This window comes from Odocoileus virginianus, unplaced genomic scaffold (assembly GCF_023699985.2).
Source record: "Odocoileus virginianus isolate 20LAN1187 ecotype Illinois unplaced genomic scaffold, Ovbor_1.2 Unplaced_Scaffold_10, whole genome shotgun sequence".
Classification (NCBI taxonomy): domain Eukaryota; kingdom Metazoa; phylum Chordata; class Mammalia; order Artiodactyla; family Cervidae; genus Odocoileus; species Odocoileus virginianus.
Window position 1 is genome coordinate 1809471 of NW_027224272.1, and position 72089 is coordinate 1881559.

Genomic DNA, 72089 nt, shown 5'->3' on the forward strand with positions numbered 1-72089 from the left:
GTCGAGCTTTCTGAACTATTTGTTTCTTCATTAAGACACCTGCCCATTCTATTTCATAGAAGAGTCACCCTCCTGCATATATTTTGAAACAAAAAGTCTGAATCCTTATTTTTGCCTCTTTAGAAAAACATCTTCAGAGGTACACTATTTTTCAAAAACTTCTATGCATTGTTTCTTATTCCTTAAGTTACAGCATCTTTTGTATTGGATTCACTGTAATGATTTTATATTTGTTGTGTTTTCTTAACCTTGAATCAGTAGTGAACCATTCAAGCCCTGATTTTCTCAAGTGAGACAAAAACCTTTGACTCACTGATTCCACACTTCAGCAATCTCAGTTTCTAAGATGCAAACCTGAAGATCAAGATGATATACATGCCATCTGGGTCAACGTAAAATGTCCAGAAGTGGGATATTTGGTAAGGAAATCAGACACTTAGTGAGATTATGCTTGGGAGAAGCTGGGTCTTCTACTGCTTTGATTTTCAAGTTCCACACCTTAGCAAGTGATTCAGATGCAATTTTTTTGGAAAAAGATGGAAGTATTTGAAATATTACACTCTGTATCTTATAGGACTCCCAAACTTTCCCTGTCTTTCCTTGCTTATAGTGCTGCTTCTAAGGGAATTAAACATATTTATATGCAAAAGATCACTTCTACTTACTTGGCATTTTCTTCTGAATTGCCTGCTAGACTGTGTAATTTCTGAATGAACAGAGAACAGGTCCTTACAGGGCAAACTTAGATTACTGATTTTAGGTCTTTTTTTTTCTTTTTTTAATGTAGGTGTTTGCAGCTATGAATTTCTCTTTGATCGTTGCTTTTACTGTAAGCCATATGTTTTAGTATGCTGTGTTTTTATTTTTACTTATCTCAAAGTATTTTCTAGTTTCACTTGTAAGTTTTTTGATCCTTTGATTATTTAAATGAATTGCTTGATTTCCACACATTTATGGATTAAGTGAAGTAAGTCAAGTCAAGAAGCAACAGTTAGAACTGGACATGGAACAAAAGACTGGTTCCAAATTGGGAAAGGAGTATATCAAGGCTGTATATTGTCACCCTGCTTATTTAACTTATATGCAGAGTACATCATGAGAAATGCCAGGCTGGATGAAGCACAAGCTGGAATCAAAATTGCTGGGAGAAATATCAGTAACCTCAGATACACAGATGACACCACCCTTATGGCAGAAAGTGAAGAAGAACTAAAGAGCCTCTTGATGAAAGTGAAAGAGGAGAGTGAAAAAGTTGGCTTAAAACTCAACATTCAAAAAAATAATATCATAGCATCCAGTCCATTCGCTTCATGGCAAATAGATGGGGAAACAGTGGAAACAGTGACAGACTTTATTTTTGGGGGCTCCAAAATCACTGCGGATGGTGACTGCATCCATGAAATTAAAAGACGTTTGCTCCTTGGAAGAAAAGTTATGACCAACCTAGACAGCATATTAAAGAGCAGAGACATTACTTTGCCAACAAAGGTCCATTTAGTCAAAGCTATGGTTTTTCCAGTAGTCATGTGTGGATGTGAGAGTTGGACTATAAAGAAAGGTGAGCACCAAAGAATTGATGCTTTTGAACTGTGGTGTTGGAGAAGACTCTTGAGAGTCCCTTGGACTGCAAGGAGATCCAGCCAGTCCATCCTAAAGGAGATCAGTCCTGGGTGTTCACTGGAAGGACTGATATTGAAGCTGAAACTCCAATACTTTGGCCACCTGATGGGAAGAATTGACTCATTGGAAAAGACCCTGATGCTGGGAGGGATTGGGGGCAGGAGGAGAAGGGGATGACAGAGGATGAGATGGCTGGATGGCATCACTGACTCAATGGACATGAGTTTGAGCAAGCTCTGGGAGTTGGTGATGGACAGGGAAGCCTGGCATGCTGCAGTCCATGGGGTCGCAAAGAGTTGGACATGACTGAGCGACTGAACTGAACTGAAGTAAGTCAGACAGAGAAAGACAAATACCATATGATATCACTTATATGTGGAGTCACTTTTGTGATTTTAATTTTTTTTTAATTTTTGAGACTTGTTTTGTGACCTAACATACGATCTATACTACATAATGTTCCACTTTCTTTCCTTGAAAAGAAAGTTTAGTCTCCCGCTCTAGAAGGAATGTTCTGTGACTATCTGTTAGGGGGCAGGTTGCAGTAGTAGCACATCCTGGGGATGGTGAGTCTAAGTCGTTCTTCTGGTCTCAGAGGGGTATTTGCAGAATAGCAACAGTCCAGTTCCAGTACCGCTGGGAGAAAGCCACAATTTAGACGCTGGGGTTGGGATGTGTGCAGGGCAGCGACAAACAGAGTGGACAATAACAGCAGGTAAAGCCTTGCATTAGCACCTAGGGGCAGGGGGCAGAACAGCAACTGCACAGCCCCCGTGATGAGAAGTCAAAGGCATGGCTTAGGACCCAGGGGCAGGGTATGGAGCAGCAGCAGTGCAGATGTAGCAGTAACAGGTCAAATCTACGACTTGGGATTTGGGGATGGTGTGCAGAGCAGAGGCAGTTTTGGTTCCTTGAATGGGAATGCACTGTGGCGTTCAAATCTCAGAGGGCAGGGACACTGAGGCAATTGGAGCCCTGGGGAACAGGATCACCACAGGGATCACTCCCGCCCTGGGGAGGAAATATAGAAGCCAGGCCCTAAGCAGCTCCATCAGCTGGAATCAGTACTTGTGACGTCTACGGGGTCCTTGGTAGCAAAGGCTGCTAGTGTTCTGATGGAGAGACTTTCTGGGTTACTCCTACTCTTCTTTTCCTTGTAGAATGAAATCCCTCCAAAGGGATCCCTCTTGCCATCGAGCTGTTCTGGCCTGGGGGGTAGAATGACAGAGGTAAAATATTTCCTATGCTTTTCTACATGGTCATTCTTGGTTTTTAGCCTTGCAATGTTGCCGCTTGCTTCTTCCTTGAAGTCCAGATCCTTCCCCAGCTATTTTTGTTAGTTTGTAATTAGTTAGTCACTGTTTTTGTGGGTTTTGAAGAGGAGACAAGTATTGGGGCCTCCATCTTGCTGACATCACCTTAACTGACCCTTTTCTATTGTTCCATTGTGATTAAATTCAAAGTAGGTGACAGATGAAAGAAGAGGAGAGGAGAGGAGGGGTTATGATTGTTTCAGGATTTCATTTCCTTATAGTAGGGGAACAGGCATATTATTCTGGCCACTGCAGCCTGAAATCCTGGAATTAGGTTAACACCATCTTAGGGTCATCTCTCTTGTTCTATTTTTTAAATAAATTTTAAATAAATTTCTTAACTCATCTCCCTTGGAGAATCAATTATTGAAACTGTACTTTGATCTTATTTCAACTGATCTTTATCTGAAGATGTTGCTGTCAATTTGGGGCTCTAGATAGATGTCATGGGTATTTTAACGAGCAGAGGTGTTGTGCATCAGCTATCACCTGAGTGAGGTTCCCAAGCTTACCTTCTCCAAGCCCCTTTCAGTTCTTGTATGGCTGGGGCATTTTCTTGAAGGCCAGTTGGCCTTGCATGGGGTTCATGAAGGCAGTGACAGCTGATCCCTTAAGCAGACGCAGGGGCTAATCTCCAAAATCAATACAGGGGCTATATGGATATCACAGCTTAACTCTTATGGGTATATGGCCAGCAGGAGCTCTGATGAGGTCAATTTAGTCAGGCAGAACCAACAAGCCCTGACCAAGGCAAGAGAGAACAAGTCAGGAGCCACAGTAGCTACAGCAGTGAAGCTGCAGCCTGGAAGGTGGAGGGTCTTGTCCCAGGTATCAGAGGAGAGAACAAGCATCAGCCACTAGGACCGATCTTCTCTGCTTTGTCAAAATTCATTCCTAAAGGAAGAGTCAGACGCAGGAGGAGCTGAAAGATCAAATTTCATCAAATGAAAGTATATAAAAGAACTTCATAAATTATTTATACCAAATAAGTTTAAGTCTGAACTATATGATACACACATACATCCACACACACGTGCACACACACACACACTTGCTTCCAAGTGCTTTTGTTATAGCCCCTCCTAGACTGAAATTTCACTGGGAGTTTTAGCTTCTAGAAAAATCAAACCTACACAGTGGGTACTCAGTAAGTAGTTTCTGAATTATTTACTGTGGTTGTGGTTTAGTCACTAAGTTGTGTCTGACTCTTGCGACCCCATGGACTGTAGCCTGCCAGGCTCCTCTGTCCATGGGATTTTCCAGGCAAGAATACTGGAGTGGGTTGCCATTTCCTTCTCCAGGGGAATGATTCACTGAGATCAATTCTCTAATTTCTGAAGATGAGAGAGTTGAATTGCAGTGTTACTGTCATACAGTCAAACAGTAGAAATACCGCTACACTCTCCCTTAACAATGGAAGTCTTAGGAGGGAAGAGAAGTCTCTACTCTTCTGCATGACTCCACTATTAAAGGAACACTGCCCTAAGGTGAAGGATATTTTCTCAGAGCACAGAGAGGTTGGGACTACCTCAAAGAAGATAAACACACAATCCTAGTAGTCAGAAAGCCTGATTTCAGACAGAGAGCCTCCTGGAGTCCTGAGGATGAGCCATCATGTAGGGTTTTCATCTTCAGGGAGGAAAGTGAGCAGTGGCATCGAGCAGTACACAGAGTGCTCATATTGGCTACAGCCCATGAAAGAATTAGCCTCAGGAGCTTGGCTCTCTTTGCATAAAACACCATTCAAGGAAATATTGACAAGAAGTGTAACCACACTCTTTTTCCTCACACAATTATCAGAGGGGAAACAAAGTTTTAGCAAGAACATGACAACTGTAATATATATTGTTTATTAAACATTCAATCACTCATCAAGAATTTTCATAGGGAGAGTCCAAAAATATGACAGGAAATTTCATTAGAGATGAATCTTGATACATCTTTCTGAAAGATGTTAGTGATTGTTTTTTATTATTGCAAAAAACCCTGTATTATTTACTTTTTAGAAAACTGCATAACTTATATGTATGAACTTCAAGTTATCTGAACCCTTGAAGTAGGGTTCTTGCTTCTTGTAGGAAGTGAAAGATCCTTTGACAGAATTTTCAAATAGAATGGACCTTCCACTGCAATTCTACACAGTTAACTGATTACTATAACTCTTGAATGTTCAGGCATTTCACTATTAGATTCTAATTTGTTGCACTACAAATCACTTTCAGGGAGACATATTTAATAGGTAAAAACTAATAATTCTGCCAAATATCTGTCAGGATTCTACTACCTGATACCTATAGCCTCCAGCTTGTTGAGCATCACTACATTATCAAGGACAGCATCATCAAATGAAGGGAGAGATGAGGTATCTAGGGCAAAAGTGTTGATCTGATACAAGCTCCTGAGTTTGATGCCTTCAACAGTCTACATAAAGGGAAAATTGTAAGCCTAGTATTTCACTACATTAAACAAATCAGGAGTCTTTTATCAATCTTGAAAGACAACTTTACATGATATACCAGAAAATAAAGCAAAACTGCACCAAAAAAGTGTGTGCTAGCAAACTGTTAAAACAATAGATATTGATCAAACTTAAAAAATATTTTTAGTCTACCTTTTTGGTGAAATTTGGTTTATTTAAGGTGAAAAAGTGCAAGCCATCTTAACACTTTTGTCAAATGAAACAAAAATCCCTCTATTAGAAAAACCTATAATTTCAGGGTGGAGATGCTTCTTTTCAAAATCTTCCTTGAATCAATATTGCAAAGCCTGTCTCCTAAGAGAGTTGAAAAAAAAATCATTCTATGTCTTTATAGACTTTGGGGTGCCAGAAAACCTGAAATACCATAGGGATCCATGTCATCGCATTTTTAAGGTTAGAAAAAATTATATAAGATTAAATTATCTGGTCAATGTCCTATCAGGTGGCAAAGTCAAGACCAACAACTGAGAACAGCAGACATTCACTGAGCACTTACTTCGTGCTGAGTACTGTCTTATGCACTTGGCAAAGTCAAGTGACAGTCCCTGGTGGCTCAGCTGGTAAAGAATCTGCCTGCAATGCGGGAGACCTGGGTTCCATCCCTGGGTTGGGAAGATCCCCTGGAGAAGGGAAAGGCTACCCACTCCAGTATTCTGGCCTGGAGAATTCCATGGACTGTATAGTCCATGGGGTAGCAAAGAGTTGGACACGACTGAACGACTTTCACTTTCCTTTTCAACCCTAGGAGGCAGATGTCAAGGGTATATAACTTCTCCAAAGTCACACAAATAAGATACTGGGCAATTCATGATTGAAATTGAAACCCAGAGTTTGGCTCCAAAGTTTTTTTTAAATCTTATTTTTCGGGAGAGAAGAAGATATGTCTATAAATCTGCTTACTCATTATAGTTTACATACAATTTCACCCAGTTTAAATGCACAAATAAATGTATTTTGACAAATGTAATACATTTATGTAACTACTAGGACAATGATGATGTAGAACATTTCCAGCATCCCAAAAAGATCCTTCATACTCCTTTGTAGTCAATCTCCTCGACTCTTTGGTCCTTGGCACATTGTAGGCAAACTCTTTACCATCTGGGCCACAAGGGAAAATATAAATTTTACAGCTTGTCAATTTCTACTGAAAGAAATTCTACTATAATTTTGACTGGGATCACACTGAATTTGGGGCTTCCCTCGTGGCTCAGTAGTAAAGAATCTGTCTGCCAATTCAGGAGATCCAGATTCAATCCCTGGGTTGGGAAGATCCCCTGGAGGAGGAAACGACAACCCACTCCAGTATTCTTACCTGGGAAATCCCATGGACAGAGGAGCCGAGTGGGCTACAGTCCATGGGATTGCAAAGAGTCAGACACAACTTAGCAACTGAGCATGCACATACACTGAATATGTAGACTGACGTGTGAAGAACTGACAGTATAACAATATTAAATATTGAAATACAATAACATGGTATAAATCTATTTTTAAGTTTTTAAAATTTTCCTTTTGCAATGTTTTATAGCTTTCATTGTGCAGTTCTTGCATATGTTTTGTTAAATTTATCCATACATATATTTTACACACATTTTGGATGCAGGTATAAATGGCATTTTAAAAATTCTTGTTTCAAGTGGTTGTATTCTAGCACTACATAGAAATGCTACTTATTGTATATTGACCTTAACCAGTAATGACAGTAAAATTCATTATTAATTCTTACAGTGTTTTCTAGATTAGTTAGAAATTTCTGCACAGGTCATATTGACTATGACTAAACACAATTTTACTTCTTTCAATCAGTGTCTTTAATATTTTTCTGCTTGCTTTACTGCACCACTTAGAACTTCCAAAACAGTATTGAACAAGAGTGTTGAGAATGGACATTCTTGCCTTGTTTATGATCTTAGGAAGAAAGCACTCAGTTATTCATCATTAAGTATAATTAGATAAAAAGTTTTTAAAAGATTCCCTTTACCAGTTCAAGAAAATGTCTCTTAGTTTTAAGATAATTTTTATTATGAGTGTTTTAATTTTGGCAAACACTTTTTCTGCATCAAATGATTAGGTTTATTTTAATAATATTAATTACTTTAATTTTGAGTGTCAAACCAAGTATTCATTCTTATTATAAACCTCATTTAGTCACAAAATAATATCATGTGTATATCTTGCTATATTCTCCAATACTTGGTCTAGTATTTCTCCATTTATGTTCTTGAGGAAAATCAGTTTACCTTTTTTTTTTTTTTTACTGTTTTTGTCTGGTTTCAGTATCAGGGTAATGATGTCTTCAAATGATGAGTTGGAAGTATTTGCTCCACCTCTATTTTTTGAAAGAATATATACAGAATAAATAATAAAGTTTATTAAATATCTGACAGAATTCACCAGTGAAGACATTTGGGCCTTAGAATAGCTGAATAGTGACCCCCAAACATTCAGTTCAGTTCAGTTCAGTTCAGTCGCTCAGTCGTGTCCGACTCTTTGCGACCCCATGAATCGCAGCACGCTCAGGCCTCCCTGTCCATCACCAGCTCCCAGAGTTTACTCAAACTCATGCCCATCGAGTCAGTGATGCCATCCAGCCATCTCATCCTCTGTCATCCCCTTCTCCTCCTGCCCCCAATCCCTCCCAGCATCAGGGTCTTTTCCAATGAGTCAACTCTTCGCATGAGGTGGCCAAAGTACTGGAGTTTCAGCTTCAGCATCAGTCCTTCCAATGAACACTCAGGACTGATCTCCTTCAGGATGGACTGGTTGGATCTCCTTGCAGTCCAAGGGACTCTCAAGAGTCTTCTCCAACACCACAGTTCAAAAGCAGCAATTCTTCGGTGCTCAGCTTTCTTCACAGTCCAACTCTCACATCCATACATGACCACTGGAAAAACCATAGCCTTGACCAGACGGACCTTTGTTGGCAAAGTAATGTCTCCCCCAAACATACCTAGATTCAAATATTAGGACACTGTGAATGTTACCCTACATGAGAAAAGGTACTTTGCAGACATGATCAGGGATCCTGAGATGCAGAAGTTCTTCAGAATTATATAAGTAGATAGTAAATGTTAATACAAGTGTCCTTGTAAGAGGGAGGGAGAGGTGAGATTAGAATACACATGTGATGGCAGAACAAACAGAAGGAGGGAGAGAGAGATTTGACAGTGTTATTCTGCTAGCATTGAAGATGGTGGAAGAGGCCATGCACAAAGGAATGCAGCTCTAGAAGCTAAAAAAGACAAGGAAACAGATTCTCCCCTAGAGCCTCTGAAAGGAACACAGCCCTGCAACACCCTATTTTCAAACCAGTGAGACCCATTCCAGATTTCTCACCTTCAGAACTATAAGATAATAAATGTGTGTTGCTTTGGGTATGTGTTTGGACAAAACTATAATTCAAAAAGATACATGCACCCCTATGTTCACAGCAGCACTATTCACAATAGCCAAGACATGGAAATTCTTAAATGTCCACCAACAGATGAATGGGTAAAGAAGATGTGGTACACACAAACACACGCACAAAATGGAATATTACTCAACCATAAAAAGGAATGAAATAATTCCATTTGCAGCAACATGGATGGACCTAGAGATTATCATACTAAGTGAAGTAAGTCAGAAAGAGACAGATAACACACGATAGCACTTATATACAAAATCTAAAATATGACACAAATGAACTGATCTACAAAGCGGAAACAGACTCACAGACATAGGAAACAGATTTGTGATGGCAAATCGGTTGGCAAGGGGAATGGGGGTGGGAGAATAATGCAGTGGGAGGTTTGGGATTAGCAAATGCAAATTATTATATATAGAATGGATAAACAACAAGGTCCTACTGTACAGCACAGGGAACTATATTCAATATCCTGTGATAAATCATAATGGAAAAGAATATAAAAAAGAATGTATATATACATATAACTGAATCACTCTGCTGTACAGCAGAAATTAACACAACACTGCAAATCAACTATACTTCAACAAAAATAGATAAATATGTGTTATATCAATCTTCTTCAGAAGCAACAGAGAACCAATGTAGGCTTTCAGTTTTCTTTGAAAAGATTTTAGTGTCAGTGCTATTCTTTAATAGATACGGTACTATAAAACTTCTTTTTTTTCTTGAGAGAGATATGGTAAATTGCATCATTTACTATTTGTTCATTTTATTACATTTTCCCATTTGATCTAAGCTGTCAAATTTACTAGCCTAAAGTTGTTGATAATGTTGCTTTATAATCTTTGTGAGTATCTGTAGGATCTGTAGTGATATAAGCCCTTGCATTCTTGATACCACAAACTTTCATTTTCCAGCATTTTCTCATTCATCTTGACTTACAGAGTGTCTGCGTCAATTTTATTAATTTTTTCAGTGAACCAACTATTGGTTTCACTAATTTTACTCTTTCTGCCAATTTTCTATTTTATTGAGTTTTTTCTTAACTTTACTATTTCCTTCATTCTGCTTCCTTTGAGATTCAACTGCTCTTCTTTTCCTGAGTTCCTAAGGTGGGAATTTGTATCATTAGTATTAGAGTTTTCTTCTTTTACAACAGTCATTTATACTATTCTAGGACTACTTTAGATGAATCTTACAAATTTTGATACATTGTGCTTTTATTTTCATTTACAAAATATTTTCTAATTGAACTTGTGTTTTATTTGTCATCCATGTGCAATTTAAATTTATTATTTAATTTCTAAATAGTTGGAGATCGTCTAGATATCTTTCTGTCAATGACCTCTAATTCAGTTTGGTTGTGGTTAGTGTACTATTGGGCTGCACTGCGTAGGTCTATAAGGCCTGTGCTGGCCCAACCTCAAAACCAAAGTAAGAGCCTGGAGTCAGCAACAGACACATGAATGGTTTAATGGATAGGGAGCTTACATGCCTGAAGCAAGGTCCTGGAGTGACACAGCAACACCTCACTGTGTGCAGCAGACAGCAGGCAGGCATGAGAAGGTGGGGGGTGGTGGGGGCAAGTGGGGACGTTCCCAGTTATCCAAGAATTGGCACTGATGTCAGGTTGGTTCATTGGTTACCAGGGACAGAGAAACCAGTAAAGGAGCACAGACCCTCACTGCCCCTTTGATAAGCTATCATGATGGAGACGTTCTAAAGATTAGAACATCCACTAGCTGGAGTTGGGGTCAGTATGTCTCTATGATTAAGAGGGAAGGTCAGTCATGTGAGCAGGTAAGTGAGCAGGCATTGGTCAGGCAGGGGATGTACAAAGAGCAAGAGAATCGCTGCCATGGGTGGCCTGACCATACAAGTGCATCCTTTATATGATCTTTTAAAGCTTGTTAAGAAATATTTTACAGCCTGTCATATGTTCTATTTTGGTAAATGTTCCAAGTACATTTGAAAATAATGTGTATTCTGCTGTGTTTGAGTGGAGTGCTCTATAAATTTCAGTTAGATCAAGCTGGTATACAGAATTGCTGAAATCTCACCAATTTTCTGTTCATATGTTCTATCAATTATTTATCTCACTCAAGATGAATATTGATGCCTCCAATATTGATATCTCTGTAGAAGTACCTATTTCTTTTTTAATTTTAATCTTATTTTGCTTTGTATTTTTTAAATTTTATTTGTGTACTACATTTAAAATTATATGCTCTTGATAATCAGAACTTTTTTCACTATGACACTTTTTTATTTATTATACCTTTCCTTGTTTTGAAGAAAATTTTGTATAATAATAACTTAGCCACTCCTCCATTCATTTGATTAGCATTTGCATAGTATTTCTATCTCTTTACTTATAACCTATCTGTGTCTTCATGTCTAATGTTGGTTTTCATAGACAGACTATAAGTAATCTTTCTTTTAAAGGGGATTCTATTTTTCTCTATTGATATACATCCACATATTTAGATACTATATTTTAGTCTCTATAGTCCACTTTTGCATTGTTTATATCATCTTGCTAACATATGGGGTTATCTATTGATTAATGGGTCATATTTATTTCCTTCTTTATATGTCAGACAATTTTTTATTGGATGTCTGAAACTGTGAATTTTACTTTGTTGCATAACGGATTCTGTTACATTTCTTTTAAGAGTATTTGACTTTCTGCTGGCATAGAGTTAAATTACTTCTAACAAGTATAATTTTTTCAAAAATTAATTTTAAACTTTGGTAAGGAAGGTCCTGAATAGTCATTATTCTGCGATTAAGTGAATCTCACTAAAATCATGACATCCTTCTGAGGTCTCTCCCCTTTGGCTGAGGAAAATACAAACTAACCTCATCCCTTTATGAGCTCCAGGAACTTTTAGGTAACTTTTCATGGTAGTTCTTTCCCCAGTCCTTTGTAGCCCTCTGTATAGTTCTCTCCTCTTTATATTCTACCCTTCAAATTCTAGTGCCTCAATCTTTATGAACATTGCTATCCGTCTTATCAACTCAGTGAGATCACTGGCTCTGATTTCACTCTCCCCAAACTGTGGCCTGGAATCTGACTCTAGCCAATAAATTGGACTAATCATAGAGTATCACTTATTTCCTTCATCTCATGGACCACAATCCTGCAATGTGTGTTGACCAATGTCTGAAAATAACTGTTGAAAGTATTTGTGCAGTTTTTTAGTAGTTTATGATGGGAGGGAAGGCCATTCTTTAAGCTGTTAAATCCTCTTACCAGGTCATTTTAGTTATAGTATTTCATATATTATGTCAAAATCTAACTTAATTTCTGAGAGTACTAACTGAATGATTTGAGCATGTTGCTGAACTTTATTAAACTTTATTTGAGATAGCTACGTGAATAGTATGGAAATGTATCCTTTTTACAGTTTAGAATGTTAGATAAGAAATCAAAGTCCTAATAAATGCCTGAGTATAAATCCTAGCTCCTCGGGAAATTAATGAATATCTTTTACCCTGAGTTCCACATTTTTTCACTTGTTATAAAAACAGTATCTATTTTAAAGATTTTTTGTGAAAAGTAAAAGGGGTAATGTATATTGAAAACTCAGTGCAGCAAATACCTGGCACATTGTTGTGCTCATTGTATGGATGCTGTTATTATTTTGAAATTAACTGTCTATTAATATGCTTTATAGAAAATATGCTACAGAATGACTTAATATACTTTCAGATAGCTAAAAGAGGGACAACAGACTAATGTACTCAGTCATATTTTTTAGTCTAAGCTATTTCTTATAGGATTTTGAGTATAAATTATTGTAGGGCTGAGCAAGTTTACTATTTAATTTCCATATGGATCATTTTATTAACAACTTATTGAGTACTTATTATATATAAGACACAGTACTGGGCACATGAGGTAAGCAAATACTGATGAGTCACCATCCATGCCATCAAATACCTTACGCTCCAAGAGTCAGTTATTTGAAAGAGCTCCTCTATTCATACAAGGACATAGCCATCTTAAACTATTTCAGAATAAGACCTCTAATTATTTTTTTAGCATTTCAACTTTTATGCCGTTTTGATTTTCACCTGAATTATCCCTGCCCATCTTCTGTTATCTGTGGATTCACTTTTTTCATGACTGTTGTAGCTTCCAGGAAAAAGAGATCTCTCCTTCCTGCTCTGTGTATCTTCACGCTGACCCAAGATGCTACTGCTCTTAGACACTACATTTTGCCCTTCCTCAGCACATATTCAGTATATTTTATTATCTTTTTAAACTATTTTTGTTCTCTTCATTCCAAGTCCTAACTCAAGTTTATCATCAGTTTTTCCTTAATTTCATTAGAGAGAGAGATATGTAAGGAACTCTATAATAGTCCAAATAGCATATAGGTAGAGAGACCAAGCTTTTGGTAATAGCCCATCCTTCTATATTGGTGCCTAAAGCTCATGATGGAGGGAGAAGAGTTAAACAGACATCATGTGTCTATAGAGCAGAAGGAAGAATCACTCAATGTGAAAGCTGAAAATACAACAAACTAGTTTGAAAACAAACATGATGAACACATTAGGCTTCTAGCTAAACCCAAACCAAAACACCAATTCCCCAGAGGATATATATATATATATATATATATATATATATGTATATATATATATATACATATATATATATATATATATGGGAGAATGGGTTAACTCAATATAACACATTTTGTGAAACAATGTGGCTCTTTAAATGTTTAACTGCACTTTGGAAGCAATGACATATATGCTGGTATCATTGTACTGAACTTGGTCTCATCTTTTATTTGTCATGCTCTCTTGTACATGGAGTTTGTTGTTCACAAGGCATGCTTTGCCTCTTTCCACCCTGATGACATAATATTACTCACATGATACTGAAAACTCCACCTCCCGAAATTCCTCACATCATATTCTGTCTTCTACACAGACTCCTGAGATTCTGATGCTGCCTTGCATTTATCTATGCCTTTGGCTTTCATGGGCTTGAAACTGCACTGATGCTGGCCTGACAGGAGTATATCTCACTATCTATATGTATACAGGATGGTATGTTTCTGGTTTAGGTTCCTGTCTCCAACTATCACTATTGTAATATCACTATACCACTTATACTACAATATGCTTCAACCTGCATGATTATATAAACTTCATTTTCATTTCTGCAGCCGCCATATTCTGATTCACAGCACACTATGATTTTTGAAGTCAGAAAGATACATATTCTACAGGAAAATAAGGGATAGAGACTGGGGAAAAAAGGATTTATCACTGTCCTTTACTCCCTTCTTAGTTTTAATGCATAAAAATTCCTAGATATTTCCCACATGAGGTGCCAACTCTGATCTCCAGGAGGAGGTATTTTATTGTTCAGATCATTCCTGGGTTCTTATTCTTACCCTGTCAGGGCACAGTCAGATATCAGTGACAAGACATAGGCATACCCTCTCTTACAGCCTGTACTGTTTCTACAAAGACATGGTGGGAGAGAGAGGCACTCACTTTCTAACTCAGCGCAGGACAGAAATTATGGACTAACAGTGACTTCAAATTGTCTCACATTTGGAACAACAGGGCAGGAAAGAGTTTTAAAATTTTTCTACTTTTCTAAGGATAAAGCACATGTTCCCAAGAGAAGGAAAAGGCGCATTGATCAGTCCGAGCATGCCAACAGGTCTCTTATCCACAATCTGTGCAGCAACCTGAGTGGGAAGCCAAACCTTAAGCTCTACTGCAATAAGGCCATACTGGTCATAACTTGGTCAGTCCCTGGAAGCTTCCCTATATTTTTCACCTACTTCCAACACAGGACCAACCAGAGAAGGCTAAACATGCTTCCCAAATAAGCACATAAGATGCCATGCTTCTAGTTAGCCTGCCTTCAGTTTCTTCATGCCAACAACTTCAGATCAGAACATACTTGAAGTTTTTCTTTTTATAACTACAAAAGCTTCTCCACTCTCCCTTGCCTTTGAGTCTCTGCCAAATGCAAGTGATGGAGGCTGAGCCCCTTGCTACAACAAGCGCTGAATAAACACCCTCTGCTTATCCTCATTGGGGTGGTCTTCACTTATTTTCACACATAGTATTGCTGACAGGTTTTAGGATTTATTTGGTGTTTGAGGAAGTATTCTTTATTACAGCATTCATTCAGATCAGGCCTAAATATCACATCCTTTCTGAAGCAGTTCCTGTTATGTCAGAGGGAAGTGACTAACATCTTCCTTTCAGTGGGTATTAAGTAGGATCTTGTAGCACTTGCCATTTCATAATGTAAACTCCTTGATGGCAGGATGGGATACTTATATCTTGGTATCCCCAGTGTCATAACCAACAATGTTTTAAACATATTAAGTGCTCAAATTTGGACTGGATCTGCAAAGCCGAAGATCCAGAGTGTGAAACTGGACTGAATCACTAGGCTACCTAATGTTCTTAAAACTCCCCTCCAATTAGATGTTGATGCATAATGCAACACCACATGGGGAGTAAGGTGGACAACCATCTCGGTTTGCCGAGGACCTTCCTGACTTTAGCACTGAGAACCTCATGTCCTGGGAAAACCTCAGTTTACGCACATTGGGCAGTCAGTCACCTCCATTTGGAGGAATAAATGAAATAACATGAATAGCACACTATATAGCATACTACATGTGTCAAAGAAAGGTCATTCCCTTCTCTTCAGTAAACACTTAGCTGCCAGTTTTGGAATTAAGCTAGCATCACCATCATTATGTCACACTGAAGCCAAAATTCCATTAAAGTTCAATAGGCAAGGGAAGATATTACACAGGCTACTGCAGTGAGAGAGCACGACTGAACTCAAACCTGCTAAAACAAAAGGTGGGAGAGTATTTAAGCACTGGGGTGAGCTGATGGAAAAGTACTGGAGGGTGTTAGGGAAGATGTTAGCCAATGGGATGTTTGGAACACAATGAGTTATTCCTGACTTTGCAAATAATATTCAATGTGATTAGGGCATCTGTGTTTGCTAACTGATACCCATCAAAGTTAGATTCCTACCTTCCCATTGAGACTGGGAGATAGGGGCACTATCATCCAATCATCTTTGAAGTTTACTTTTTAAACAGGTCCTGTGAGAAAGGTGTTTCCAGGGTTGTAAAACTGGGCATGAGGCTGGCAGAATATTTACATGCAGTTTAAAGGAACAAAGAAAGAATTTACAGTTGCTAGTTTTCTAAAGTAAATACACTAAGAAAGGGAGGTCAGGGGCCCAATGGTAGGAAGAAAAATATCGAAAGTTTAGTCAAGCTGAAGGGAATGGTAAGGCAGTCTTGGTCAGTAGACAGTATTACTTCTTTCCTTCAGAATCATTGGCCTTAGTTTCTTCTTGAAAAGATCCTAAATACCATTGCCTTCTCTTTTGTCTTGCTAAAAGTAGAAGATGCTTTTAGCTGCACTCAATATTTACATAAGGGCATTGTGATATTTTATACTTAAAAGAAAAAAGGGTCTCCCAAGAGTTTAGTAAGTACCACATAATGAAGACAAAATATTTAAGAACTGCTACTCATGTACATTGCACACTTAAAATTTAATACATTTATAGTGGTTGACAGGCTTAGGAAACACTCCAAAATTTCTAGCTTGAATCTCTGCCTTCTCAGCTTTATCCTTGGAGGAACAGTTAAAGCACTCCAATAAAAACACTGAGCTCTTAGGCTTTCCATCAGCCACACAGTAATGGATGTTTAGATAGTCCAGGTGCCCGTGTCACGAAGGGAAGAGAGATCATAACGAAGGTGGCAAAAATAAGGCTGAATTCCAATGTGACCAACCAGATGTTTAGCATCTTGAAATAGGACTACCGGACTTTATCCAGAAGGGCTTTTCTTTGCTCTGGCATAAAGGAAGTTCTTCTTTCAGATTATCAACAGTGACTAAATGTTACATTCCCGAAACTACTTATATTTAACAAGTCTGTTTGCAGATTTTAGAGCTCGAATGGTTTTGCTCCATTTAGAGCTTGTCCTTTGCAGTATATCTTCTTTGTCAAGAACAGATCTATAAGCTCATGGAAGAAGGGATGGAATGTTAGTTTAAAAAAAGGCACAGATTTGCTTAACTGGAATCAACCAAACAGAAGCTGATATGCAAGAAGAAGAACTTGCACATTGCAAGCCTGTGTCCTGAAAGCACCTGGTGGAGGCTGAAGATGGCACTGCAGGAACAAAGCCCATATGCAAACCTGTCCTGTGGCAGATGCATGTGCTCGGGCTGCCTCTGAATAGCCAGATGGGCCCAGTTGGACTTCAGAGCATTGAGCCTGACTCAAATTAGAGATAACTACATTTGCATTTAAATAGATCCAAGGAGGAAAAATTCAAAGTACTGTACCTATTAGAACTCAATTATGAGTATGCATATTTGAGAACTTTCACAAGAAAACTCGGAGCAGCACAGAAATTAGTCACTCTGGTTCTGTGATGGCTATTTTGTTTATAATAAGGCATAGTGCCTTGATGTTTCCAATACAATGAGATCTCTTTCAAAATGTGCCTTAATATGATGCCAATAATAACAATGGTAATGATAATAATAATGTTTGGGAGCTATGATAAGCACTTTAGTAAATGTTAACATGCATTACGTTCTTTGATTGTATAAGCATCAATACAATGACTAAAATTTGAAAAGAAAGAAAAGACCAATTATCAGTGAAGAGACATTGGGTTGGCCAAAAAGTTCATTTGGATTTTTCCATAAGATGTTACAAAATTCCTCGTCAAACCAATATAATGGCCAGGACTTGATTTGGCTGTGGATATCAGTTTGTAAATTTGTACAACCCCTTGGGACAATTTCTTGGTAGTATCTACTAAAATGGAACAAAACATACCTTATAACCAAGCTGTTCCACCTCTAGGTAAATATTCAGCAGAAACATATCTATGTGTTTACCAAAAGATACGTACAAGGATATTCACAGCAGGGACTTCCCTGGTGATCCACAGTTCAGTTCAGTCACTCACTCGTCTCTAACTCTTTGCGACCCCATGGACTGCAGCACGCCAGGATTCCCTGTCCATCACCATCTCCCGGAGCTTGCTCAAATTCATGTCCATCAAGTCAGTGATGCCATTCAACCATCTCATCCTCTGTCGTCCCCTTCTTCTCTTGCCTTCAGTCTTCACAGCATCAGGGTCTTTTCTAAGGAGTCAGTTCTTCGCATCAGGTGGCCAAAGTATTGGAGTTTCAGCTTCAGCATCAATCCTTCCAATGAATATTCAGAACTGATTTCCTTTAGGATGGACTGGTTTGATTTCCTTGCAGTCCAAGGGACTCTCAAGAGTCTTCTCCAACACCACAGTTTAAAAGCATTAATTCTTTAGCACTCAGCTTTCTTTCTTTTTTTTTTTTTTTCACTCAGCTTTCTTTATGATCCAACTCTCACATCCATACATGACTACTAGAAAAACCATAGTTTTGACTAGAAGGACCTTTGTTGACAAAGTAATGTCTCTGCTTTTCAATATGCTGTCTAGGTTTGTCATAGCTTTTCTTCCAAGGAGCAAGCGTCCTGGTGGTCCAGAGTGGTTAAGAATCTGTCTGCTGGTACAGTAGACATGGATTGGATCCGTGGTTGGAAAAGATCCCACATGCCTCAGGGCAACTGAGACTGTACTTCAAAACTACCGAGGAGAAGGGGACAATAGAGGATGAGATGGTTGGATGGCATCACTGACTTGATGGACATGAGTTTGAGCAAGCTCCGGGAGTTGGTGATGAACAGGGAAGCCTGGCGTGCTGCAATCCATGGGGTTGCAAAGAGTCAGACATGACTGAGTCACTCTCAGTTGATGACTGGACTGAGAAACTTGTATGCAGATCAAGAAGCAACAGTTAGAACCAGGCATGGAACAACAGACTGGTTCAAATTTGGGAAAGGAGTATGACAGGGCTGTATATTGTCACCCTGCTTATTTAACTTATATGCATAGTGTGTGCATGCTCAGTCGCTTCAGTCATGTCATACTCTGTGGGACCCTATGGACAGTAGCCTACCGAGCACCTCTGTATAAGGGATTCTCCAAGCAAGAATACTGGAGTGGGTTGCCATGCCCTTCTCCTGGGGCTCTTCTGACCCAGGGATTGAACACACCTCTCTGATGTCTTCTGCACTGGCAGGCACGTCCTTTACTACTAGTGCCACCTAAGTATAATCCCTGTATGCAGAGTACATCATGGGAAATGCCAGGCTGGATGAATCCCAAGCTGGAATCAAGATTGCCGGGAGAAATATCAACAATCTCAGATATGCAGATGATACCACTCTAATGGCAGAAAGCAAAGAGGAACTAAAGAGCCTCTTGATGAGGGTGAAAGAGGAGGAGTGAAAAAGCTGGCTTAAAACTCAACATTCAAAAAACTAAGATCATGGCATCTGGTCCTATCACTTCATAGCAAATAGAAGGGGAAAAGTAGAAGCAGTGACAGATTTTATTTTTGTGGGCTCCAAAATCACTGCTGACAGTGACTGCAGCCATGAAATTAAAAGACACGTGCTCCTTGGAAGGAAAGCTATGACAAACCTAGACAGCATATTAAAAAGTAAAGACCACTTTGTCAACAAGAGTCTGTATAATCAAAGCTATGGTTTTTCCAGTATTCAGGTATGGATGTGAGAGTTGGACCATAAGGAACACTGAGCACCAAAGAATTGATGCTTTGTTATTGCAGTGCTGGAGAGGACTCCTGGACTACAAGAAGATCGAACCAGTCAATCCTAAAGGAAATCAACTCTGAATATTCATTGGAAGAACTGATGCTGAAGCTGAAGCTCCAGTACTTTGGCCACCTGATGTGAAGAGCTGACTCACTGGAAAAGATGCTGATGCTGGGAAAGATTAAGAGCAAAAGGAGTACAGGGCAGCAGAGGATGAGATAGTGAGAAAGCATCACTCACTCAATGGACATGAATTTGAGCAAATTCTGAGAGATAGTGAAGGACAGGGAAGCCCAGCATGCTGCAGTCCATGGGGTTGCAAACAGTTGGACGCAACTGAGCAACTGAACAACATCTCTGTGCCCAGAGAACAGATCAAGATTGCATGACTCCAGATAGGTTGTTGTCCATATTCTGAATCTCAAACTGCTGTACTGAAGGAGATTTCAAATTGATTTATACTAACACATTCAAAACAGAACCTTTATACTTTTAAAAAAGAACATGACATTCAAACATTCTACTGGAAACAATCACTATTAATGTAAGAAACCATTTGAACCTAACTGACCATATTGAAAATGCATCCTGTAGTTATTGGCAACAGAATAATAGCATGTGGTTATAAAACAACAGCAGCTTCTCTGTTTTCCTATTCTCTGGGAATTTAATAAAATATTTATGACAGTTATACAAAAAAACACAAAGTTAATAGCTAAACTGTAATTACAAAATAACCTACTTAGTTGTTTCATGATGAGCACTATGGTTACACAGTAGTATTTTTGGTCTAATCATATAGTGATGCTGTGTAGTGTGTATTTCTTATAAGCTATTATAAAACAGAGAAAAGGAGAACTTCAGGTTTTATAAGAAAGAAACATGGAACAAATAATGCATAACTAGGGTTCTTAAGTGTAAGTGTTAAACGCTCCGTCACTTACGACTCTTTGCGATCGCATGGACTATACAAGAGACAGAGATCAAGACCATCCCCAAGAAAAAGAAATGCAAAAAAGGCAAAATGGCTGTCTGCGGAGGCCTTATAAAGAGCTGTGAAAGGAAGAGGAGCAAAAAAGCAAAGGAGAAAAGGAAAGATATACCCATTTGAATGCAGAGTTCCAAAGAATAGTAAGGAGAGATAACAAAGCCTTCCTCAGTGATCAGTGCAAAGAAACAGAGGAAAACAACAGAATGGGAAAGAGACTAGAGATCTCTTCAAGAAAATTAGAGATACCAAGGGAACATTTCATGCAAAGATGGGCTCAATAAAGGACAGAAATGGTATGGACCTAACAGAAGCAGAAGATATTAAGAAGAGGTGGCAAGAATACACAGAAGAACTATACAAAAAAGATCTTCATGACCCAGATAATCACGATGGTGTGATCACTCACCTAGAGTCAGACATCCTGGAATGTGAAGTCAAGTGAGCCTTAGGAAGCATCACTATGAACAAAGCTAGTGGAGGTGATGGAATTCCAGTTGAGCTATTTCAAATCCTAAAAGATGATGCTGTGAAAGTGCTGCACTCAATATGTCAGCAAATTTGGAAAATTCAGCAGTGGCCACAGGAAAAGGTAAGTTTTCATTCCAATCCCTAAGAAAGGCAATGCCAAGAAATGCTCAAACTACCACACAATTGCACTCATCTCACACACTAGCAAAGTAATGCTCAAAATTCTCCAAGTTAGGCTTCAGCAATACGTGAACTGTGAACTTCCAGATGTTTAAGCTGGTTTTAGAAAAGGCAGAGGAACCAGAGATTAAATTGTCAACATCTGCTGGATCATCGAAAAAGCACGAGAGTTCCAGAAAAAACATCTATTTCTGCTTTCTTGACTATGCCAAAGCCTTTGACTGTGTGGATCACAATAAACTGTGGAAAATTCTTAAAGAGATTGGAATACCAGACCACCTGACCTGCCTCCTGAGAAACCTGTATGCAGGTCAGGAAGCAACAGTTAGAACTGGACATGGAACAACAGACTGATTCCAAATAGGAAAAGGAGTACGTCAAGGCTGTATATTGTCACCCTGTTTATTTAACTTCTATGCAGAGTACATCATGAGAAATGCTGGACTGGATGAAGCACAAACTGGAATCAAGATTGCCAGGAGAAATATCAATAACCTCAGATATGCAGATGACACCACCCTTATGGCAGAAAGTGAAGAAGAACTAAAGAATCTCTTGATGATAAGTGAAAGAGGAGAGTGAAAAAGTTGGCTTAAAGCTCAACATTCAGAAAACTAAGATCATGGCATCCGGTCCCATCACTTCATGGCAAATAGATGGGGAAACAGTGGAAACAGTGTCAGACTTTATTTTGGGGGGCTCCAAAATCACTGCAGATGCTGATTGCAGCCATGAAATTAAAAGACACTTACTCCATGGAAGGAGGTGGGGTTCATGATGGGGAACACATGTACACCCATGGTGGATTCATGTCAATGTATGGCAAAACCAATACAATATTGTAAAGTAAAAAAAAAAAAAAAAAAAAGGAAATAGAACATACAGTTATTTAGGAAAAAAAAAAGTCATGACCAACCTAGACAGCATATTAAAAAGCAGAGACATTACTTTGTCAACAAAGGTCCATCTAGTCAAGGCTATGGTTTTTCTAGTAGTCATGTGTGGATGTGAGAATTGGACTATAAAGAAAGCTGAACACCGAAGAACTGATGCTTTTGAACTGGGGTGTTGGAGAAGACTCTTGAGAGTCCCTTGGACTGCAAGGAGATCAAACCAGTCCATCCTAAAGGAGATCAGTCCTGGGTATGCACTGGAAGGACTGATGCTGAAGCTGAAACTCCAATGCTTTGGCCACCTGGTGCGAAGAACTGACTCATTTGAAAAGACCTTGATGCTGGGAAAGATTGAGGTCAGGAGGAGAAGGAGACAACAGTGGATGAGATGGTGGATGGCATCACCGACTCAATGGACATGAGTTTGGGTAAACTCCGGGAGTTGGTGATGGACAGTGAGGCCTGGTGTGCTGCAGTTCATGGGGTCACAAAGAGTCGGATATGACTGAATGACTGAACTGTAGCCCACCAGGCTCCTCTGTTCATGGGATTCTCCAGGCAAGAATACTGGAGTGGTTTGCCATGCCCTCCTTCACAGGATCTTCCCAACCCGGGAATCAACGTTGGATCTCCTGCATTGCAGGCAGATACAGGCAGATTCTTTACCATCAGAACCACTAGGGAAGCCCAACTAGGGTATTAGATTGTATAAATTAGAGCCTGAGATGATTATATTAGTTCTAATATGTTGAATGATATATTTACTTTTCAGGAAAATGTGCAGAGCCAAGGTTTTTAATATATCTCTTTATATTTTCATTAAACACTCATGGTCTGACTGATCTCATGTCAAATAAAGAATACAGAAATAAAACTGCACACAACACTTCAATCTGTTCTTCTACTGATGAAATTTTTTTAGTAGTTCCCTTTTCATGCAAAGGGAATCATTTTATTTATTTCAAGAGAAGGCACTGCATTTTCTATTATCTTGATTTTTATAACAATGCCAGGGTTGGTAGACCCTGGGAGTTCTTGGTTCTTGCCTGTGTTTGTGTTTGGGGTGAGGGAATGGGGTGATTCAGAGAGCCTCTCTGGGGACACAACAGAGAATGAGATTCTGCTGTTTGCTGATGCACTTAGAATCTCCAAGGGTCAGGTGGTAATTTCACTCTGTGAATCACAGCCCTGGACTGCTTCTGCATGTGGTGAAGGCAGCCTTGATTTCATTTACAAAATAAATAAACAATGTTCCTCTTCTCTCCAAAAAGGCTCCAAAATTTTCCATTATTAATACATTGGAAACCATAAAAATTAAATCAGCTAGTATCACACGTTTTCTGAGGAAAGACATACACACACATACACACACACACACACACACACACACAATAAAATTTCAGTATTAAGTAGTCTTAAGAGGAAGCTCTAGTAAGATAATGACTATGTATGTGGATAAAGTTTGCATCTCCTCCGACCCAATCCAATTAGGTTTAGCTCTCTGAGAAAAAGGCACCACTGGACTCCCTGGCTGCCTACTTTAGCTCCTGGAACACTCATCTTCCTCTAATGACAGGTTCACAGAAGGATGCTAATAATGACCACAGGAAAAGTAAAATATTCTCTAAAATAAGTGGGAAAAGTTGCAAGAGTAAATTAAAAGAACAATGAAGATCACAGGATCACAGTTATAGAATTATATGACTATTACTAGTATGAATAGGAACTCATATCTTCAATTATGATGTGTTAGATCCTGGTATCACTTTTGAAACCTGAAGAGGGTTCACTGAACCTTGCAACTCTTGTCCCTTGTTTCAGGCTCTTACTTCATTTCCTTTGTATAGAAAAAAAAAGCATATTGCTACAAATGAAAGGGCAATTGAATGATGGCACTGTCACAAGAGATACTTTTCTTCCTACAACTATAAAAGTATGTGCAAACTGTATAAGCATATATCAGCAAGGTGCACACAGAAGGCATTTCTTGGAATTTGGGGGCATAATATTACATCATCGAGTTATGAATGGCACAGGTTTGAACATCAGCAACTCAAACTGATGTAGAAAAAAAGAGAAATAAAATACAATAGCTGAATTTAGGATGAAGATATAATATATGGATTCTATGCATTTAGAATGCTATAATAGAATATTGCTTCTGATAGCTGTAAGAGAACAATCTTGCATGGAGCTGGATTAGATTAAGAATTTGACACCGCCTGACAAACAATATGAGGACAATGCAAGGAGAAAATCCTGAAGACAGAATCATAGTCTCCTCCACATCCCAGAAGGAAGTGGTTATCAGTTGCCACTTTAGCGACAATTGAGTTAGACAGGCATTAACTTGCAATTTGTTTCATATATATAAACGCCTGCATTAAGTTTGTGTCAGCAATATATAGACTCTTCCTTGGCTTGCTTGTTGCAGTGATTCCTCAATAAATATTTGCTGTCACATATTTTCTTACTGCTTAACCAACAGTAGTAAGCAGAGGACACAAAATTTCAACTTTTGATCATAAAATTCCGTATTTACAATAAAAACAGAAACAAATTTTAAATACTGAAAAGCAGAAACTCAGCTATTTAAAAAATATAAAACGATTCAATTCTCCATCTTTGCAAATTTTAAACAGAGTAATTCAGTGCACTAGATGGGCATTGTTAGAATCTAAGTGAGACAATTAATCTTCTAGTTAATTTGAAACTTAATTGTTCTTAGAAAGTGATGTACTACTTCTGGGGTGTTTTAAAATTGTGGCTCATAAACCTTTTTATTTAAAACCATTAAAGAGTATTTTAGGCACTTAACTGAAAGGGAAGAAATTTTGCTATTAGGACATGGGAAAGCTGTTTCTCTCACTTTTGAATATTAAACTTAAGGTAACTGTATTGAAGTTTAATTTCTATTTTACTATAAAAATATGTTATATAGAAATACAGAAGTTCATTATAGCTGCCATAACAAAGTACCACAAACTGGGTGGCTTAAACAACAAAAATTTCATTTCTCATAGTTATGGAAGCTAAAAGTCCAAAACTAAGGAGTGAGTTGGCAGATCTGGTTTCTTCTAAGGCCTCTCTCCTTGGTTTATAGAGGGTCACCTTCTCTCTATGCTATCACATGGTCTTTCTTCTGTGTGTGTGCACAGGTGGTGTTTCACTGTGGGTCCAAATTTCCTCTTCTTATAAGAACACCAGTTAGATTGTATTAGGGCCCACTCAAATGGCCTCATATTACCCTAAGGGCCAAGCTCCAAATATAATCACATGCTGAGGTTCTGGGCGTTAAGGCTTCAACATATGAATTCTGAAGGAGGTAGGCAAAATTCAGTGCATAAAAGTTACGCTCATTGAAAATAATTCAAAATAGAAAGTTACATTCATCCCTGACCCACTTACCTATATTTCTGTTGATAAATATTTGTGGAAGATATTAACTAGCTGTTCACTAAGCCTATTCTTTCTTTCTCCTGGGCAAAAAGCTAGACTATATTTCCCAGTCTTCCTTACAGTTAGATGTGGCTGTATAACCACATGCTGATGAATGAAATGTGATCCTAAGTGCTGTGTTACACTTTGAGGTCAGACCCATAATAAAAATTCCCATGTGTGCGCTTCCATGTCATTCCCCTTACTGTCAGATAAAAAGTACGATGCTGAAGATGACAGAGTCGTATTTTAAAAGATCCCGGAATCATTCCTTAGAAGACCAACGCTTATTCTGCATACAAAACACAAATTTTGAATTCCACATGAGCAACAGATTGACTTCAATTGCCTTTAAGCCAATGAAATTTGGGGACTTACCTGTTAGGACAGCCAACATCATCTTAACTAAAATTAGAGAAACATACTAACTTACACACATTCATGCATCTGCGCTCCATCATGCTAGACACTCATTTCTACAGCTATACACGCTGCTTTTCAAAGAAAATATAACATAAGTCACTTTCTATATACATGAGACTCAGTCTCCTTTTAAAAAATTTAATAAAATGCACAAAATAAGATTTATCATTTTAACCATTTGAAAGTGCAAAATTCAGTAACATTTAGTACATTCACAATGCATTTAATCATTACCAGTATCTTGTTTCAGAAAATATTTATCACTTCAAAAGGAAATACTGCCCCTACTAAGCAGTCACTCCCTATTATCCCTTCCCCACAGTGCCTGACAACCCCCAATCTGCTTTCTGTCTCTATTGGTTTCCTTAAATTCACTGATAAATTTAATCACAAAATATGTGGTCTACTGTGTCTGGATTTTTTCACTTAACAAAATGTTTTCAAGGTCCATCCATGTTACATCATCTATCATCTATCAGTATTTCATTCCTTTTAATAGCTAATTAACATTACATTGTATGGATATATCATAATTTATCCATTCATCTATCAATGGTCATATGAACTATTTCTACCTTTTGGCTACTACAAAAAATGTTGTTATGGACATTCTCTATAAGTTTTTGTTTGAACACTTGTTTTTAATTTTGGAAGTATATACCTACAAGTATTAAATCATATATTAATTCTATGTTTAATTCATTGAGTAACAACCAAACCATTTTATACAGTACCTAAACCATTTTATACAGAACTTGAACCATTCTATATACTTTTAATCAACGTATGGGGGCTTCCCCAGAGGTTCAGCATTAAATATATAGAAGCTGAGCCATTTTATAGCCTTACAATCAATGTAGAGGGGCTTCCCTAGTGGTTCAATGTAAAGAATCCACCTACCAATGTAGGAGATGCCAGTTTGATCCCTGGGTTGGGAAGATCCTCTGGAGAAGGAAATGACAACTCACTCCAGTATTCTTGCCTGGGAAATCCCATGGACAGAGGAGCCTGCAGGCTACAGTCCATGGGGTGGTAAAGAGTTGCGTACAACTTAGTGACTAAAGAACAACAAAAATCAATATATAAGGGTTAAAATTTCTCTACATCCTCACCAACACTTGCTACTATCCTTTCAAAAAATGATAGCCAACTTAGTAGGTATGAAATGGTATCTCATTGTGATTTTGATTTGCATTTCCTTAATGACTAATCATGTTGAACATATTTTACTGTGTGTGTTGGTCATTTCATATCACCTGCAAAGAAGTATTTTCAATCTTTTGTCTATTTTGTAATTGTATTAGTTGTCTTTTTGTTGTTGAGTTGTAGAAGTTATTTTGCTCTGTGCTAGATTCCTATCAAGTACATGATTTGCAAGTATTATCTTTTGCTTCCTGGGTTGTCTTTGCTCTTTCTTAATAGTGTTCTGTGATACATAGTTTTTTTTTTTTTTTAATTGATGAAGTTCAATTTATTTTTTCTTTATTGCCTGTTTTTGTTTCTCTGGTGTCTTATGTAAGAAATTATTTCCTAGTCAAAGGTCATGAAGATTTACCTTTATGTTTTCTTTTAAGACCTTTATGGTTAGCTCTTCTACTTAAGGATTTGATATATTTTGATTTAATTTCTACTTATAAGTTAATGGTCCAACTTCATGCTTTTGCATGTGGATATCCACCTGTCCCACCACTATTCACTGAAGAGACTATTCTTTCTGATATGAATGGTCTTGCTGAAAATCAACTGATCATAGATTTACAGATTTCTGAACTCTCAATTCTATTCCATTGTTCTGTACATGTATCCTTAGGTCGGTACTATATTTCTTAGATTACTGTAGTTTTGTAGTAAGCTTGAAGATGGGAAACATGAGTTTTTCTGTCCTCTTTGTTCTTTTTTTCCTGTTTATAGTCTCTAAAAGGGAGTGAGTGGAGGCTGCATGGCACTGGAGCGAGTGGCCATGAGGAGATACCCCAGGTCCAAGGTCAGGAGCAAAGAGAACACGCTGGTCATAGCAAACACCCTCTTCCAACAACACAAGAGAAGACTCTACACATGGACATCACCAGATGGTCAATACTGAGATCAGATTGATTATATTCTTTGCAGCCAAAGATGGAGAAGCTCTATGCAGTCAGCAAAAACAAGACCAGGAGCTGACTATGGCTCAGATCATGAACTCCTTATGGCAAAATTCAGACTCAAATTGAAAAAAAGTAGGGAAAACCACTAGACCATTCAGGTATGACCTAAATCAAATCCTTTACAATTATACAGTGGAAGTGAGAAATAGATTTAAGGGACTAGACTCTGATAGACAGAGTGCCTGATGAACTATGGACAGAGGTTCATGACATTGTACAGGAGACAGGGATCAAGACCATCTCCAAGAAAAAGAAATGCAAAAAAAACAAAACAGCTGTCTGAGGAGGCCTTACAAAGAGCTGTGAAAAGAAGAGAAGCAAAAAGCAAAGAAGAAAGATATACCCATTTGAATGCAGAGTTCCAAAGAATAGCAAGGAAAGATAACAAAGCCCTCCTCGGTGATCAGTGCAAAGAAACAGAGGAAAACAACAGAATGGGAAAGACTAGAGATCTCTTCAAGAAAATTAGAGATACCAAGGGAACATTTCATGCAAAGATATGGGCTCAATAAAGGACAGAAATGGCATGGACCTAACAGAAGCAGAAGATATTAAGAGGTGGCAAGAATACACAGAAGAACTGTACAAAAAAGATCTTCATGACCCAGATAATCACGATGGTGTGATCACTCACCTAGAGTCAGACATCCTGGAATGTGAAGTCAAGATGGGCCTTAGGAAGGAAGCATCACTACGAGCAAAGCTAGTGGAGGTGATGGAATTCCAGTTGAGCTATTTCAAATCCTAAAAGATGATGCTGTGAAAGTGCTGCACTCAATATGTCAGCAAATTTGGAAAATTCAGCAGTGGCCACTGGAAAAGGTCAGTTTTCATTCCAATCCCTAAGAAAGGCAATGCCAAGAAATGCTCAAACTACCACACAATTGCACTCATCTCACACACTAATAAAGTAATGCTCAAAATTCTCCAAGCCAGGCTTCAGCAATACATGAACCATGAATTTCCAGACATTCAAGCTGGTTTCAGAAAAGGCAGAGGAACCAGACATCAAATTACCAACATCCGTTGGATCATCAAAAACGCACGAGAGTTCCAGAAAAACATCTATTTCTGCTTTATTGACTATGTCAAAGCCTTTGACTGTGTTCAGTTCAGTTCAGTTCAGTCACTCAGTCGTGTCTGACTCTTTGCGACTCCATGGACTGCAGCACTGCCAGGCTTCCCTGTCCATCACCAACTCCCAGAGTTTACTCAAACTCATGTCCATAGAGTCAGTGATGTCATCCAACCATCTCATCCTCTGTCATCCCCTTCTCCTCCTGCCTTCAATCCTTCCCAGCATCAAGGTCTTTTCAAATGAGTCAGCTCTTCCCATCAGGTGGCCAAAGTATTGGAGTTTCAGCTTCAACATCAGTCCTTCCAATGAATATTCAGGACTGATTTCTTTTAGGATGGACTGGTTTGATCTCCTTGCATTCCAAGGGACTCTCAAGAGTCTTCTCTTGACTTGTTAGGATCACCACAAACTGTGGAAAATTCTTCAAGAGATGGGAATACCAGACCACCTGACCTGCCTCCTGAGAAATCTCTATGCAGGTCAAGAAGCAACAGTTAGAACTGGACATGGAACAACAGACTGCTTCCAAATAGGAAAAGGAGTATGTCTAAGCCGTATATTGTCACCCTGCTTATTTAACTTATTTGCAGACTACATCATGAGATACGCTCGGCTGAAAGAAGCAGAAGCTGGAATCAAGATTGCCGGGAGAAATATCAATAAACTCAGATATGCAGATGACATCACCCTTATGGCAGAAAGCAAAAAAGAACTAAAGAGCCTCTTGATGAAAGTGAAAGAGAAGAGTGAAAAAGTTGGCTTAAAACTCAACATTTAGAAACCTAAGATCATGGCATCTGGTCCCATCACTTCATGGCAAATAGATGGGGAAACAGTGGAAACAGTGTCAGATTTTATTTTTGGGGGCTCCAAAATCACTGCAGATGGTGACTGCAGCATCTTATAAAAGACGCTTACTCTTTGAAAGAAAAGTTATGACCAACCTAGATAGCATATTAAAAAGCAGAGACATTACTTTGACAACAAAGGTCCATCTAGTCAAGGTTATGGTTTTTCCAGTAGTCATGTATGGATGTGAGAGTTGGACTATAAAGAAAGCTGAGTGCCGAAGAATTGATGCTTTTGAACTGTGGTGGTTGGAGAAGACTCTTGAGAGTCCCTTGGACTGCAAGGAGATCCAACTAGTCCATCCTAAAGGAAATTAGTCCTGAATATTCATTGGAAGGACTGATGTTGAAGCTGAAACTCCAATACTTTGGCCATCTGATGTGAAGAACTGACTCATTTGAAAAGACCTGATGCTGAAAAAGATTGAAGGCGGGAGGAGAAGGAGACAACAGAGGATGAGATGGTTGGATGGCATCACCGACTCAATGGACATGAGTTTGAGTAAACTCCAGGAGTTGGTGATGGACAGGGAGGCCTGGTGTGCTGCAGTCCATGGGGTCACAGAGTTGGACATGACTGAGCAACTGAACTGAGCTGAATCTCTAAAATTTCATTTGAATTTCAGGATCAGCTTTTTTATTTAAAAAAGGCATCTGGGATTTTGAAAGAGATTACATTGAATCTGTGGATCACTTTGGTAGCCAACAATGGACAAGGAGGGCCTACTTGGAGAGAGAAGAGCATAAGAAAACATATATTAGCAAGGCTTACAGTCGATTTGGTTCTGGCATTGGGCAAATACAAGGTAACATGGAAGCTAAGCTGCAAAAAATATTGTGTACAAGGGTTTTATGTACAAAAGTGATGAACTGGGTCTCAATTTTGGAATTAAGTATGCAACTACTCATAGCTTTTGATCAGAGGAATGAAACAATCAGAGGTAAAATTTCAGCACACTAACTACAGTATTGTGAAGTAATGAAAGGGTAGGCTCATCATTATCACTTGGGGAGCAAGAGTGATAGTAAAATGGAGAAATTATAAAGTTCTTAACCATGGTACTAATGAAGGGAATGGAAAAGAAGGGATCATGTGAGATATGGAGGTGGCATTTCTAATATTTGGCAGCAGATTAGATTGTGGGTAAGGGTTCTATGTCGAAGAAGGCAATGGCAACCCACTCCAGTACTCTTGCCTGGAAAATTCCATGGGCAGAGGAATCTGGTGGGCTGCCGTCTATGGGGTCGCACAGAGTCGGACACGACTGAAGCGACAGCAGCAGCAGCAGCAGCAAGGCTTATATGTAACAAGTACTCTAAAACTTAGTGACATAAAGCAACAATAAATGTCTATTATCTCTTAAAATTCCTGAGGATCAGAAATTTGGGAGTTGACTTAGCTGGGGGATGGGATTCTGTCTTGGGGAATCTCAGAAGTTATGGGCAGCTGCTAGTCAAGGCTGCAGTTATAAGAAGGCTCACCCAGGGCTGAACCATCCACTCCCAAGGTGGCTCACTCACATGGCTGATAAGGTGGTGCTGGCTGTTGGCAGGAAGCATCAACTGCTCCCCTCAAAGGCTTTTCTATAAGTCAACTTGTATACTTGTATGTCTTCATATTGTGGTGACTGGCGTTCCCCCAGAGTGAGTAACTGAAGAGCCTAAGGCAGGAGCTGTAATGTTTTTTATAATGTAGGTCAGAAGTCTCACACTGCCTCTTTTACAACATCCTATTGGTCACATAGGTCAGTCATAATTCAAGAGAGGGGACTATACAAGGGTACAGATGCCAGGAGAAGAGAATGGCTGAGGGACATCTTGGTGACTGGCTACCAAAGTGTGCTTTTGTTTGATACTTTATCTCCCCAGATCCTAGTGCACGACCAATGTGAAAAACGGAAGGTGGCTGTGAGCTTTTAAGCTTGTATAATAGAGAGAACTATAGTTCCATGCTTTACAGGAATAGAGATGAAGCTTGTTTGAAAGGGAAGATTATAAGTTTGATTTCTCTTTAAACATTTTCCTTGAGAAATATATAAAAGAATGTATTTATTTTTCTAATCTCTCAAATCTCAAATGTTAATTGAAAGAGACAAAATTCAACACATACTCTTCTATATTCAATCCCCTCCAAGTACATAAATTCCATTGTGAATAAGAAGTGGCATGAACCACTGATTCATTTTAGATGAAATTTTTTGCTTTTTGGCAGATGCTGTAATATTGAATAAACTTGAAAAACTTTTTTAGGAGAGCTTCTTAACAAGTGCAGTGCTCATGGAGATGTGATGAGGGATTCTCAAAGAGGCAAAATAGAGATGATTTCACTTTCTGTGCTATGAAAGTTAATGAACTTGAAGAAAAATCATAATAGACTTTTACTTTTAAGAGATGTATTTTTCTCCGCCATAAACCCAAATTCCTAATCTCTGCTGTCATTTTATAATGATAACAGGTAATATGACTGCATGTATCTACCTAATCACACAGAACCAGACACTTAATAACACAAAGCTTCAGGGCTGTCTCTTGACTTGCTTAACCCTCATGGGTGCTATTCTTATACTCTGGATGTAAAACTTCATTATTCCTTTAATTACCTATGAGAATTGCACATACTACCCAGAGACTTTTAAATGTAAATATGAGTGTGTATATGAGGAGAATCTAATAATTTGCTTGCATGTATGTATGTCTCATTCCACTGAAAAGCATCGTGTCTTTGTGCTGTGGCAACAGGTATATAATCTGTTCATTCACACATAATTTGAGAGTTGCAAGATAATTTTCTCTAAACATCTGACCACCAACAGTAAAAAACAAGAACAACAACAACAACAACAAAAGAATGGTCTTAGAACCTAAATTGCTACCACTCTCTTTTCCAGACTAAGTGACATAAATGATTTATTATACTGTAATGCTTATTTGTCTGTGAAGGGTGTTCATTTAATAGTTACTAAAACTAATTGCAGCTTTTATAACCTAACTAAAGAGTTGTCTTATTTCCTCTTATTTCTATGATTTGAATAGAAAAATATATTTCTGGAAATAATTATTTTAGCACAGGACTGATTTCATGTACTTCTTCCAATGATTAGAGCATCAATATACACTATCTGCCCAATCTGTCACTGGCTATAATGGGGGAAATTTTAGTTGACACTAATGAATCTTGCAAGTGCAAGGGACCTGAACAGGCATACAGATAAGTGGTGAAGCATCTTGGAAATGGTTATTAATGCAAGAGCTATTCTGTCTGAAGGAGAAGTCATAAAAGCTGCTACGAACATTAAACAAAGCGTTTTTATTTTCTTTGTTGTTGCTGCTTTTTACTTTTTTGTTTGCAGTGCTTACATTCCACTGCATTTAAATATCTCATTTAACAAGTACCATGTAATTTTAAGGAGAATAAGGTGCACATTTAACAGTACTAATTTGGGGACCATACACTGAGAAAGGACTGCTATAATCCTACAGTGCTATTAGTGATAAGAAACAGCCCGAGGTATGTATATCCCAGGAGATACTTGATGGTTTTCCAAAAGTAATTGAAAACTGAGAATGTGGTGGTTTGGATAATTCTCAATTCTGATGTACTTCTCAAACAGTCAAGTTAAGTTACTCTGAGGATTTATCTGAGGCTCTTGTCCACTTTAAAGTCTTCTTTAAAAAGAAAATCAGGTAGATTCAACTACTGATAAAATTAAATAAATAAAATTCACTTATTTTATGAATAAAATCTGTATATGAAAGCTTTTAAATTTAATTTAGTTCCACTTGTTTATTTTTTAATTTTTTCCCTTGCTTTAGAAAACAAATCAAAAAAAAATATTGCTGTGATTTATGTAAAAGAGTGTTCTACCTATGTTTTTCTCTAAGAGTTTTATAGCATTCAGTCTTAAATTTTGGTCTTTCATTTGTTTTGAGTTTATTTTTGTATATGGTGTTAGAGAATGTTCTAATTTCATTCTTTTACATGTAGCTGTCCAGTTTTCCCAGCACCACTTATTGAAGAGACTGTCTTTTCTCCATTGTATATTCTTGCCTCCTTTGTCATAGATTAGGTGACCACAGGTGCGTGGGTTTATCTCTAGACTTTCTATCCTGTTCCATTGATCTATGTATCTGTTTTTGTGCCAATACCATGCTGTTTTGATTACTGTAGCACTGTAATATAGTCTGAAGTCAGTGAGCATGATTCCTCCAGCTCAATTATTCTTCCTCAAGATTGTTTTGGCAATTCAGCATCTTTTGCATTTCGATGCAAATTTTAATATTATTTGCTCTAGTTCTATGAAAGATGCCATTGGTATTTCATAGGGATTGCATTGAATCCATAGATCACTTCGGGTATTATAGTGGTCTTAACCCTATTAGCTCTTCCAATCCAAGAACACATTATGTCTTTCCCTCTGTTTGTGTCCTCTTCAATTTCTTTCATCAGCATCTTACAGTTTTCAGAGTACAGGTCTTTTGTCTCCTTAAGTAGGTTTATTCCCAGGTATTTTATTCTATTTGATGCAATGGTAAATAGAATTGTTTCATAAACTTTGCTATCTGATAGTTCGTTATTAGTATATAGAAATGCAACAGCTTTTGCACATTAATTTTGTATCTTGAAACTTTATCGAATTCATTGATGAGCTCTAATAGTCTTCTGGTCACATCTTTAGCATTTTCTATGTATAGTACCATCCCATCTGCAAACTACTTCTTTTCCAATTTGGATTTCTTTTATTTCTTTTTTCTTCTCTGATTGCTTGGCTAGGACTTCCAAAACTATGTTGAATAAAAGTGGCAAGAGTGGACATCCTTGTCTTGTTCCTGATCTTAAGAGGAAATGCTTTTAGCATTAGAGCTGTGGGTTTGTCAAATATGGTCTTAAAAGCTTTTGCACAGCAAAGGAAACCACTGACAAAATGAAAAGACAACCTACTGAATGGGAGAAGATGATATGATATCATGCAAATGATATGACCAATAAGGGGTTAATATCCAACATATGTAAACAGTCAATAAAACTTCAAAAAATAAACAACCAATTAAAAATGGGATGAAGAAATAAGTAAACATTTTTCCAAAGAAGACATGCAGATGGCCAACAGTCACATGAAAAGATAACTATCAGGGAAATACAAATTAAATGAGGTATAATCTCACACTTTTCAGAATGGCTATCATCACAAAGAACACAAATAAGGAATGCTGGTAAGGATGGAGAGAAAAGGGAACCCTAGTACACTATTGGTGGGAATGCAAATTGGTGCAGCCACTGTGGAAAATGGTTGGAGGTTTCTCAAAAAAAAAAAAAAAACCTCAAAAACAGAACTAACATACGACCCAGAAATTCCACTCCTGGACAGACATCCAAAAGAAACAAAAGCACTAATTCAAAAGGATACTTGCACCCCAGTGTTCATCGCAGCATTATTTACAATTACTCAAGGCATGAAAGCAACCTAAATGTCTGTCAACAAATGAATAGATAAAGGAAAAGTGATATATAAACACACACACACACAATGGAATACTACCAAGCATATCAGAATGAAACTTTGCCATCTGCAGCAAGAGAGATGGACTTCAAGGGCTTTATGTTAAATGAAATAAGTCAGACAGAAAGACAAATACTGTATGATATCACTTACATGTGGAATCTAAAAATACAACAAACTAGTGAATAAAATAAAAAAGAGGCAGACTCATTGAGAACAAACTAGTGGTCATTAGTAGGGAGAGAGAAGGAAGGAGGGGTGATATAGAGGTGGGGGAGTGTTATTATGGGATTATACCTGAAAATTTTAAAGAACTATAGGATTTAAATAATCTTTCATTCATTAAAAAAAATTTTTTTTTAATTTGTTTGTGGTTCAGAGAGGGAAAGTGGCCCAGTAGGTACCTTTACCTAGACACTTCAGACAATGCTTTGCATGACTTGCTTTGTGGGACTGGAGATGACCTGAAATCCTATCTCCCCTCTTTGTGGGGAGATTTGAAAGGAATTACAGCATTGTTACTGTTGAATCAAAAGCTTCACAGCATGATTCTTGGTTTATCTACTGTGTAAACTGCCATAACCCCAATCTCCAGAGTCTGAATCATTTCTATCAACTCAGTGTCTGAGTTTTGACATAAATACGAAAGAAATTTCTAAATGGAATTACAAAGTTTTACTTGAGAAGCATTTTTCTGGGATACTACGGAGATAACTTGGGTTGACTGACACAACCTACACTGGGGGCAGGTAAAAGAGAGTTGCTGCTGCTGCTGCCAAGTCGCTTCAGTCCTGTCCGACTCTATGCGACCCCATGGACTGGAGCCCGCCAGGCTCTGTCCATGGTATTCTCCAGGCAAGAATACTGGAGTAGGTTGCCCTTTCCTCCTCCAGGGGATCTTCCTGACCAAGGGATCGAACCCAGTCTCTTATGTCTCCTGCATTAGCAGACAGGTTCTTTACCACTAGCTCCACCTGGGAAGCCCCAAACACCTGGGAAGACAAAAGGGAGCTCTGTCCTCTGAATTATAAAACCATCTTTGCTGATGGGAAATATATGATGCTTTGAGATATTTTTCCTCTCCTGTTCCATTTCATCTTCTCTGATCCAATCCCTCCTGTGATCAGTGATGTTGACTGTAGAATGGCTGACTGGGATAAATGGTACAGTCTATGGTAATGGAGGCAGAACAAATTAACTGATCCCTTTGGGAACAGAATGGGTGCCATTTTAATTATTAGTGGATGGAGCAAGCCAATCACAGACACTGCCACAGAAATGAGTGTGTAAAGTCCACTTTGTTAATGTCCTAAGTGGAAGTAGGAAGTGTTATAGTCGCTCAGTCATGTCCGACTCTTTGCAACCCCATGGATTGTAGCCCGCCAGGCTCCTCTGTCCAAAGGATTCTCCAGGCAAGAGCATTGGAGTAGGCTGCCATTTCCTTCTCCAGCTGATTTTCCCAATCCAGCAATCGAACCTGGGTCTCCTACACTGCAGGCAGATTCTTTACCATCTGAACCACTAGGGAAGCCCTGTTAATGTCCTAACAAGGGAGCAAATCAGAGAGAGAATTTCACAAAAAGCAATTAACTATAGGTAGAGTTATCATTTAACATCACTTCATCTTCTAGGAAACACATTAAATACTGTATTTCAGACTTCCACAACTACTGCTATTTCTTTGATGCATAATCTATGAATCTGTTGTTTTGGGAGAAAATACTCAGTTCTTTTTCAATTATATAAGAATTCCTTTTATTCAAGCTGATAATATACAAAATAAGCATACTGCACTCAACCAAAAACATCCATAGAAATAATGCTGGTTAAAGCTATTCAGGTGTTAGTTTATGCTTTCTTCTCTTCTCTTTATATTTTATTCCCTCTCTATTGTGAGAAAAAAGCAATCTTCAATGATTCTTTAACTTATGATATGCTTGTATAGACAGGAAACACAATAGTCTTCTTGGCTTTTGAATTTATAAAGAGTATGCTCTTTGAAAAGAGAGAAGAAAATTTTCAAAGTAGCAGAGGGACATGCAGATGCATTGATATAATAATCCGTAAATTAAATAGAAACTTATATTGCTTCCCTTCTGCCCACAAGGTATCAATCAACCTAACCATTTAGATTGATATTAAGAAGAGACTGAATAGAAAATCCTTCCCCTTCTTAAATTTTGATATTGATTTCTAGAAAAAGTGTCAGACTGTTGGAAAACTAACCAATATTTTCTGCACTTCCTTAAATTATACATGAATTCACTCTAGAAAACCCATTAGAGCCAGTAGGTTTTTTAAAAAAAGTCCAGCAATATTTCTATAATTAGCAGTTACAGGATTCTGAATACTTGGTAACCCATACATTTAAAAAATGCAATCTGGTAAAAATTTCCCCAATATCCTTTTGTTTCATTTGTTCTGAAATGTAAGATTGGCAGAACACATAATTTTTGTACAGATTCTGCTTTGGCTCTGAAGACTGTCCACTGAGACCATCTCCAATTTTTCACTATTATAAATACACTCTGTTCATTTCTATTTTTTCCTTATGGAACAAATTCTTGAGTCAAATAACTGAATCACAGGTTAAGATACATTTAAGACACTTGATTGATATCAACAAACTTCTTTTAATAGTCTCTTATGGCATATAAAATATCTTTTTCATTATATCATCATCAGCACTAACATTAGTATTTTACAAGTTCTTTGTTAATTTAATAGGAGAAAATTGGAATCTTACTGATCTTTAATATACTTATCTTTGATTAACAGAAAGATTGAAGAGTTTTCTTATTTATTACCTTTGTACTTCTTCTACGTTACTTTCTTATTTTACTTTATTTATTTTTGCTGCACCACATAGCATGCTGAATCTTAGTTACCCAACCAGGGATTGAACCATGCTTCCTGCAGTGAAAGTGTGGCATCCTAACCACCAGATCACCAGGGAAGTTCCATTACTTTCCTATTTCTAACTATTTTAAATTAAGGATCTTAGTGTTTCTTATAAATTTATATAATTAAATATATTTAAATTTCTTAAAAGAATGTTAAACATTTGCTACACTTGCTAAAATGTATCTTGCTTGTTCAGTATGTTTTAGCATTCTTCATGATATTTTAACATTTATTATGCTCTTTACATATTAAAAATGAATAATACAGGCTCTGAGTAATTCACTGTGAATTGAAGGATACATAGGAACTTTTCAGGTGAAAAAGGAGAAAAAATATCTCAGAGGAAAAATCAAACAAGGACTGGATCTATTTGAGTAAGGGGCAGAGGTGTGTGTTGCTGAAACATAGTGAGCTAAAGGGGTAGGGGTGGGTCAAGTGGCCAAATATCAATTTTCTGTAAGACATTTAACCAAATGTACAACTTTTCAAATTTACTACTCTAAAAAAAGTTTTTTCTTCATTTAAAATTCACAGAATCTTTCCCCAAATGGGAAACTTTTAGCCTCTTTCTATGTTTTCTGAAGATTTTTATATTTACCAGTTTGTTTTCTCTCCAAGGACTTCCCTGGTGGCTCAGTGGTAAAGAATCCACCTGCCAATGCAGGAGACACAGATGGTTCGATCCCTGAGTCGGGAAGACTCCCTGGAGAAGGAAATGACAACCCGCTCCAGTATCCTTGCCTGGAGAATTCCACGGACAGAGGAGCCTGGCAGGCTACAGTCCGTGGGGTCGCAAAGAGTTGGACATGACTTACCCGCTAAACAAAAACAATTTCTCTCCCTAGCAACATTTTAAGCAGTGTTTATGCTCTCAAAAGATAAGGTTCATAGTTATTTCAGTACACTTAGTAATTTAATTAGCAGTCAGAAAAATATATTTCATAATAATATAAAATCAGAATGTCACCTGACAATTTTTCAGTTGATACTACTTTCTAATTCCATTTTTTTTAGTATGATGAAATAACACAATGTAAAATTAACTGTATTAACCGTTTCTAAGTGCATAGTTCAGAGTTACTAAGTACATTCATGTTGTTGTACAACCATCACCCGCCTACCTCCAAAAGTCTTGTAATGTTGCAAAACTGAAACCCTGCATCCATTAAGCAGTAACTTCCCAAAAGCCCTCCTTCCAGTCCCTGGCAATCACCATTGTACTTTATTTTTTTCTTTTCATCTCCCCTTTTTCCCTCAGCCTCTGTTTTTTTTTTCCCCTCAGCCTCTGTTAATCACCACTCTAGCCTCTATTATTATGAGTTCAGCATTTTTTTTAAAAGATTCCACATATAAGTGATATCATACAGTATTTGTCTTCTTTCCCTTTCCTTATTTCACTTTGCACAATGCCCCCCAGGTTTATCCATGTTGTCACAAATAGCAGTACTTCCTTCTTTTTATGGATGAATACTATTCTGTTGTATATATATACAACACATTTTCTTTATCCATTTATCTGTTGATAGACATTTAACTTGTTCTCATATCTTAGCTATTGTGAATAATGCCACAATGACTGTGGAAATGTAGCATTCTCTTCAAGAGAGTGATTTTATTTACTTTGTATATATGCACAGAAGTAGGATTGCTGGATCATATAGTAGTTCTTCTTTAAATTTTTGAGGAACCACCATATGGTTCTCCATAGGGGCTGCACCAATTAATATTCCTATCACCAGTGCACAAGGGTTCCCTTTTCTCCATACGCTCACTAATACTTGCTATCTCTTGTCCTTTAAGTGGTAATCATCCCAAAGTTATAAGGTGATATCTCACTGTGGTTTTGACTTGGCATTTCCCTGATGATTAATGAAGTTGACCACCTTTTAATATACTTGTTGGACTATCGTATGTCTTTGGAAAAATGTCTATTCAGATCCTTTGCTCATTTTCATTTGGGTTATTTGGGAGTTTGTTTTGTTTTTGCTGTTGAGTTGTAAGTGTTCCTTATACATTTTGGATATTAACCCATTGTCAGATACACATTTGCAAATATTCTTTCCCATTCTGTAGGCTGCCTTTTCATTTTGTTTATTGTATACTTTGCTGTGCAGAAATTTTTTAGTTATGACACAGCCCCTCTTGTTTATTTTTGCTTTTGTTGCCTGTACTTTTAGTGTCAGATCCCCAAAACTGTTCCATGATCAACGTCAAGGAGCTTGCCTCCAATATTTTCTTCTAGGATTTTTACAGTTTCAATTCCATCAGGATTATGTATATGCTTGAATCTACCATATCTAAGCTTCTTTATGACCATTTAAGTTTATCTAAATCACAAAAAGCTTTAGGAATCCCTCTGTAGATGTCACCAGTAATAAAACTTTACTTATATTCAGATTAATCTTTTTTATTTTTTTGCCTGCCTCTTAACTAGTTTTTAACTTGGATACAGGGGATAAGAATGCTATTCATCAGCCACCTAGTGTTTCAACATTTTGGATCTTTGCCTTGAAATTTTGACCTGATATTTAGAGAAGAAAAAAAATCAGGCTTCTAACAAAGCCTGGGCAGGGAAGGGGGTGGGCATCAGGTTTCAATGCGAGTATGTCATGTGAGGCATTGAACTTATTGGGTTGCAGCACTTTATTTTGCAGTAGGTTTTAAACTGGATCAGGCAGGACAGGCCTCAGTAAGCATAAAAAATAGGGAACTCTGGCTGCCCTTGCCCTGACCCACACTGGCTTAGCTTTTAACCAAGCAAGGTCTGCTGACACAAGGATTAAATGATCAAAGGAGAAGGACATTTAGTCCTAAAGGCCTATATAAAAACAAACTGGGCTTTTCCAGTGTTTGAGCTTTCTAAGTATTTGTGTATTGAGTAAAAGGGGGAAAAACAAAACATTTGCTGTTCTCACAGGCAAATATACATGCTGATTTTGTTAAGGTTTTTGAGGTGCTGATTTTTTTAAGGTGCAATGCATGTTAATTAGACACATATACACTGCAATATGATTACCACCGTGTTAGCTAACAGTTCCATTTGTCACATGATTTTCCTTTTTTTTTGGTGGTAATAACATTTAAGATCAAATCTCATAAACTTTCACATTTGAAAATGGGGGCTTTCACATTTACAATACAGCAATACAGTCTTATTAAATAAAAATCACAATACTGTGCATTAGATCCCCAGGACTTATTCATCCTTTAACTGAAAGTGTGTTAGACCAAAGTCTACCAATTTCTGCCATTCCACCCACCCACCCAAGCCCTGGTAATCATCATTCTACATTCTTTTTCTACAAGTTCATCTTTTTTAGATTCTACTTATAAGTGATATCATAATTCCACCTCTGGGTATATATCTAAGGAAAATGAAAACAAGATATCAAAAATATATCTATATTACAATGTTCATTGTGGTATTATTTACAATAGCCAAGATACAGAAATGAACTTAGGGTCTGTCAAATGATGAATGGATAAAGAAGATGTGATATATATACACATGTGTGTGTGTGTGTGTGTGTGTGTGTGTGTGTGTGTGTGTAATGGAATATTACTCAGGCATGAGAAAGAAGGAAATGTGTTTTTAAACTTGCAATCACAGAAAGAATCACAAGGCAGAGACACCAAACTCCTTGCTCTGTTTTGCATCAGGCATGAGTAAGTAATGCTAGTTTAGAGGCCTCAAGTTCAGTTCCTCTTAATACAATTTTGAACCATATCGACAATCCAGTCTTTTGGCTTTTCAGTATGCTCAAGTCTAAGATATCACCATGCCCTCTTGACTGGAATCTTTGATCGATTAATACATTTGGTCCAAAGTCTTAGTGTTCATAGACCCAGGCTGTCTTCCCATTTAGAAAAGAAGGGCTGATTTGTTCATGAAAAACTAGAAAGAAACGTGCTCTGTGTGCTCAGTCATGTCTGACTCTTTCCGACCCTTTGGACTGTAGCCTACTAGGCTTCTCTGTCCATGGGATTTCACAGGCAAGAATAATGGAGTGGGTTGCCATTTCCTCCTACAGAGGATCTTCCCAAAACAGGGATCGAACCTGTGTCCCCTGCATTGAAGGCAGATTCTTTAACACTGAGCCACGGGTGAAGCCCAAAGAAATAGATACTTAAAATAAGGACAACACACTACTTGTTGCTGTTGAGATAAAGAAATACTTGAATGAAATGTATTTATTTGTAGTAGATTTTGTCTTAGGGCAAGGTCATGATTTTGCTTTGTGTTGAGAACAATCCTCTATAGACTTTTCATTTCTACATGTGTTATGACTGAGGTACTAACTGTTCTGTGTTCCAAACAATCTCTTCAGTAAGACTTCAAATAAATTCCTTTTTTATGTCATTTAGCCCAATTAAACTTTGTTCAAGCTCGCTCATGATTTTCAACAGAAAAATGCTTAAGGAAATGGAAAAACTGACTTGGATCAGGCTTTTTTGAAAATCTAAATCTCAAATAGGGATAATTAACAGGTGTTAATATGCAACTTTTGGAGGGAAAAGTGATGGAATGTAGGTCTCTAGGTCAAGGTGTGGACTGTAAGAAATGAAAGAAAGATACATTGCTTAATCCCTGACTACTTATAATTATTACCAAGATTATAATAAATGCAAAATCCTTTTGCAAAAATACTCACACATAAAAGATTATCAGTTCAGTTCAGTTCAGTTCAGTAACTCAAACGTGTCCAACTCTTTGCGACACCATGGACTGAAGAATGTCAGGTTTCCCTGTCCACCACCAACTCCCGGAGTTCACTTAAATTCATGCCCATTGAGTCGGTGATGCCATCCAACCATCTCATCCTCTGTCGTCCCTCTTCTCCTCCTGCCCTCAATCTTTCCCAGCATCAGGGTCTTTTCAAATGAGTCAGCTCTTCATATCAGGTGGCCAAAGTATTGGAGTTTCAGCTTCAGCATCAGTCCTTCCAATGAATATTCAGGACTGATTTCCTTTAGGATTGACTGGTTGGATCTCCTTGCAGTCCAAGGGACTCTCAAGAGTCTTCTCCAACACCACAGTTCAAAAGCATCAGTTCTTCGGCACTCAGCTTTCTTTATAGTCCAACTCTCACATCCATACATGACCACTGGAAAAACCATAGCTTTGACTAGATGGACCTTTGTTGGCAAAGTAATGTCTCTGCTTTTTAATATTCTGTCTATGTTGGTCATAGTTTTTCTTCCAAGGAGCAAGCGTCTTTTAATTTCATGGCTGCAGTCACCATCTGCAGTGATTTTGGAGCCCAAGAAAATAAAGTCTGTCACTGTTTCCAATGTTTCCCCATCTATTTGCCATGAAGTGATGGGACTAGATGCCATGATCTTAGTTTTCTGAATGCTGAGCTTTAAGCCAACTTTTTCACTCTCCTCTTTCACTTTCATCAAGAGACTCTTTAGTTCTTCTTCACTTTCTGCCATAAGGGTGGTGTCATCTGCATATCTGAGGTTATTGATATTTCTCCCAGAAATCTTGATTCCAGCTTGTGCTTCATCCAGCCCAGCGTTTCTCATGATGTACTCTATATATAAGCTAAATAAGCAGGGTGACAATATACAGCCTTGATGTACTCCTTTCCCTATTATTATATACCTATTACATATATTTAATAATGAAAATTATGACTGATTTATCCAGTACTTGTATGTACACACATAAATATAATAATGTTCTATCAACAACAGCATTCTCCTCTTCATATTTGATACAGTGAGGTATATCATCATATGTGAAGTGTCAGACTCAAGGTTTTCTCTGAGGTCGGTATAAATTCAAAGCCTGCAGTTTTTCCATTACTTCAAACTGCTTCTCCAGCAGTATGCAAAGGAGTATTCAAGATGGACTAATTATAAGTAAATAAGCTGATATATCTTTTAACTTACTATCAATAATTGCTTAAATTTCCATTTCATTTTTATATTATTTTTCACCATAACAAATACAAAACTGGTTTCCTATATGTCAACTCTCTTTATCCATGCCTCTCTATCTTCAGCTTCTTCCTTTTCAAAGTGAAAATTGCACTGCTAAACAATGGCCTGTCTGGCTCAGAATCTCATCTAGTGTCAATTCTAGTCAGCGACAGATGTCCATTGATAAGAATTCTATCTCTGAGAGTTTCTACCAAGTCACAGCTGATTCTTTACACAATTAGCTGCTTCACAGTTGGTGAAAATAGGGTATTGGATAACAATAGCCAAAGCCCTGTTACATTTTGTTCTCCAATAAACTTATAATGAGAAATCAATGGAAGGGAAGAAAAAGTCTGGAATGGATTAATGATAATGGGAAGATTTAACATGAACTCAAAACTTCAGGGCCCTTCACTTGCACAGGTCCTTTCCAAAGCTCTGTCTGGTAATGATAAATTTACAGAATTTTTCTTAAAGAGTCACCTCATTCCAAATTATATAAGCTTTATGTTCCACAAAATCTAGATTCTTTAATGTGAAATTTGTAAATGATAAGAATATTTCTAACTCAAATTCAAGATCTACATCAAGAATAAACAGATAATGGAAAGAAGAAAAGGAGAGGAGCAATAAAAGGGAAAAATGACAGAGCTAATTTTTTTAATGGAAAGTTTGAGAATAATCAAGAAATCATTGAGAAGAACCTATTGAGAAAGAAAAAACAATTAACATGAAACTAGGGACTAAAGAAATATTTTTTTTATCTCTCACTTAGGAGCATTTCTTGGCAATAAAATTTCCACATCAATTCCCCACACAATTGACCTGAAGTATATTTAAATTTCAATTTGTCATAGAGAATTTAGTGTAAACTTTTAATCAGGAGTTATCTTTCTTTAAGTCTTAGATACATACACAAAAGCTGAAACTCAGCTGCATAACAAGGGCACATCACAGGTAAATAATAAAATAGAACAGGCCAAGTAATGACAGAAAACTAGCTTTCATCAGAGAGATCCAGAGCCTTCTGATCTCCCTGACTTATGAACAAAACCTTCAGTCATCTCAACTGTGAAATGCATTGTTTTTTTCCATAATGCATGCACTCAAAAAAGTCCTTCTTTTTTTCCTTTTTACTAAAATTGAAATACATGAAAATAAAAGAACAACAGAATGACTCTTTCTTGCCTAAACATACTCTTGTTTTGCTCCAATTTGCAGTAATGCTTTGTCTCTATGCTACTTTTCTATGATCTTTGCTTACTTCATGCACATTTTGTCTCTACTCTTGCTGTATCTTTCCCTAGTTTTGCCAGCTCCTGAAGGCCTTCAGAAAAGCCACAAATAGAAATGCATGAAACCACAATTAACGATAGTTAACTCAATTATAAAGGCCTTTGATAGCTAAACAATTGGATATTCCACTTTTCTCAAATGACAATTTGCATATAACCCAAAACTCTTGTATACTGTGCTAAAAAGTCATCTTTCTAAAGAGAAGAAAGGCTGGATTGGGGAGGGGTCTATAAATTAAAAAGATACTTAACAGAAAAGTAAAAGAGACACAAAGTACCCTGTATCTTGAAGAGTTATAAAGGATTTGGAAGAGTAGGGAGAATTTATTAGCACAGAGAGGGAGGATTAATTTCACCCAGAAAATTGCAGAAAGTGATTTGAGCAAATAAACATGGAGAAGAAATCTCTTATAACTAATTTTAAATCATTCTATGGAATGATTCATTAAAAAATTTTTGTTAGTTTCAAAGACACAAATTCAGGATGGCCTTATGTATTTTCTGTACTGTTTTTTTGCATGCACATGCACAGGTGTGTGTGTGTGTGTGTGTGTGTGTGTGTGTGCATGCGGCAGAGGGGAGTGATAATCATGCCTAGACAGAAAAAAATATTTTTTCCTACTTTACTGAGATCTATTTGACATATGACATAGTGTAAATTTAAAATGTACACCATGTTAATACTTATATACTGCAAAATCATTATCATGATAGAGTTAGCTAAAATCCTCAATCATGTCACATAATTACCATTTATTTTTGTGGTGAGAACAGTTATATCTACTCTCTTAGCAACTATCAAGTACCTAATACAATGTTGTTAACTATGATAACCATGCTGTAAATTAGATCCCCAGAACTTATTCATCTTATACGTGGAAGTTTTTATGCTTTGATTGACATTTCCCCATATCCCCCACCCCTGAAGACCCTGGTAACCACCATTTTATTCTGTTTCTATGAGTTAGGCTTTTTCAGATTGCACATTTAAGTGATAGCATATAGTATTAAGCTTTCTCTGCCTGACTTATTCCCCTTTGCATAATGAACTCAAGGTTCATCCGTGTTGAAGGAATGGCAGAATTCCTTCTTTTTCATGGCTGAATAATACTCCATTGTGTGTGTGTGTGTGTGTGTGTGTGTGTGTGTGTGAGAGTGCATGTGTATCACATCTTCTTTGTTCATTTATTGACAGACCCTTAGGTTGTTTGAATATCCTGGCTATTATGAAAAATGCTTCAGTGAAGATGGGAATAAAGAGATCTCTTCAAGACAGTGATTTCATTTCCACTGGAGAGATATCAAGAAGTAGGACTGCTGGATCATATGGCAGCTCTATTTTTAATTTTTTTGGAATCACCATACTGTTTTCTGTAGTGTCTGTACCAATTCACATTCCCACCAACAGTGCACAAGTGTTTGTTTTTCTTTATATTCTTGCCAATACTTGTTACTTTGTGTCTTTTTGGTGACAGTTGTTCTAACTAGTATGAGATGGTCTCACTGTGGTTTTGATTTGCATTTTCCTGATTATTAGTGATGTTGAGCATTTTTTATGTATCTATTGGCTATTTATATATCTTTTTGGAAAACTGTCTATTCAGAAATAAAGAAAATAATTACATTCACAATAGAATAAAAAAAATACATAGGAATCAATTTAACCAAAGAGGTGAAAGAGCTACACACAGAAAACTGTAACACATTGATGGAAGAAATTAAAGATACAGATAAAGGGAAAGATACCCCATGGTCATGGGTTGAAAAAAAATAATATTGTTAAAATGTCCATAACCCAAAGTTATCTATAGATTCAATGCAATCCCTATCAAAATTCCAATGAAATCATTCACAGAGACAGAAAAACTACCTTAGAATTTTTTATGGAGCCAGAAAAGACCCCTAACAGCCAAAACAATTCTGAAAAGAAAAACAAAGCTGAAGGCATAATACTTCCTGATTTCAAGCTATGGGACAAATATATAGTAACAAAAACAATATGGTACTGGCATAAAAATATATAAATACACCAATGGAACAGAATCAAGAGCTCAGACATAAACCCTCAGATATATGGGTAACTAATATTTGACAATGGAGTCAAGAAAACTCAGTGAAGAAAGAATAGTGCCTTCAGTAAATGGTGTTGGGAAAACTGGAAAACCACATGTAGCAGAATGAAATTGGATTGAAAAGCATTAAGTAAAAATAAGACCTCAAACCATAAAGCTCATAGAGGAAAACAGCTCCCTGACATTAGTCTTGGCAAAGATTTTTTTAATATGACACCTAAAGCAAAGTAACAAAAGCAAAAATAAGTAAGTGGGATTATACCAAAAATAAAAGGCTTCTTTCTGCACAGCAAAGGAAATGATCAACAAAATCGAAAGACAGCCTATGGAATGGAAGAAAATATTTGCAAGCTCTATAGAAGGGGTTAATATCCAAGATAAATTTTAAAAAACTCATAAACTCCAGCAGCAAAAAAAAACAAACATATAATCTCATTTTAAAATAGAGTATAAAAAAAGACTGTGGTAAAAGTAATCATAAAAAATTGATATACATTATCATGTAGTATATTCCAGACATTTTATATCACTTCATTATTAAATTCATAAAACACCCCAATTCAAGTATAACACATGAGAAAAATGAGGTACACATCTATTCTATATGTACCTACACTCTATTCTACACATCTATTTACTAAGTTGTTCAGCATTACACAGTGAAGTAGTTTAGAAGCACTGTCATGACTTTAGGTCATTTTGATGCCAAATGCTGTGTTTTTATCTTATTAACTCTAGCTCATTAAGAGTATACTCCTATGCTCCAAAAGAAAGAAAAGTAATATTTTATAATGGGTAGATATTTGCCAATAACACCCACCCCATACATCCTCTAACCATCCATTCATCTACTAATTCCTTTACTCAACAAATACTATTTTATGATTAATTGTGTACTAGGCTCTAAGAAAATCAAGGTAAGTAAACAAGAGATGATCTATCACATTTTGAACACGTTTCACTTTTTTCATTTAGAAGATACAATTTTGCTTATTATTCTTTATATCTCTCATATAGAAATATGAAGGCATATCTAATATCTTTATCTATCTCTCATTAAAAAACACAACTTAGATACTTATTGTGTAGGACAGTATATTTAGGGATTTTAAAGTGCTAGATATGATTATATCCTCTCCTTCAAATCCTTTTCACCTGCCCCAGTAGCATACGCTAAACGCTTAACATTAATGGGACTGAGAGTTATGAAGGAATTTTATTTGCTTTGTATCCATGAAATTGCACAGTTATCAGTCACAGGAGTTCAATGAAATCATATGAATGTGCCATCCCTGTTTACATATCTCATTTCATATAGTACATAATTAAATCACACAACTAAGCATATTAGGATTGTGCCAAAGTATACATGAAGCCACCTCAAATCCTCCTGGGCCCAGGAGATGATTGCATGTTACCCCTTTTTATTTGGGGGAAGTAGAAGAGAAGGATGGAATATATGATTAGTCATGGTCAGCGTTTTGAGGTGGAAGTTATAAACAAGATTTCCAGACCTCTGCCATAAATTATGTGTGCCAAGTCGCTTCAGTCGTGTCTGACTCTTTGAGACCCTATGGACTGTAGCCCACCAGGCTCCTCTGTCCACAGACTTCTCTGGACAAGAATACTGAAGTGGGTTGCCATTCCTTCTCCAGGGGATCTTCCCAACCAAGCGATCGAACTTGCGTCCTCTTATGTTTCCAGCATTGGCAGGCAGATTCTTTAACACTAGTGCCGCCTGGGAAGCCCACCACAAATGTGAAATTAACACAACACTGTAAAGCAACTAAATCCCAGCTAACACATAATAATCTCTTGCCTTTTCCCCTTTCACAGCAACCTTGGAGTTCACGTGTAGAGTGAAGTGAAAGTTGCTCAGTCGTGTCCAACTCTTTACAACCCCATGGACTATACAGTCCATGGAATTCTCTAGGCCAGAATACTAGAGTGGGTAGCCTTTCTCTTCTCTAGGGGATCTTCCTAATGCAGGGATCGAACCCAGGTCTTCCACCCACATTGTAGTTGGATTCTTTATCAGCTGAGCCACAAGGGAAGCCCAAAAATACTGGAGTGGGTAGCCTATCCCTTCTCCAGTGGGTCTTCCCAACCCAGGAATTGAACCAGGGTCTCCTGCATTGAAGGCGGATTCTTTACCAACTGAGCTGTCAGGGAAGCCCTTACATGTAGAGGAGAGCTGTAATAAAGAGTTTGATTCAATTTTTGATGTGTGATTTCTAAATGCTTTCAAGCTTCACCCTTCCCTTTTTTCCTTCTGACCCACACTGGGGCAAGCTGAGAAAAATATCTGGGTTTTCCTTCTTTTGATTCAAAGGGTAAATTCAAACTATGATTCAGTTCAGTTCAGTTCAGTCGCTCAGTCATGTCCGACTCTTTGCGACCCCATGAATTGCAGCACGCCAGGCCTCCCTGTCCATCACCAACTCCCAGAGTTTACTCAAACTCATGCCCATCGAGTCAGTGATGCCATCCAGCCATCTCATCCTCTGTCGTCCCCTTCTCCTCCTGCCCCCAATCCCTCCCAGCATCAGGGTCTTTTCCAATGAGTCAACTCTTTGCATGAGGTGGCCAAAGTATTGGAGTTTCAGCTTCAACATCAGTCCTTCCAATGAACACCCAGGACTGATCTCCTTTAGGATGGACTGGCTGGATCTCCTTGCAGTCCAAGGGACTCTCAAGAGTCTTCTCCAACACCACAGTTCAAAAGCATCAATTTTTCGGTGCTCAGCTTTCTTCACAGTCCAACTCTCACATCCATACATGACCACTGGAAAAACCATAGCTTTGACTAGATGGACCTTTGTTGTCAAAGTAATGTCTCTGCTTTTTAATATGCTATCTAGGTTGGTCATAACTTTTCTTTCAAAGAGTAAGCGTCTTTTATAAGATGCTGCAGTCACCATCTGCAGTGATTTTGGAGCCCCAAAAAATAAAGTCTGACACTGTTTCCACTGTTTCCCCATCTATTTGCCATGAAGTGATGGGGCCAGATGCCATGATCTTAGTTTTCTGAATGTTGAGCTTTAAGCCAACTTTTTCACTCTCCTCTTTCACTTTCATCAAGAGGCTTTTTAGTTCCTCTTCACCTTCTGCCATAAGGGTGGTGTCATCTGCATATCTGAGGTTATTGATTGGCTCAGCCTAAATGAGGAAATGACCCAGCCTAACCTTCTAACTTCCTGAAAGCCCTGTGTCAGTCACTACTCTCTGTTCAATCCTTTTGAACTTGCCTTAGTAGTCTTCCCAGCTTTCCCAATAACGCCTCAGGATGTGAGTGAAAATCTTTCTTGGTGTGTGTGTGTGTGTTTTCAACAGTCTTGACATGGAAACTAAATTTTGAGTGAGTATCCAATTCATCTGTAAAGAATGACCAAGACAAGAGTGAAGTCCCTACATGGAAGAATCCTGAGTCCCAGAGTGACTTCATAGAGCTCTCCACTGCTTATCTAATTGAACTCTGCTGTAAGTGAGGAATAATTTTATTAGGTCAATTCACTGATATTTAAGAGCTTCCCTTGTGGCTCAGGCTGGTAAAGAACCTGCCTGCAATGCAGGAGACCTGAGTTTGATCCCTGGGTTGGGAAGATCCCCTGGAGAAGGGAAAGGCTACCCACTCCAGTATTCTGGCCTGGAGAATTCCATGGACTGTATAGTCCATGGGATCACAAAGAGTCGGACACAACTGAGTGACTTTCACTTTCACTGATAGTTAAGCCCAATCTAACATGAATAATGCAGAAACTAGAACCTTAACATGGAGTGTTTCTATAACAAAGCTAAAAATTTGCCATTGGAAGTTGAGAGAAGGCATGATGAAGGAACCTAACATCAGATACTAGAAAGATGGCATGCTATATATTTAGAAACAGTCAAAGGATGTCCCTGGTGATCCAGCGGCTAAGACTCTACAATCTCAATGCAGGGGACCCAGGTTCGATCCCTGGTTGGGGAACTAGATCCCATATGCCACAACTAAGAAGAGCCCATATGCCGCAACTAAACATCCTGTGTGCCACAACTAAGATCTGGCGCAGCCAAATAAATAAATAATTATCAAATTTCATTACAAGGAGTTTAACTTAAAAAAAAGAAACGGTAACATTTTTGCTTGGAAAAAATAGGAGGCAGACCAAAGACCACTGAGCTGATACTTTGAAGGAAAGAAGTTGAAAAGCAAACTTTAATAGAGCAGATTTTTTGTTAGTAGCATTATTTGGTTTAAAAAACTGTGAGAGTGCTGAGTTCTGGAAATAATGTCTATTTTAATGGTTAATATAAATGAAGTAGTATAGAAAACTGCATAATTCACAGTCTTACAGTTCTGGGGGAAAAAAAAAAACACAGGAGCTTCCAGATTCTACAGTATATGAGAGTAAAAATGGTTTTAATCAACAAAGATCTAATGAGATTTCTCAGTTGAACCGAGTGTCTCTGCCTTATAGCCAAAGGTCAGATTAACGGTATACCCTCCTCCACTCAAACATGATAGCCTCAAGGTATATTCCATTACACTGAAAGAACCATACAAAGGGTAAATGAGTACAGAAATAAGGCAGATATGAAAACAATGACTAGGAAATAATTGTTAAAGAGGTCACTGGCATGTGGAACTGACTGGGAAAACACAGATCAGAAACCTACCAGGTTTTTGAGGGAATTCTATTACTAAATCAACCAAAATGTTCATCTGTCAAAGAAATGTAACTTTCCAGAGAATCTTAAAATAATCATAGCAGAAGAAGGAGACTACAACAGTTACACAGCACTCTAGGAAGGCATACTCTTCAAAACTTAATTTTGATGTCACCAAGAAGAATCGTGGATGGAGAAGAACCTCAGAGAGGAAATCCAGGGGCTAGGAAGAAGAGTGGACTAAGAAGTTCTTCCCTCAGCCAAGAGTCTGGACTTTCATGATGTTTATTCATTGGAATTTTATAAATGAATGCATAAAGAGCTGCTGTGTGCTTCCATTCGTTCCCGTATAATTAGGGATGGTTCTTATTGTGATTGTGGTCCTGTTTCAACATTTTTTTAGATGTGGTGTGAAGAGCAGACTGCTTCTCTTTTGAGCTTATAGGCTGTTGTAACACAAGGATTCTCATCAGTATTGGATGTACAGGACTCTGCAACACCTAGAGGTCCTAAACTTTGAACTGGATAGAATAACTGGTGGAAGTCAGAGATCTCTCCCTGGAAAAGTGGAATAAGTTTTACCCATGATTACCAGAATGGTAGACTCTTGTAGAAACTGACTAGATACTCACCTAACCCACGCCTTCTTCTGAGGCAACTACATCTATATTCTACTTGCTAAACTGAACTCCCCAGCCTCCTTGAATCTATGTGGACTCATATGACTAGTCCCTGCCAGAGGAAAGAAGGTGGCAGTAGTATGCCATTTCTAAATGAAGGCATTTAAAGATGAGTGTAACCCACGTTCATGCTTCACATCTACTCCTTCTGCTGACTGGATGTTATAATGGCAATCATGAAATCATTTGTTCAGTTACACAGCATGAAAGGAGCTTGGAGACTTTCATCACCTATGGAGGAGAGCCACCTGACCAGACTTTGTATGCATGAGAATTAAACCATTATTATGTTAAAGCCCTCAAAGATTTGTGTGTGTGTGTGACCAAAAATAAAAAAATAATAATAATAACGTTAACCGCCCAGATTGACTGCCACAAATATAGTCTTTTTTTTTTCTTCATAAAAATAGTATATTGGTAGTGGCGGAGTCTGGGGAACTTAGCACTACCTTTTGTCACAAACAACTTTAAAAAGGAAAAGCACTACATGTGTCATAAAGCAGTAATTTGAAAATATATATTCCTCTATACAGATAGAAGCAGCAGATAAGTTCAAAGGTTTAAGCCATATTTTCCTTAATTTTCCCTTATTTCATGTTTAAGTTCTGTTTTATTAGAGGCTCTTCAACAAGGCATGAAGCAGGGCCTCCAAAGCCAGTGCTCTGGGGTGACCCAGAGGAACAGGGTGGGGAGGGAAGTGGATGGGGGTTCAGGATGGGGGGACACATGTATCCCTGTGGCCGATTCATGCTGAAGTATGGCAAAACACATCACAATATTTAAAGTTTAAAATAAATTTATTTTAATCTTCCAATTAAAATAAATTAATTAATTTACAAAAAAGCAAGACAATGAGCCCTGATACCTCATGTTTGATGGAGTATTCACTGGACAGGATGAAAGTAGTTAGAGTACTGTGGATCCAGCAGCACTGAGATCCCAGACGCGCTCTACTGGGTTGCCCAATACACTAACTTGTCCTAATAAATGCCTGTTTATGGCACTTTTGTCTGTTTTAGAAACTATCATGTTTTGAATATCACTATCAGTTCAGCTCAGTCGCTCAGTCGTGTCCGACTCTGTGACTCTATGGAATGCAGCATGCCAGGCTTCCCCATCCTTCACCAACTCCTAGAGCTTGCTCAAACTCATGACCATCTACTCGGTGATGCCATCCAACCATCTCATCCTCTGTCATCCCCTTCTCCTTCTGCCCTTCAATCTTTCCCGGCATCAGGGTCTTTTCTAAAGAGTCAATTCTTTGTATCAGGTGGCTAAAGTATTGGAGGTTCAGCTTCAGCATCAGTCCTTTCAATGAATCTTCAGAACTGATTTCCTTTGGTTTGATCTCCTTGCAGTCCAAGGAACTCTCAAGAGTCTTCTCTAACACCACATATCACTATAGCCTATCCAATATTCCTTAAAACCACTGCCAGGCTTTTAGGGCATGGAACCAGCAACTGATAGCATCATCTTCTATGTTTGTGCCTAACAGCAGGGTATGGTGGCAGTCATCTAGTCAATAAATTCATGTTTTACCATCTCCCCCCTTTTCTGAGGTATGACTCACTGGATGCCCTTTGCAAATTTAAATCCCTTTTGACTAAACAACAGGCTACCTTCTTTTTTTCTCTTCACCTTTCTATACTCAGCAGTGAGTATCTGGTGTTAAATGAAATGACTGATCTGGGGTAACCTCCCCAAAATAACCACTGTTGGGGTTCAGACCTCATTTCAAGGACAACAGAGCACACTGGGGATTTTTTTTTCTTTTATAGAAGAAGAATATTCACACTAAATTTACAATGGACTATATTTAGACCTCTCCAGTATAGGTAATTCTTAACTTTAAATACCATTAAATGTCAAAATCATCCATCATTTGATTTTTTTTAGCACAAGCAGGAAAAGGTTTGACTTCTCCTTAAACCTGAAACAGAAAAAAAAAGTACATGTCTGTCTCCACACATGCACGTATTTTACAACACCACAAGCAGAAGGCATTAGGGGCAGCACAGAGTGAAGGTGACTGGCTTACTGTGTAACCAGCTAAACAATTTGTTGGGAATTAATTAGGACCTCCCAAGCTATGAGATAAGGAGGAGATATCAAGAAGGTGTTATGATCCATAATTCCTATCTAGTTTGGGTAAAACATTCCTGAAACTTTTCTGGTTAAGGACAAAAAGAATTAAAGAAAAAAAGAAAAATAGAAGTGATCCAGTGTTTTTTGCCTTGATGATACTTCATGTTCCTTCATTTCAGTCCAATGACTGTTGTCATGCTTGTTCAGTTCTTCTCTCTCCCTGATGAAGACTGGCTGTCTGGTATTGATGATAATTGTGTAGTATGTCTGACTAACAGTCTCTAGGGATGTCTCCTTCTTGGCAGAGATGACAAGAAACAGCAGGGAGACTTATTCGGGATGGGATGGAAAGAATACAAAAGTGAGTTTGAGCACAAAACAGGAAAACAGAGATAGCAATAAGAAAAAGGAGTCTTAGAATGGTAATGCTTGATACATTTTAAAGATCACTGTGTTTTTTCCATCCAAGAAAATTGAGACCCAGAGATAATAGAGGGATTGCTGATGACTACAACTATTTCCAGATTTGGTATCTTTTTATTACTCTTGGTTATCTATAAAAACTGTGTCAGAGAACTAATTTCAGAGGTGACAATTCTACCACTGAGGAAAAGTTTCCCTCTTAAGAAGATTGTCTCTGCTCATTCGCCTGTTCTTACTTTCTCCCCCCAACTCTGTTATCCAATTTTGAGCAATTCTGCTTACCAGAGCTATTGTTTTAAAGGGCTACTGTTGCTTAAGGCACCAGAATGTTACAGAAATATCTCACTGCTTAACCTCTATGGTACCTTCCTAGACAAGAGAAAAGGCCATTTGAAAGAAGTAATGTAGTTTTGGTAATTTTTGCTTTTTCTGGTTCTCTAAACAACACTCATGTTGATCCACTTTAAGACATAAGCATCCTACTGCTGGAAAACCAGGTCTGTGAGAATTAGTGCTGGGATCCCGCCTCTGGCATTTGTACTAACACAATCACTTCTCCACACTGGGGGACAAAAAACTTCACTGGGACTCCCAGGTAAATCCCATAGCGCATGGCTTTCCTGTCTATAGCTGCCTTGTTGATGAATTAAACCTGGTGTTTCCTCCTTCCTTTCACTGAGGTCCAATTTTTTTAGGATGTGCTCAAATAACACGTTGAAAGTGAAAAGCAAAAGTCAAAGTGAAGTCACTCAGTCGTGTCCGACTCTTTGCAACCCCATGAATGGTAGCCTACCAGGTTCCTCCGTCCATGGGATTTTCCAGGCAAGAGTACCGGAGTGGGTTGCCATTTCCTTCTCCAGGGGATCTTCCCAACCCAGGGATCCAACCCAGGTCTCCCGCATTGTAGGCAGACGCTTTCCCGTCTGAGCCACCAGGGAAGTCTGTTGATCCTTCCTAATGATGAAAATCCAGAAAGTTTCCTTTAGTTCACTGGCTATGGAATGCTCATAAAACTCCCAGGTGCTGCGGTGACTGTTTCTAACAAAGTTGCTGTTGTTGTTGCTTTAATCTTTCTTGATTTTGATTTTGACACTAGCATTCACTGACCTTGATATTTGCCTTGTCTTTTACCTCTCTTGGGTGATACAATTCTGTGAAAAGATTAATAAAATCTTTCTTTACAAGATCCTTTAGCAATAAAAAAAATCCCCTTAAACTATGCTGATGAAACCATTTTGCACTTCAAAATTTAGTCCCATTATTCTCTAATTGGAAAAGTAGCAGGCTCCTCTAGTTGCACTACAGTTCCAGATATCAAGTTCTTGACAAAATTGCTAAATTGCTGTGTTTAACTGAAACAACTGCTTCCTGGACTTATAATCAGGAATTATTCAACGTGTCCTAAGACCACACATTCACTAGTATGAAATATGCTGCTTCAAATCAAATGGGGCTAAAAAATCTACTAACTTTTTTACTCAAAACTTTACTTCAGTGAACAACTGTTTTAATTTAATAGAAAGAGAACTTATGAGAGTACAAAGCAACTTAGTTTTACTCTTCTGAGAAATGGATTTTGTAAAGTGTAAGTGACCGTACTGTGTATACAGAATAACACACACCTGACATAATTGCAATGCTTACACAGTGAAATAGAGAGTCAAGAATCATTCTTGAATCACACTTAGTTTCTTTAGGATGACAAGAAAATAATATTATTTGAAAGTCTCATGTTTGTAACTCATTTGATTCTGATGAATATTTAATTACTTCAGGTCTTTTTTGGAGGTTAAGCTTTTGGAGGTTTTAGCTTCAAATATGAAACTAAAATTTAAAATTCTATTTCATAACTTTCACTAACATCATGAAGAAAGATACTTTTATCCTCTAAAACAATCTTGGTTCCTTTTAAAGATAGCTAAATTTTCCAAAATAAACTTTCATTACAGAAGTTTTATTTTTAAAAATCATTAGGACACTCTCTAACACCATGTACAAAAATAAACTCAAAATGGATTAAAGACCTAAATGTAAGACCAGATACCATAAAACTCCTAGAGGAAAACACAGGCAGAACACTCTGACATAAATCATAGCAATATTTTTTGGATCCACCTCCTTAAGTCAAAGAAATAAAAGCAAAAATAAACAAATCCGACCTAATTAAACTTACAAGCTTTTCCACAGCAAAGGAAACCATGAACAAAACAAAAAGACAACCTACTGAATGGGAGAAAATATTTGCAAATGATAAGACCAATAAGAGGTTAATATCCAAGATATATAAACAGCTCGTACAACTCAACATCCTAAAACAATGAGATTCAAAAATGAACAGAACTGATTAGACATTTAGAGCGAAGTAAGCCAGAAAGATAAAAACCATTACAGTATACTAACACATATATATGGACTTTAGAAAGATGGTAACGATAACCCTATATGCAAAACAGGAAAAGAGACTCAGATGTATAGAACAGACTTGTGGACTCTGGGAGAAGGCGAGGGTGGGATGTTTCAAGAGAACAGCATTGAAACATGTATATTATCTAGGGTGAAACAGATAACCAGCCCAAGTTGGGTGCATGAGACAAGTGCTCGGGCCTGGTGCACTGGGAAGACCCAGAGGGATCGGGTGGAGAGGGAGGTGGGAGGGGGGACTGGGATGGGGAATACATGTAAATCCATGGCTAATTCATTTCAATGTATAACAAAAACTACTGTAATGATGTAAAGTAATTAGCCTCCAACTAATAAAAATAAATGGGAAAAAAAAAAAAAGAGGATACGAAGAAAAGGGAACCATAGTACACTGCTTGTGGGAATGTAAATTGGTGCAGCCACTAGGGAAAACAGTTTGGAGGTTTCTCAAAAACTGAAACAGAACTATCATATGATCCAGCAATTCTACTCCAGGCTCTAAATCCAAAAGAAACAATAACACTAATTCGAAAAGATGCGTACACCTCATGTTCACAGCAGCACTATTCACAATAGCCGATGTATGGAAGCAACCTAAGTGTCCACTGGCAGATGAATGGATAAAGAAGATGTAGTACATATATACAATGGAATACTACTCAGCCATAAAAAAGAACAAAATTTTGCCATTTGCAGCAATATGGATGGACTTGAAGGGCATTATGCTTTTTTTTTTTTTGAAGGGCATAATTAGTTAAACAAGTCAGAGAAATAAAGAAAAATACTGTGAGATATCACTTATATGTGGAATCTAAAAAATATACCAAACTGGCGAATGTAACCAAAAAAAGAAGCAAACTCACAGAGAAAAAACTAGTGGTTACCAGTAGGGAGAGGGAAGAGAGTAGGGGTAATATAGGGATAGGAAATCAAGAGGTACAAACTGTTAGGTATAAAATAAGCTACAAGGATATACATACAACATGGGGAATATAGCCAATATTTTATAATAACTATAAATGGAGTATAACCTTTAAAAATTGTGAATCACTATATTGTACACCTATAACTTATACAATATTGTGCAGCAACTGTAATTCAATTTTAAAAAACAAAGTAACCTAGCCTAGAAATAAAAAATAATTTTTAAATCTCAGTTTAATTTTTTCTGTGATATAGAATATGCAGCTTTAATAAAAAGAGATTTTCTTTAAAAAAATAATAAAGATCATTAAACAAAACGTTGACTATTGAAATTATTGAGCCCAGGAATGGTAGACACAAAAAAAAGAACTTTAAAATCATGATGTTAGACTTTTCTTCCTTTTAAATACACATTCAATGATATAAGTTTGCTCAAAGCACTGCTTTTGCTATATCCCACAAATTTTGGTAAGTTGTATTTTTATTTTGTTCAAAATATTTTAAAATTTCATATTTTGTCTTTGCTCTGTGTGCTATTTACAAGTGTGTTGTTTACTCCCCACATATTTTGGAATTTTCCAAATACCTTTCTGTTATTTATTTCCAGTTTAATTTTACTGTGGTCTGAGAGCAGACATTACATGCTTTCTATTTTCTAACTTGTAAAATGTGTTTTATGGCCCAGAGAGTGATCTATCTCAGTACTCACCAAGTCCATATGAGCTTGAGAAGAATGTATACTATTCAGCTGCTGCTTCATGAAGCTGTCTATAGATGTCATTATACCTAGTGGACTGATGCTGTTTTCAAGTTTAGCCATGTCCTTACTGATTTTCTGCCTGCTGAATCAGTCCTATTTATTTATTTAAAAAAATTTTTATTGGTTGATAACATAAGCTTCATGTATTCAATATTATATTTTGGCTCTGTATACACTACAGTGTACTCACCACCAAAAGTTCAGTTTCCATCTGTCACCATACTGTGGATCTGTCCATTTCTGGAAGGTGTTGGAACCTCTAACTACAATAACGGATTCACCTATTTCTCTTTGCAATTCTATTTGGTTTTGACTCAAAGAGTTTGATGCACTGTTCTTAGGCACATACAAGCTAAGGACTGTTATGGCTCCTTGGAGAACTGACTCTTTTACTATTATGTAATGCTCTTCTTTATCCCTGATAACTCTCCTTGCCTTGGAGTCTATTCAGTCTGAAATGAACATAGATAGCTACTTCTCCTTTCTTTTTATTAGTATTAGCATGGTTTATTTTTCTTCATCTATTTACTTTTAATTTATATGTGACAACTTTTGTGATTCTAAAAATATTTTTATTGTTGATAGTAACTAAATGCTTCTAAAATATATTTTTTTCCTTTATTTTTTAATTGGAGGAAAAATTTTCAATGTTTTATTAGTTTCTGACATACAATGCAAACCAGCCATAATTATACGTATGAGCCTCCCTCCCCTTGCCCCATCTCACCCCTCTAGATCACCACAGAGTGCCAAGCTGGGTTCTTTGTGTTATATAGCAACTTATCACCAGCTATCTATTTTACACATAAACCTGTTATACAAAGTGAAGTCACAAAGAGAAAAACAAGTGTCATATATTAATGCATATATGTGACTCAGCTGGTAAAGAATCCGCCTGCAATGCAGGAGACCTGGGTTCAATTCCTGGGTTGGGAAGATCCCCTGGAGAGAAGGGAAAGGCTACCCACTCCAGTATTCTGGCCTAGAGAATTCCATGGACTGTATAGTCCATGGGGTTGCAAAGAGTCGGACACGACTGAGCAACTTTCACTTTCACGGAATCTAGAAAAATGATATCAATGAATCTATGTGCAAGAAAGGAATGGAGACACAGATATAGAGAACAGACTTGTGGACACAGTGGAGGAAGGAGAGAGTGGGACAAATGGAGAAAGTAGCATTGACATATATACACTACCATGTGACTTTATATTTAAAGTGAGTTTCTTGTAGACAACATCCAGTTGGTCTTATTTTTTTTCTAATTTTGTATTTTGTATTGGGGTTTAACTAGTTAACAGACAATGCTGTGATAGTTTCAAGTAAAGAGAGAAGGTACTCAGCCATACATACACATGTATTCATCCTCCCCTAAACTCCCCTCCTTACAGGCTGCCACATAACATTGAGTAGAGTTCCCTATGCTATACAGTAGGTCTTTGTTGGTTATCCATTTTAAATAAAGCAGTGTGTACATGTCCATCTTAACTCCCTAACAATCCCTTCCCATCCTTCCCCACCAACAACCATAAGTTCTTTCTCTAAGTCTGTGGATCTCTTTCAGTTTTGTAAGTAAGGTTCCATGTATAAAGGATGTCATAGGGCTTCCCTGGTGGCTCAGTAGTAAAGAATCTGCCTGCAATGCAGGAGGGACAGGCAGGAGACACAGATTTGAACCCTGGGTTGGGAAGATCCCCTGGAGAAAGGAAATGGCAACTCACTCCAGTCTTCTTAACTGGAAAATGTCAATCCATGGGGTCTCAAAAGAGTCAGATATGACTGGGTGACTAAACAACAACAGCAGCAGAAGCAATGCCATATGATATTTCTCCTCTGACTTCACTCAGTATGACATGTTGCTGCAAATGGCATTATTTCATTCTTTTTAATGGCTGAGTAATATTCCATTGTATATATGTACCACATTTCTTTATCCATTCCTCTGTCAATGGATATTGCCCCACAGCATGTGCACTTCAAAAGTGGCTCAATGGTTAAAAAAAAATCCACCTGCCAATGCAGGAGACACACATTTGATCCCTGGATCAGGAAGATCCCCTCAAAAAGAGAATGGCAACCCACTCCAGGATTCTTGCCTGGAAAATCCCATGGACAGATGAGCCTGGCCAGCTACAGTCCATGGGGTCACAAAGAGTTGGAAACACCTGAGTGACAAAGCCCACACACTGTCAATGGACATTTAGGTTGCTTCCATGTCCTGGCTGTTGTAAATAGTGCTGCAGTGAATACTGAGGTGCATTGATCCCTTTGGATTATGTTTTTTCTGCATATATGCCCAGGAGTGGAATTGCTGGGTCATATGGTAGCTCTACTTTTAGTTTTTAAGGAACCTCCATACTGTTCTCCATAGTGACTATATTAATTTGCATTCCCATAGTTGGTCTTATTCTTGATCCTCTCTGTTAATTTCTGTCTTTTAACTGGCATGTTTAGACCACTAAAGTCTAATGTGATTATTGATATAGCTGTATACCATTGATATACCATATTTGTTACTGTTTTCGATTTGGTGACTTTGCTCTTTGTTCATATTCTTGTTTTAGACTCTTTTTATGCTTTTTGTGATTTTAATTGAGCATTTTATGCTTCCATATGATTCCATTTTCTTTCCTTCCTTAGCATATCTGTTACACACTTTTTCTTTAACTTTTTTTTTTTAGTGGTGCAGGCATTCATTTTGATTGCTCAGAGTTGAGGACATATCAGTTGTTGCATATTTTAATATCACTGTTATGTGGTTCTAACTACCCAAAGATATTTATCCAAATGTTTAAATTTTATTTGCTGATTTTTTTCTAAATACTGCTTTGTCTACTACTATTACTGTATATATTACTTGGTCAAATTTATTCTAACTTTGGTATATTATTATAACTCTACAAGGTACATATTATTAACCCTGTTATGTATAGGAGGAATCTCAGGCTCAGCAGAGATAAATATTGCATCGGTCAAACATTTTTTTAGATTTCGCTATAAGATGTTACAGAACAACCCGAACAAACTTTCTGGCTACCCAATATTTTGCCTAAGGTCATGTGGCTTCTTGGTGGCAAAATAAATACATCAATTCAAGTTTATTTGACTCCTAAGTATGTATTAATATTACTTAAATCCATATTTTCCAGTGATTGAGTGAGAAAGAGAGACAGAGAAAATGGGAGAAATAGAGCAGTTTTCTTAAGTCAAATTAACAAACATTAAAATTAAGACATCTTGTATATGAGCATCATATAAATGGCACTTCCACAAATAAGAGATGGCATTATGTTTTTACTTGATCTAGTAATTTTAGTAGAATGAGGATGGTAATGTAATGTAGTATAATCTATTTGGAAAGCAGTCTGACAATATGTGCCAAGTATCATAAAAATGTTATTATACTTCATTTAATAACTATATTTTAGGAACATCTATATATAAAATATAACTAAATATAAAAATGTTTATGCATGAAGTTAGGTGAAATCTAATTCATTATAGCAGAAAATTGAAAAACATATGAAGTCAAAAATAGAGAATATTGGTAATAAAATCAGATACACCTTGGTTGATTAAATATTATAAAGTCATTTAAATTATATTTTTAAAGAATATTTAAAATATAGAAATGATTTCTTTTATAATGCTAAGTAAAAAAACAAGATCAGGATATAAAATTGTGTATGTACAGTATAAACATATTTATCTAAAACAAAAACTTCTGCAGAGATGGGAACAAAATACATTCAATGTTAATAGCTTTATTTTGGTGGTACACTAGAATTGGGCATTTTAATTTATGTGTCTTTATAAATTTCTGCTTCAAGAACATTATTTGATCAATCCTTGTCATGTTCATCAGCTTTGTGTACCATCATGCCTAGTTCTGCTATATCTATGTACAAGATACTTGTCATTTGTCCATAATTGAACTTTGAACACTTAGAAGACTTTAGGAGCAATGTTCTGCTCTCTGATAACATTTATCTAAACAGATAATATTATACTTAGGCAGTCTTGTCTGCATAGTATAAGCTACCCATGGTCTGTATTTGATGAAGATTTTTCCAAGCCTTATATCAATACCATGCGAACGTAATTACACAATGTGCATGGTCAGTTGTGTCCGACTCTTTGAGACTCCATGGACTGCAGCCCACCAGGCTCCTCTGTCCATGGGATTCTCCAGGCAAGAATACCGGGGTGGGTTGCAAGGCCCTTCTCCGGGGGATCCTTCTGATCCAGGAATCGAACTTGAGTCTCCTGTGTCTCCTGCATTGCAGGAAGATTCTTTACTGCTGAGTCACCAGGGAAGCGCTGTTGCTTTCATATTTAAGTAGAAAGTCTGTGTGTGTGTGTCTGTGTTTCTGACTGTGTGTGTGCGCGTGTGCACTCTATCGTGTCCAACTGTTTGAAACCCCGTGGACTGTAGCCCACCAGACTCCCCTGTCCCATGAAATTTTCCAAGCAAGTATACTGGAGCAGGTTGCCATTCCCTTCTCCAGGGAAATACTACTTAGTAATAGAGGTATGTCTTATGGGGGATATTTTTATATTAAGCTATACAACTTTTAAAAAATATTTTTAACATCTATCACTTAATATAACCTGGAGCGTACACTCAGATAGTGATGAAACTAAGGATATATACCAATTTTACTAAATGCAAAACATTCTCTGTAAATAGGATCAAAGGTTGGGAATACAGGTCCTGAGAACAGAGTCCCATACTAAGTAATTACAACTCACTCTGGTTCTCATTACCTCAGATAGCCTCTTTATAAAATAGAATTGTATCTATCTTATAGAACTGTTGGAGGAATTCAGTGAGCTAATACCTACGTGACATTTACACTTAGAACAGTTCCTGTTAATAATAAAAATGTTCATTGTTTGCTATTATTATTATTCCCTCCATTTTTGAAATTCATTTTGTGTTCAAACAATTCTGAAATGTTTCTCTGAACTGCTGTCAGTGCCTCCACAATTCTTCCACAGTCAAGCTATTTATCATTTTTATTCTGTTAGAAGTAACTGGAATAGCGAGTCTCAGTCGTTTCCTGTTCCCTCAGTACCCACTAGTGATACAGACACGTGGTCATTAATAATGAGTAACAGAGGACTCGCTAAAACAGCGGTGCTCAATCAGAGAGCCACATGCCATACTGATAAACACTGAATGAAATCACTAGATTAGATTCAAATTTCTGGAACCTCAGCTTGGCTAGGATTTTCCCTGCTGCTATCTTACTTTTTCTACCTTAAAAATTCAGTTTTCTCAAAAAAAAAAAAAAAAAAAGAATTCAGTTTTCTCTCCCCTACAACATGAAAATGAGGAAAAATAAAAAAGACTGGCCACAAGAGTAAATTACATTTCCAATAACTGGGCTCTATCTTGTCAAAAGAAACTATTTTCTTCATTATTCTTGAAGAAGAGTGAAAAGACCTTTTCCTCATTTTCTTTCTTTCTTCAAGACAGTCATTTTGTTCCTTCCTAGCTTTTACCATTAGGAATCCCTAGCGAGAAGGAGTAGGGGTCCAGTATCTTCTTTGGAGCACTGAGAACACACTTGGCCCCTCCCTAAACTTTTCCTTTCCTTTGGGTGCCAGGCTCCTTCTGATGCTTTGTCCCTGCTTTTGCTGTAAAAGTCAACTCAGCCCAGTTTGTTTTTTTCACAAACCACCACACTATTCTTTCCATAATCTTGTCCTTGTGAGGATGGCCCTCACAAAGAAATGTGGTGAGAAAAGCAAAGTTTGTTTGCCATAAAAACATGTAATGGTTAGAAAACAGTATAAATATTCATTAATCCATTCTTGGTAAGTTTACCTCGGTTATTCAAGGGGATCCAAACATCTGCTACTTTAAAGAGATGAAAACCATAAGCATGTTAATTGAATCTAGCTCAACAAAGTTGTCTTGAATGAGAGATTCCAGGACCTTCTTAGAGCTTTCCTGGGCACATGCGCAGCCCTGCACATGTTTGTGGCTCCCCAGATTCTCATGATTATGTCTGAGCTTTTTAAAGCCCACTACAAGCTTCCCTGGTAGCTCAGCTGGTAAAGAATCTGCCTGCAATGCAGAGACCCCAGTTCGATTCCTGGGTCAGGAAGATCCCCTGGAGAAGGGATAGGCTATCCACTCCAGTATTCTTGGGCTTCCCTGGTGGCTCAGATGGTAAAGAATTCACCTGCAATGCAGGAGACCTGGGTTCCATCCCTGGGTTGGGAAGATCTCCTGGAGGAGGGCATGGCAACCCATTCCAGTATTCTTGTCTGGAGAATTCCCATGGACAGAGGAGCCTGGCTGGCTACAGTCCATGGAGTCACAAAGAGTCAGATACGACTGAGTGGCTAAGCACAGCATAACATGGATATCTCCTTCCCCAGAAGCTTTAAGATTTTGGTCAGCCAAACGGTAAGTGTCCTCTTAGGCAGTAGTGATATTAAGCCATTGCCACTGATTTCGTTTGTTTTTTGACACAGATCCTTAGTTTGGGCTTTTCCCACTGAATGAGTTCTGAGATGGGTCAAATTATAAGAAGCCTTGTAAATGGGTTTTTCCCAGGGAGCTGTCAGAGAGATAAAATAGTTGCAATTCTCTGGGGAGGAGGCTTCAGGAGGAGCTGCAAAGCTTTTCTACTTATTCAAGTGTCTGCCAGGCTATTGGTTTTCACAGCTATTAAGGGGATAGGGAAAGTTTCATCACCACAAAGCTCACCTTTCTTTCCCAGATTCCAACTGTCTGTCCTGAATAGACGCCCCTCTGATTGTGATAGGACTTTAATTATCAAGGTTCTAAAAAGGTTGATTTTGACAATTTTGGCCAGTGTTCTTTTTGTTTTTATGGTTTTCTAGTCATCCTTACTCTATCATTCCAGGGTTCCCACCCCCTCCTCTTTGCTTTTTGATCTCCTGCTGGTAACATACATTGGTCAAATACGCAAGCAAAAGACAAACAGCAAGGGTTTCAGGTAATGCAGTCCACAAAATCAGTCTTCCAGAGCAAAGAAAAGGATGTAGCAATGAAAGGAGTATGTCTGGAGGAGAAATGGGAATATCCACCACATCATTTTTACAGAAACTGATGTATACACCAGAATAACAATTTCTGGCTTCACAATCAGAAGTAATTTTCACATGCACATGCAATTGAAATGACTAGGGCATCCTCTTTCTGTATACGGGAAGCAACATTATAATCAGCAGCCTGCTTGTTTGGCAGGCAATTGAAAAATACAAGTAAATAACAATGTCAAGTTTAGTTTGCTTACAACTTCCATGTCTGAAGTAGGAATAGGCCTGATGATAGAACCACCTTCTTCCTATAAAATACTTGGTTAATGCTAACAGCTTTTTAAAAATCATTCTCCTTTTCCTATACTTTATCAGCTGAGTAAACTCCATTCTAATCAACACCATTTTTCAGATGCTTATTTACTCAGATAAAGTCTTACCAAAATAGAGACATATTCTCTCTCTTTTTTTTTCTCTCTCCCTTTTTATATTTTCAAATTATTTTTCATTCACTGGTTTTATGCTTAAATTCTCAGAAAATTATCTTATTTTCCATGTTTTAAGGTTATCAGAGTAATTCCATATTTGTTTTGGATACTGTCTACACTGGATTGGTTATATGAGTCCTTCTGTATTCAAGATCCAGAAATTTACTATAAAGAAGATAAGAATCAAAAATGTGTTCTTTAAACCAGGCAGAAGAAAGATGTCTAGACTAAAAGAATCCTTATTAGTAATTTCCCATAGCACAACTGAGTGAGGTTATGTAAAGAATAACACAAATAAAAATGTAACAAAAGATTATTTTATCTATATTATAGCTTTCTATGGATTTGTCACTTTAAAGACCTACAGACTACTAACATATGAAAACTAATTGCTCAATCATAAAAGCAAAGCTAGCGTTTCCCAGATGGCTCAGTGGTAAAGAATTCACCTGCCAGTGCAGGAGACGCAGGTTCAATCCCTGGGTTGGGAAGATCTCCTAGAGAAGGAAATGGCAACCCACTCCAGTATTCTTGCCTGGAAAATTCCATGGACAGAGGAGCCTGGTGGGCTACAGTTCATGGGGTCACAAAAAGTCAGACACGACTAAGTGACTCAATACACAAAAGTAAAGTTACAAATTAGTTTTTGTAAGTCAGCTTAGGCTAAATTTTGCTAGAGCAACTTTCAACAGAAAAATTGCAGTGGTTTATTACAACAAAGATTTATTTTTCACTCAGTTTACATATCTATTATGGGCCAGATGTGACTTTATTCCAGAAGCCCTTGAAAGGTTGTTGCTGAACGATTAGACGCGGGATTCTTGGCCTCCGGAGGAGACGAATTCAATCCGGGGCCAGAGACGAGGCTGGATCGCTCAGAGCTTTTGTGTAATAAAGTTTTATTAAAGTATAAAGGAGATAGAGAAAGCTTCTGACATAGGCATCAGAAGGGGGCAAAAGAATAACCCTTTTGCTAGTGTTAGCAATGGAGTTATATACTCTCCAATGAATCCAAAGAATGTCTGGAGGTTGCAAAGACCTCACCAGACCCACTCCCATATTTACGTTTTAAGTAACAGAGTTGGCTAGAAGGTTTAATCCAAAGATTGTCCTCAGGCAGGATACATCCTTGTAAAGACCAGACCTACTCCCATAATTTATGTTTTAAGATAACAGAATTAGCCAGAGACTGTCCTCAGGCAGGACACATTATTGTTATATAATCCTAAGGAATGTAGAGGAAAAAAAGTAAAAAAAGTTTGTCCTTTCTTCCTCCTTGAATATTCCATACTTCTCTCTCCTTGGGGACCCCTAGACTTCTTATCAACCTGCCTAGGAACTGACTCTCTCATTCCCCCCTTTCCTTTTAGGAGAATTATGTTGCCTAGGGAAAAGGGGCGTCGTTCTCATTCCATAACTGCTTCAGAGCTGACAAGGGGCGTTGTCCCTAAATTGGTGAGGCAACATATTCTCCTAATCCTCATAGTGAGGATGTCTGATCCAGGGGCCCCAAATAGTAGTCGGGAGAAGCTACAGTGATAGCAGGAATTTGAGCAACCATTTGTAACTTAAAAGCTTTCATGCGACTAGAAACAAATCCAGTTACACAGTTACAGATGCAGGGAGCAAACAGCAAAAACAAAACAATCAGAATTATTGTAATTAAGATAGATTTCCACCATGGGGAACTAGTTAACGTATCCCAAAGTGAGGCAATAGAGGCTTCAGGAGTATCCATGGCCCTAATCATCTTGTTCATGTGTTTAGTAAAATGAGTAACATTAGTGCTCATATCAGGTATATATGTGCAGCATTGAGTATGAATGATGGCACAAGTTCCTCCTTGTGCAGCTGTCAGAATATCTAAAGCCAATCTATTTTGTAAAACCACCTTTCTAATTTGTGTTTGTTCAGCATTAAGAGCTGAAATAGCTTTTTGAGAATCTTGTAATGCCTGTTGAGTAAAATTAGTCAAAGCATCTACTCGTAGCATAACATCTGTAGTTCCCAAAGAGGGGACAAACACTGCAGCCAAATAATCATACCAGTGAAATACAGACCTTGCCCACCGAGTTTTAAGGTGAGGTAAATTAGCAGGCTTTTCTGGAAGCTCTGAAAATATAAAGCCATGAGTAAATGCTAGACCCAGGGTGCATCTCCCTATCCAGCCAGGGGGAAGCCAAGCCCATAGGTAAGAGCCACATATCCAATAAGTCCCGTTTGGAGCAAGCCAGCGTGACTGAGATATCCAGTCCCAATTAGTGCCTGGCCAGGCAAAGGGAGGTCCTGAACTGGGGTTGGAAAACACGGGAATGATTACGTTACATATTTCTTGAGGCAAAAATCCCAATTGTTTCCAATCATTGTAATTAAGTTGTTGGCTAACCTTGGGGGATGGCTCAGTTTGTTCCCAGCATATAGGGGCAGTAGATATTAGACGTCCTTTTTCAGGAGTTAACCAAATAACCTCATCCCATATTTGATAAACATCAGGTAAAAAACCATCAGATCTAGACCTATTGGTCTTATGTGCAGCAAAATAGTCATTAAACTGAGACAGTGTATAATCAAAATTAAAAGTCACATTATGTCCATAGTTAAGGTACAGAGTATTACACCAGTCCATTCTAGGGTTGTTAGATGTCACCAGACGAAGAAGAGGCATCACATGTGATTGTTGTTGAAGGTATTCGCAGACTTGGAGAAAGTCTTTTCCTTGAAGTGGAGATGTCCACCACGGGAAGCCTTCCACTGATGAAGTGGGGAGTGCTCCGCAGACCCAGCAGTTAGACCGATTGTGGAATGCAGCATAGGAGTGAGCCCAGGACAGGAAGGCATTGTCTTGAGGATCAAATGGCAGACTCAGGATTTCTGGAGTCAGCAGAAGTAGGCTCACATAGATTATCAGGCCCATCTGAAACGTACAAAGCCAGAGCATAGAAAGTAAAGACATAAAATGACATCACTTAGTTTTGGTCAGGGTGCCATCTCTTGACTCGAGTGTGATGCACCCATGAATCAATTCCTGGCACTTTGACAGCTGTGGGAGAAGAAAGAATAACCTGGTAAGGGCCTTCCCAGAGGGGCTCGAGGGACTGAGCCCCCAGATCCCAATGTTTTTATAAGGACCTCAGTTCCTGGCTCAAATAGAGGCTTGCTGGATTCAGAGGCTGGGTCAGGAGTCGTCTCCTGGAGTTCTGTTAATGCCTGTTGAAAAGCTGAGAGCTGAGTTACATAATTAGTTAACTCTAAGGCTTCAGGATCTATAACAATGTCCGTGCGTAAGAAAGGCCTTCCATAAATACATTCAAAGGGGGACAGCCCCTCCTTTTTGGGGGCAGTTCGAGCCCTCATTAAAGCTATGGGTAGGACTTTAATCCAGTTGTCCTGCGTTTCTTGAGTTAATTTGCGCAGATGTCTTTTGATAATGTCATTAGCTTTTTCAACCTTTCCTGAGGATTGGGGTCTCCAGGAGCAGTGTAAGTGATACTCTATTCCTAGAGCTTTAGACACCCCCTGAGTTACAGCAGCTTTAAAGGCGGAGCCATTGTCACTCTGAAGGCTCCGTGGCAGCCCAAACCTGGGGATAATTTCATGGATTAAAATCTTTATAACCTCTTTAGCTTGTTCACTACGACAGGGGAAAGCCTCAATCCATCCAGTAAAAGTATCCACCCAAACTTGTAAGCAAGAATATCCATTAGCTTTTGGCATATGAGTAAAATCAATTTCCCAGTCTTCTCCAGGATACTTTCCCTTTCGTTGTAACCCAGATTTGGCTAGCTTTTCAGTCTTTGGGTTATTTTTCTGACAAACCTCACATCGTTTGATAATGTTCTTTAAAGTTTTCATTACATTTTTACCTTCAAACAAACGAGAAGCCATCTGGTAAGTACTTTCTACACCCAAATGAAAACTCTGATGTAAACCCTTAAGAATTTTCCACTGAGCATTCTCAGGAATTATTAATCGTCCATCCTCGGACTGTAACCATCCTTTATCAGTAATCTTTGCTCCTCTTTTCTCATATCTTTCTAATTCTTCCTCAGTATATTGTGGTTTTTCCTGTTCCACAGGACCTGTCCAGATCAAAGGCGTCTGCAGGGAGGGGGTTTCGTAAAGTGCCGCTTTTTTGGCTTGAGAGTCAGCTAACAGGTTACCAGCAGCTACTTTACTCCCATCCCTGCTGTGCCCTTTGCAATGCATAACTGCTACTTCTTTAGGACAATAGATAGCAGTTAAAAGTCTCTCGATCTCTCTGAAATGCTTAATAGGTTCTCCTGTTGCTGTTTTAAACTGTCTTTCTTTCCATATTGCAGCATGAGCATGTAAAGTCAAATAAGCATACTTAGAATCAGTGTAAATATTCACACGTTGCCCTTTGCTTAACTCTAGAGCTCGGGTCAGGGCCACAAGCTCCGCTAACTGGGCACTGGTTCCCTGGGGGAGAGATTTTGCTTCTAAAACCTGTTCAGCAGTCACCACAGCATAACCTGCTTTACGCTTTCCATCCCGAACAAAAGAACTGCCATCTGTAAATATTTCCATGTCAGGATTGTCTAATGGGGTATCCATTAGATCTTCCCGAGCTGCATAGTTTAAAGTTAAAAATTGAGAGCAATCATGATCAGGTGTTTCATTTTCCTTCTCAGGAAGGAAAGTAGCAGGATTTAAATTTCCACAAACTTTAAGCTTAGTTACTGGTCCTTCTAACAATAGTGACTGATATTTAAGAAGCCTACTGTCTGTCATCCAAATATTAACTTTAGAATTCAAGATTCCACTCACATCATGAGAAGTCAGTACAGTAAGGTTTCGTCCATTAATTATTTTTAAAGCTTCAGGTGCTAATAAAGCCGTGGCTCCAATTACTCTTAGGCAGTGGGGCCACCCACGTGCAATTACATCTAATTCTTTGCTTAGATATGCAATAGGTTGCTGATGAGGCC